The 58,671-nt window shown below is 52.5% G+C and overlaps 1 protein-coding gene and 3 long non-coding RNA genes across 5 annotated transcripts; 2 read left to right on the top strand and 2 right to left on the bottom strand.

Moving 5' to 3' along the window:
• Positions 1 to 1,311: 1,311 nt before the first annotated feature.
• LOC138426890 (interferon-induced transmembrane protein 3-like) lies at positions 1,312 to 3,484 on the bottom strand. The gene is made up of 2 exons (XM_069565904.1): positions 2,040 to 3,484; positions 1,312 to 1,596 (listed from the first exon to the last, which is right to left on the bottom strand). Exons 1-2 carry the CDS (start codon positions 2,223 to 2,225, stop codon positions 1,405 to 1,407), a joined length of 378 nt encoding a protein of 125 aa, XP_069422005.1. The 5' UTR covers positions 2,226 to 3,484; the 3' UTR covers positions 1,312 to 1,404.
• Positions 3,485 to 13,261: 9,777 nt separating this feature from the next.
• Positions 13,262 to 36,921, top strand: LOC138426891 (uncharacterized). Of its 2 annotated transcripts, none has more exons than XR_011251825.1 (6): positions 13,262 to 14,673; positions 21,615 to 21,830; positions 22,737 to 22,813; positions 31,962 to 32,192; positions 35,626 to 36,106; positions 36,326 to 36,921. It is a non-coding gene; the product is annotated as an uncharacterized lncRNA (long non-coding RNA). The 2 variants fall into 2 exon arrangements; XR_011251826.1 differs by having other exon boundaries at positions 14,266 to 14,673; positions 22,737 to 22,787.
• A 436-nt stretch (positions 36,922 to 37,357) lies between these two features.
• Positions 37,358 to 48,377, bottom strand: LOC138426892 (uncharacterized). The gene is made up of 2 exons (XR_011251827.1): positions 45,494 to 48,377; positions 37,358 to 38,670 (listed from the first exon to the last, which is right to left on the bottom strand). It is a non-coding gene; the product is annotated as an uncharacterized lncRNA (long non-coding RNA).
• Positions 48,378 to 49,464: 1,087 nt separating this feature from the next.
• Positions 49,465 to 55,556, top strand: LOC138426893 (uncharacterized). The gene is made up of 2 exons (XR_011251828.1): positions 49,465 to 49,852; positions 53,867 to 55,556. It is a non-coding gene; the product is annotated as an uncharacterized lncRNA (long non-coding RNA).
• Positions 55,557 to 58,671: the final 3,115 nt, after the last annotated feature.

Genomic DNA, 58,671 nt, shown 5'->3' with positions numbered 1-58,671 from the left:
TCTGCTTTGCCTGGACTGGGCCTCGGAGGAACTGAGAAGACAGGGCTCCTTAAGATGCCAGGTTTGGTCCCAGCCTGGGGAGGGCAGAGCAGGGCAGATGAGTCCCAGGCTGGGGGTGGGCAGGCGTGCCCCTGGCCCCTTCCTGTTGCTGCTGGCACGGGAAGATTCTGCCCCCCCAGCCCACCCAGCGGGGTCTGCGCCGCTGGGCAGCGCCCCTGCCAGCCCCAGGGCTTTGCCGGCTGCTGGCTCTCCCCCGCCTTGGAGGAAGTCCTTCCCGACCCTGAGGGGTGTGCCTGCCAGCCTCCGCCAGGACTTCCTTGGTGCTGCCCCTCGTGCTCACGGGTGTCAGACCCACAGGGAGAGGGGCTCCCTCCTGGCCCACCCTGGGATCCCAGCCTCCCCGCAGCCTCCCCCAGTCAGGGGGCTGGGGTAGGCACAGACTGGGGAGGGGACCCACATGAGGAGTCAGGGGACGAGGGGGTGGCTCCGCTGCGCCTCCACACGCCCCGGCCCAGATGGGGGTGGGCGGGTCTGCCCTGCCCCTCGAGTGCCCCCGTGTCTGGAGGCCATGGCAGAAGAAGGATGGGGCTGCCGTCGAGGGCAGAGGGCAGGGCAGGGGCCTCTCCTCCAGCTGAGCAGCACGGGGCTCTCTCTGCAGCGGTGGGCGCGGTGCTCCTGTGGCCTTCCCGGCAGAGGGGGCCTGCGGGGCCGTGCGAAGGACAGTGACGAGAGGGACGTGCCGCAGGGTGTGAGAGGGAGCTGGGCGCCAGGAGAGCCGGAACTGACCAGCGTCCTGGCCGGGCCTCCCTCAGACCCCCGGAACTCCTGCTCTTCGCTCCCTGGAAAGCTGTTAGCCACCAGTCAGCTGCAGGCCGTGACCCTGGCCTGCTGGCGCCGCCCCCTTTCTGGAACCTCCGTGCTCTGGACCGTCCTCGCTGTGTTGTGACCCCCGCCCTCTGGACTTGCCTGGAGCACAGTTGACTTGCCACCCGAATCTGCATTTCTCCAGCTGCAAATCCTAAGGCGCCAAACTATCTTCTTATTTGCAGGCTTCTGAGCGGTTTCTTCTGTTTTGTCAACAGAGCCGAGGGTGTTCTGCGCCCAACCCTTGAGGAACCCACACCCCAACCCCCTGACCAGTAACTGCAGCCCCAGCCCAACGCCCCATGCACGCCGGGCCAGAGGACTGGCCGGGCCCCGCCTAGAGCCTCAGAGCATGTGGGACAGTGCGGGGTGGGAGGAGGCGGGCTCGGGCTCACGGCCAGGCTGGGACTCTCAAGGGCCCCCTCCCCAGGTCAAAACACAGCGCCCTCACATACAAATGCCTCCTTTTATTTCTTGGTGGACAGATGCCTGCATAGGCTGTAGGAAAAAGGGGTGACTGCCTCGGGCTGTGGGCAGGGACTAGTGGCCTCCGTAGTTCTGTATGAGCCCCAAGATTGCTTGGACGATCATCAGGGAGCCGGTGGACACAAGGATGATGAGGACGATAGTCAGAAGGATGCCCAGGACCAGGGCGCAGATGTTCAGGCACTTGGCGGTGGAGGCGTAGCTCTGGGCCCCAGTGATGTCGCCGACCATCTTCCGGTCCCTAGACTGGGGGAGGAGAGGTGGTGAGGGGCCTGTGCCTCAGGCCCCCCTGCTGGCCCCCCACTGCCCGTTCCTCGCGAGGACCTACACCCGCCCGCCCCCTGGAGTTGAGCACGACTGTGGCCGGTGAGCGCTCCTCCCCTCCTGGGGTCTCCATGACCTTTCCCACAGACAGTCAGCCTCTCCAGGAGGCCCAGGGCTCTCCCACCCTTCCTCTCAGCCCCCTCACTGGCCACTCACCTGCCAGGAGTCAAAAGGCTGACCCTGGTCATCCCCACACGCCCCCTGCAGGCTCATCATGACCTGCATGTACACACACACACACACACACACACACACACACCATGTACACAAAACAACACACAGGGGCTCCCCAACCCCAAGTGTCACCGGGCTGGGCCCTCTCCAGGCTCCCAGCACTTTCTGGAGACGCCCAGGTGCCCACCCACCTTCACAGAGTAGGCGAATGCCACGAAGCCCAGGCAGCACCAGTTCATGAAGATGGTGTTGAACAGGGACCACACGATGTGGTCGGGCAGGGCGGTGTCGCTGCGGATGTTGATCACCGTGGTCGTCACGGGCGCCGGGCTCTGGGGCGCCCCCAGCCCGGCCACCTCGTGCTCCTCCTTGATCATCTTTGGCGCAGAGGGAACCAGTCGCTGAAGCAAAGGAGCAGGATCGAGACGTGTGTTCCCGGAGGCAGAGCCGGTGCAGATGAGGTCCGGATATAGGGGGGCCTGGGGGGCGGGCCTGCCCAGTAGTTTCGTTTCCTGACTGTTTTGTTTGGGCTGGTCCTCGGAGGTGGGAGGGACCGCTGCGCATCATGTTACACCAAGGTTGGAGGAAGTAAGCAGGTGGAGAGGGCATCTCGCTTCCCATAGAGCGCTGTGTTCGGACTCTGGGACTCTTCCCCAGCCTGGGGGGTCTCAGGCCCAAGCCTGCTGCAGCACCCACTGTCCCCACTCGGGGGCTCCTGCCAGGCCCCACTCAGCCTCACCCCCGGGCCCAGAGGAACCCCGCCCCCGCCGCCAGCCCCCCAGCTGCACAGGCCTCCCCTCTGAGGGGCACTGGCCCCCCAGTCCTGAGTCCCCACTCCAGGCGGGGTTTGGGTCCTTCCCGGTTGCAGGTCAGCACCCAGCAGCCCGTGTGGCCTGCCCCGAGGAGCCTCCCACGGTCCCCCAGGGGCTGGGGGAGCGGGACCAGGGCCAGCTGTGCAGAGGCAGGACGCCTGCCAGGCGTCTGGCAGCCGCTGGGAGCCCTGGGCCTGTGTGTCCATGCAGCCTGGCCTTCCTGCCTCCCCCGCCCCCCCTCATGTCTCATGGGACCTGCGGTGGCTCCAGGGGGAGCAGGCGTGCTGGCAGGACGGCTCTGGGCTTGAGGCTGTGCCCCTCCTCAGGGACAGGGTGGGTCGGCTCTGTGGCCAGGCCTCCGCTCTCTTCAGATCGCAGGGCCACGTGTTCTCCTGTCTCTGCCCTCACCTGTGTGTGAGGCTGTGGGCGGTGATGGCCAGGCCTGGGCCGTCCTGTTAGGAGCAAGGCCATCCCACCGGTTGTGTCCCTTTGCGGCAAGGCTCCCAGGCCAGCCTCGGGTGCCCCGGGCCAGGCCGACAGTCTGCCCGGGCAGCTGCCCCTGGGCTCCCAGGGCTTAGTCCGCTGCGTCCAGAGCCTCCTCCAGGTCCATCTGGGTCTTGGGCAGATTGGAGAGCGGAATGGAAGTGCTGTGGGTGTGGCGCCTGCACCCCTGGGGCCCTGAGGTGGTCCATGTCCGCTCCTCTCCCGGGAAGGGGTGTTGGTTTAGGTTTCCTGCCTGCTGGGGTGGGCCCTGGGAGCCGCTCCAGCACCCCCGCAGCCACCCTGTGTGCGGGGCTCTCCCCCGAAGCCGCAGAGAGGCCTGCGAGCCCCGCCTGCTTCCTCTTCTCCCGGGCCTGGGCGCCCGCGGGGGCCGGCCCCGCTCCGAGGGTGGCCAGGGCCCGCGTGCCCCTCGGGAAAGGGCACCTGGTGATGTTCAGCTTTAGACCTGGGCCCTGAGCCCACTCCCTGAGATGTTGGGAATCCGGAGTCCTGGACTCTGTTACCCAGGACCCACCTATTCCGCACCCTCCCCCCACCCCAGGGCAGTCTGGGGGATGTGCCCGAAAGCTCCCCCGCCCAGGGCCCTGCTCTCAGTCAGCCACAGGATCTGGTCTGAAGCCCAGTTCACAACAGGGGCCGTGGGGTCACCGGGTGGCGAGATTTTCCCCCAGTCCTCGCAGCTGCCCTGCCTCCTGGGCTTGTGGGCTCCGGCTGCCTGTCCGCCACTGCGCCCCGAGGGACGCGCCTGCGAATGTCTCCGGAGCCCTCTGCTGTGGGGGAGGTCACAGCCCTGCCCCCCAGCTCTGGTCTGCTCGTTTACCCGCATCCCCAGCACAGTCCTGGGCAGGGCAGGGGCTGCTCCAGCCTCCGCCTGGCTCAGGCATTTGGTGGGCTTTCCGGTTTATGCACTCTGTCCTGAGAGGCACAGTAGAGGGCAGGACACAGTGCAGAGGCCCAGTCCCCCGAGGGGCTCCAGGAAATGTGGGCCCGTGCGGCCCCCCGGGAGGGGCCATGGCAGAGCGGGACCAAGAGTTCCATGTGACTGGGAGCCCGTCCTTCCCGCCCTCTGCAGCGCACAGCCCAGGGTCCGGTCATGCACGAGTCCCCCTCCGTGATGGGGGTCTGGGCTGGCCTCCAGCCGCTTCCTGCCTGCGGAGTCCTTCCCAGACCCAGAGAAGCAGGTGGTCCAGCCCCGCCTCCAGGACACACCCTCCCTGGAGCTGCCCCCCTCTCCTTACCACCCCCCCAGGGCCCCCACGACCTGCCCAGAGACCTCTACCCCCAGCCACTTCTGAGGGGTGGGGGAGGTAGGGTGAAGTGAGAGGGAGGGTCGGGGATCACAGAGGGGAGCGGGGATGGACATCAGTGTGGGGGGGCTTCCGCCACCGCAGCCTGGCTCGTGAACGTGGTCTGCCCTGGGCTGCCTAAGCGCCCGCACCTCCAGGGCCCTGAGAGGACAGGAAGGGGCTGCCTCCCTCGTCGGGGGCTGACCTTTCCAGGGTTTAGCCAGGGCCAGAGCGCCTGGTGCCAAGGTGGCTGCTCCTCACTCTAGCTGCCCTGTGCTGCCTCAGGCCACTCATCCCCTGGCACCCTCTGGAGGAGCCGGGATAGGCTGGAGAAGGCAGCAGCGGGGTGCAGCAGGCTGGACCTTCCCGGCAGCTGGGAGGGAGACGGGCCCCCAGATACTAAGAGCAGTGCCTCCCTAGAGAGCTTGGGCTGCCGCAGTCACCCTAGCCCAGCTGCTCCCTGCCAACTGACTGTCTGATCCCGAGGGTCAAGGGTGTTCCGGACACAGAGTGTCCTGGGATCAGGGTCAGGCCTTGGGAAAGGAGGGACGCCTATCCTGGGACCCTACTCCAGCTGTTGCTCCCAGCTGGAAGCCAGAAACCAGCAAAACCAGAGCAGCACAGCGGGGCGGGGGAGGGCGCTGAGCCGCCGAGGCAGGCTGGGGACCGGCTGGGGACCGTCCGTGCACTTTATTGAATTCACCAGCCTTCAGCTGGGTCTCTGTAAACTGCGGCAGGAAAGGGCAGGGGTCGGGGCGGAGGGGCCACCGCCGCTGGTGCGGAGCCTGCTGTGGACCGTCCAGGACTTGGTGTTGGCCATGAGCAGCTACTGCTAGCCTCCTTGCTGTGTTAAATCCTAAACCGAACACTGAAACTAGGCCCTGATCCAGTGGCAAAAACAGTGATAAATATGATGGTCAGAAGGAGGCTCAGGACCAGCGCCCAGACATTCAGGCGCTGGCGGCGGAGGCGCAGCTCTAGGCCCCACTGATGTCTCGGGGCTGGACCACCTGCTTCTCTGGGTCTGGGAAGGACTCTGGAGGCAGGAAGCGGCTGGAGGCCAGCCCAGACCCCCGTCATGGAGGGGGACTCATGCGCGACCCGACCCCGAGCTGTGCGCTGCAGACGTCGCCAGCCACCTTCGGTCCCTAGACTGGACGAGGAGAGGAGGTGAGGGTCCAGGGGCCGCCAGGCCTGTGGCTCAGGCCCCCCTTCTGGCCCCCCCCCCCCAGTGCCCGTTCACCCCAGCAGGGACTCTCCCTTGCCCGTTCCCCGGAGTCTGAACAGGCCAGTGCCCACGGACCCCCCTCCCCTCCCGGGGCCTCCGTCTGCGTCCCGCAGACTGTCAGCCTCTCCAGGAGCCCCAGGGCTCACCCTGCCTTCCTCTCAGGCCCCTTCACTGGCCCCTCTCCCCACCAGGGGATAAAAGGTTGATCCTGGTCATTCCCACGAACCTCCTGCAGCCTCATCATGCCCTGCACGTCAGTATACGCACACACGCAACACACACACACACACAGAACACACACAGGACAACACATTCAGGAGCTCCCCAGCCCATGTGCCCTCTGGGCAGGGCCCTCTCCAGGCTCACACGCACTTCCCTGGAGACGCCCCCAGGTGCCCACCCGCCTTCACCGAGTGGGCGAGCAGCGCGAAGCCCGGCAGCAGGTGTTCGTGCGCAGCGTGTCGAGCAGGGGCCAGACGGTGTGCTCACGCCCGCAGTGCAGTCTGGATGTTGGCCACTGTGCTCTTCGTGGGAGCTGAGCCCGCAGGGTCCCGCATCACAGCCACCTCCTGCTCCCCTGAAAACATGTCTTAGGGTGGTGGCTGCAGTGTGGACACCAGCGAGGAGGACTAAGAGCTGGGGTCACGAGGCCGAGCTTTGGCCAGTTTGGGAGTGAGCCGGATGCTGGAGGGCGTCCTTCGTGGGGCCCGAACCCTGCCTCATGTCAGTTTTGCTTCCTCAGAAGCTTAAATTTCTTGTTGTTTTGTAAATGTATGAATTGGCCTGGCACTGGGAAGGTGAGCAAATCACAGAGACGATACACACAGGCAGGGTGGGATGGTCGCGATCCAAGAGCTGGCTTTCTGCCCCAGGCACTCAAGTCAGGACCTATTTAGGGTGTGGTCCCAGGACGTTCCCCAGCCAGGGGGTCTCGGGCCCAAGCCTGCTGCAGCGCCCACTGTCCCCACTCAGGGCCCCTGCCAGGCCCCACTCGGCCTCACCCCCCAGGCCCAGAGGAGCCCCACCCCAACTGCCAGGCCCCCGGCAGCACAGGCCTCCCCTCTGAGGGGCACTGGCCCCCCGGTTCTGAGTCCTCGCTCCAGGCAGGGTTTGGGTCCTTCCTGGTTGCAAGTCAGCACCCAGCAGCCCGTGTGGCCTGCCCTGAAGGAGCCTCCCACAGTCCCCCAAGGGTTGGATTCAGTTCAGTTCAGTTCAGTCAGTCAGTTGTGTCCGACTCTTTGTGACCCCATGGACTGCAGCATGCCAGGCTTCCCTGTCCATCACCAACTCCTATAGCTTGCTCAAACTCAGGCCCATCGAGTGGGTGATGCTATCCAACCATCTCATCCTCTGTCGTCCCTTTCTCCTCCTGCCCTCAGTCTTTCCCAATGTCAGAGTCTTTTCAAATGAGTCAGTTCTTCGCATCAGGTGGCCAAAGTATTGGAGTTTCAGCTTCAACATCAGTCCCCTCAATGAACATTCAGGACTGATTTCCTTTAGGATGGACTGGTTGGATCTCCTTGCAGTCCAAGGGACTCTCAAGAGTCTCCTCCAACTCCAGAGTTCAAAAGCATCAAATTCTTCTGCACTTGGCTTTCCTTATGGTCCGACTCTCACATCTATACATGACCACTGGAAAAACCATAGCTCTGAGCAAACGGACTTTTGTCGGCAAAGTAATGTCTCTGCTTTTTAATATGCCGTCTAGATTGAACACAGCTTTTCTTCCAAGGAGCAAGCGTCTTTTAGTTTCATGGCTGCAGTCACCATCTGCCATCTGCAGTGATTTTGGAGCCAAGAAAAATAAAGCCTGTCACTGTTTCCCCTGTTTCCCCATCTATTTGCCATGAAGTGATGGGCCCAGATGCCGTGATCTTAGTTTTCTGAATGTTGAGCTTTAAGCCAACTTTTTTCATTCTCCTCTTTCACTTTAGTCAAGAGGCTCTTAAGTTATTCTTCACTTTCCCCCATAAGGGTGATAACATCTGCATATCTGAGGTTATTGCTGTTTCTCCCGGCAATCTTGATTCCAGTTTGTGCTTCATCCAGCCCTCCATTTTGCATGATGTACTCTGCATATAGGTTAAATAAGCAGGGTGACAATATGCAGCTTTGACGTACTCCTGTCCCAATCTGGAACCAATCTATTGTTCCATGTCCAGTTTTAACCGTTGCTTCCTGACCTGCACACAGATTTCTCAGGAGGCAGGTCAGGTGGTCTGGTACTTCCATCTGCTAAAGAATTTTCCACAGTTTGTTGTGATCCATACACTCAAAGGCTTTGGCGTAGTCAATAAAGCAGTAGATATTTTTCTGGAACTCTCTTGCTTTTTCTATGATCCAGCGGATGTTGGCAATTTGATCTCTGGTTCCTCTGCCTTTTCTAAATCCAGCTTGAACATCTGAAGTTCTTGGTTTATGTACTGTTGAAGCCTGGCTTGGAGAATTTTTTGAGCATTACTATGCTAGCGTGTGCTGCTGCTGCTAAGTTGCTTCAGTCGTGTCTGACTCTCTGCGACCCCATAGATGGCAGTCCACCAGGCTCCCCCGCCCCTGGGATTCTCCAGGCAAGAACACTGGAGTGGGTTGCCATTTCCTTCTCCAATGCATGAAAGTGAAAAGTGAAAGTGAAGTCGCTTAGTCATGTCCGACTCTTAGCGACTCCATGGACTGCAGCCCACCAGGCTCCTCTGTCCATGGGATTCTCCAGGCAAGAGCACTGGAGTGGGTGCCATTGCCTTCTCTGTGCTGGCGTGTGAGACAAGTACAATTGTGCAATAGTTGGAACATTCTTTGCCATTGCCTTTCTTTGGGATTGGAATGAAAACTGACCATTTCCAGTCCTGTGGCCACTGCTGAGTCTTCCAAATTTGCTGGCATATTGAGTGAGGCTCTTTCACAGCATCATATTTTAGGATTTGAAACAGCTCAACAGGAATTCCATCACCTCCACTAGCTTTGTTTGTAGAGATGCTTCCTAAGGCCCACTTGACTTCACATTCCAGGATGTCTGGCTCTAGGTGAGTGATCACACCATCCTGGTTATCAGATTAACACAGTATAAAACAGATTTCTGAACATGGCTAAGGTGTATAAAGACAGCTCCTCTTCTTGTGAATCCCAGCCTCTGAAATTTCACAAATTGGCATTCTAAGGAAAAGCAAGTCTCTCCAGGGTCTCTTCCTGGCCAAAATGGAGTAGCCGCTAAACAGCGCTTTGCCTCACCAGGAAATCAGAGGTGCACCGGCCACAGGCACTCTGACACACTGTCCTGCAGGAGCCACCCTCTCCTGGGGGTGTGAGGTCCAGCCCCTCCGGCTGCTACAGGCAAGGAGTACTTTTTCTTTCTTTCTTTTTAATAGTTATTTATTCATTTCCCTGCATGGGGTCTTACTTGGGGTAGGCCCACTCAGTAGTTGCCTGGAGTGGGTTTAGCTGCCCCTGAGGCATGTGGGGTCCTAATTCCCCCGATCAAGGATTGAACCTGCCTCCCCTGCATATGAAGGCAGATTGTTAACCACTGGACCACCAGGGATGTCCCCAAGAAGTACCTTTTCACGTCGCAGTTGCCACGCGGCCAGGGCGGCCCTGAAGCCAGGGCTCACAGCCCAGCTGCCCGGGGGCCGCCAGAGCGAGTTCCGGTTTTGGGGAGGCTCTACTTGCCTCCCACGCTCGCAGCAGCACGCAGGCCCGGAGCTGCTGGAGGCGCCTCCTCCCTCTGCGAACCCGCTGCCTGCGTGCCCACCCCCCGCCCCCCACCCTTCCAAGTCCCGCTGCAGCTGGGACATGGGTGTAGGTGCGGGTCACTCGTGGGCACCATGCGGACTCCCCACATCCCTGTGGCCTTCAGGAAGCCCACGGTGGGCCCTCACCCCGGCCCAGGGGTTCCTGGGCCCCTGGGTGAGAGGAGCCCACTGCCCATGGCCGCCCACCCGCTTCTAGCGGCAGCAGGGACAGAGCTTTCTTGGCCGGCCCTGGGATCAGGCGACTGTGCCGCCTCAGCACAGTCCAGCTCACCCTGACCAGCGAGGGGAAGCCCTGTAACTGTGGCCTCAGGCCAGGAGAGAGCAACAAAACCGTGTTCCCAGAGGCTGGAAAGACCGACCCAGTGAAGCTGTGTGCTCTGAAGGCTGTGTGTCAGCCTGACAGAGGCTCAGGACCCAGAGGTTTGGTCAGAGGTTATCCTGGGGGTCTGGGGGTGTTTCTGGATGAGCTTCGTTTTGGAAGGTGGGCTGAGTGAAGCAGACCCCTCCCCGGTGTAGGGGGCCTGTGCAGCCTCTCAGAGGGCCTAGTAGAAGGTACAGCAGAGAGACCCGCCTTCCCTGGGCCTGGCTGCCCCTCCAGCCCTCCAGAGCAGATCTTTTATCCGGAGAACCTGCCTGATGAGGGGAACCCGGCTCCCTGCAATGTTAGGAAGGTGGGCCCGGAACCTAAAGCCTTGTATCCCTGGGACCAGGGGTTGGTCAGAAATACCTACCACGTGCTGTTTGCTGCTCTGCATGTTCTGGCCTCTGAGCTCAGAGAAAAGGGCTGGTGGTGAGACCAGGTGAAAAGAAACAGAGCAAGTCCAGGGAGGCTGGGGTGGGAAGAGCAACAGCGCCTCAGCCCAGCAGCAAAACGTAAAACCACAGCCTCTCCAGCCGCTCTTCAGCTGAGGCCACCTGCCCACCTCAGCCTGGCACGGCAGATACCTGCACTGCGGGGCGGCGGGGGAGGCGGGCGTGAAGAGCAGAGGCTGAAAGAGTGAAGAAAAGCAGGAGCGAGCCCTGTGGGGAGAGGGGCGCCGGGCGGGACCGGCACGTGGGCCCGAGCGAGCCGAAAGCTTCAGAAGCTGACGCGCATGTGGAGGAGTGCTTCTGTCCCCTGAGAGCCTCCGCCTGGATCCCAAGGCTCTGTGCCGGCTTGAGACCTACAGCAGCCCTGGGGCCCCGGCTTTCTGTGGGGAGAAGGGGCTGGGAGAGCCTTGGGGTCTCCGAGGGCCGTGAGAGCAGCAAGTGGGGCGCGCCCAGGGCCGGCTCCGCAGCACAGCAGCCGGGCCCTGCAGGACCACGCCCGCCTCTGCTCCCCGGTCTGTGCCACAGGTGTGGGCCTCAGGGACCCCTCGCTTTAGCCCAGAGTCTGCCCACTTGACACAAGGCCTCTCGAGGCCTCCTTTGCCTCACTTTCAGTCTTCATGGGGCTGGAGGAGGCTTCGAGATAGTCCCCCAGGGGACACAGGAAGGAGCACCCCAAGGTCTTCTTGGCCAGGTGTGAATGTGGGGCTCCATTCCGCCCGGTCGCAGTGCAGCCAGGCTGAGTCCCCAGTGCCCCTCCTCTGCCTCCAGCCTCAGGCCCCTTCCCTGGTCCCTGCCTGACTGAGGGAGGCGAAACCCCAGGCCCCTTCCTGGGGTGAAGTCAGATGGGGACACAGGGGCTTGGGGCTGACCCATGTGTCCTGAGCAATGCCCCCTTCCTAGCGGTCAGCTGGGGCCCCAGCCCATCCGCTGCCCGCAGGAGACCCTGGCCTTGCTTTCGCGTTTTCCCAGGCATTCTCCGGGTAGAGTTTTGACGACCTCAGGAAAGCAGGTCGTATCAAACCACCCGCTCCTGGCGTTTCCGCTTGCTGGGCCTTACGCGCTGTCTGTGTTGTTAGTTGCGTATACTTTTAACCTTTCCTTGCTGTGAAATTTCACAGATACACCAAAATGCAAGAAACATGAAAGTCCTCCCTCACAAATTGCTAAAATGCAAACGCCTGCAAAACCACCCATTCACAGGTCACCCACTGCCACCGCCCCACGAGGAGTCCCACGCCAGCCCTGTGAAGCTCACAGCCCTCTGGGCCGTTATGCTGTGCATACGCTTGCCCTTGGTGTGACGTTTAAGCCCTAGGTGGAGGTTAAACTGAGCCTAATTCAGCGCAGGTTGAACCTGAACACTGATTTGCCTATTTTGAATTGATAGGTCAGAGGAGCCTGGAAGGTTGCCATTCCAGGATTCACCAGAGTCGGACACGACTTGGCGACTAGAAACAGCAAATAGCGAAAAAAGTGAAAGGATGCTGTCCTCTCTGGCGCCTTTCGTCCTTCTCAGCATCACGCTCTGAGCCTTGCCCTGGCTGTGGCTGCAGCTCATTTGTCCTGGCCGATCTTGTGTCCTCAGTGTGACTGTTCCACAGCTCGTCTGTCCAAGAGTAGAGCCACTTGCTGTTGGTGGCGGCAAGGGGCGACGCTGCTGTTGAGAGCCCGCCTGACACCAAGGGTGGCTGCTCTGGGGGCTGTGTAACGCTGTCTCTTTCTGGTTCCAATTATTTGTTGCCACAGTAAAGTTGCATAATGACCAGCCACAAAACCTCAGTGGTATATACCAAGAAGTGTTTGCTGTTGCCCAAGAGTCCAGGGGTTCCCGCTGACCCGGACCAGCCTCAGTTGGCCTTGGCTGGGCCCATCGTCATCTGCTGCCAGCTGCGTGTTGAGGGGACAATGCCAGCCCTTCTGTGGGCATGCTCATCCTCCAGTATGTCAGCCGGGGCTTGTTCTCAGGGCCACAGCAGAGTCCCCTCAGAGACAGAAGTGTGTGAGGGGCTCTGCAGTGTGGTCTGGGGACTGGCCATGTCGCTCCCTTCATACTCATTAAGCAGACACGTGTAGAAAGGTCTGCAAATGTGGCCACAGAAGCTCCTCATCCAAGACCCGTGGGGGCGTGGGCTGGGCTGGAGACTAGGCACCACTTCTGCAACCCACCCACCAGAGAAGGCCGGCAGCTTGCTTCATGCCTGATGGCCATCGGCTGGAGGCAGAAACCCAGCCAGTGTTTGCCTGTGAGCTCTGCATCCGGCACCCTCACCAGACTCTTACTAATTCCAGAATATCTCCGGTTAGGCTAACGTTTGTTATTTTATGATTTCATCCAAAAGTGTGGATAGTCCACCCCACTTTCCTGTTATTCGAGCGGGGGTTGGTTACAGTGAAGACATCACTCTGAGACGCTGAGGTGCCTCCCTGCCTGATGCCGGGACGGAGGGCCTGCCCCCCTCCTGAGTATGCCATGGCTGCGTTCTCGTCAACTTCTCGTTTTCTAGCACGTGACGATGTGGTCGCTGTTGGTGCCACTGCGACCGGCGGGCAGACCACACACAGGCCTCGTGGCTTCTCACCCCTTCACACCCAGTCCATCCAAATCCTTTCCCTTCGGTGTGGAGAGCTCCCTTTGGTGGGGGCTTGCTGGCGGCCAAAGCCCCTCCATTTTTGTTTTCCAAAAAAAAGCAATCTTCCCTCATTCTTGAAAAGTGCTTTCGCACGGTAAAGAATGTCAGGTCTGAGCTGAACACACAGGCCACTAGCTTCTGCTTCTGCAGTCTCTGTGGCGTCAGCTATGGTGGAGCTGTTACTTCTTGCCAGATCTGGGTCACTTCCAGAGTGTCTATGACTGTGTTTACGCCTTTCATTCGCTACAGATTCACTTGGTGTGTAGAGGTGTGGACTTGTTTGTATTTGTTCTGGAAGAGACTTCTCCGGGTGCTTACATCTGTGGGCTGGGCTTCCAACAGTTTTAGGACATTCTCACCCAGCGTGTTTTCAAATACTGATTTCCTCCACTCTCCACTTCCTCTCCCCGGAGAAGGCAATGGCACCCCACTCTAGTGCTCTTGCCTGGAATATCCCGTGGACCGGGGAGCCTGGTGGGCTGCCGTCTATGGGGTCGCACAGAGTCGGACACGACTGACACGACTTAGCAGCAGCAGCAAGATAACAAAGAACAAACCTGACTCCGTATCGGATCTATTGCCTTATCTCTAATCTTTGCGGCACTGGCTCAGCACCCCAGCTCCTCAAAGCCGAAAGAACGTGGCCTCGGGAGCTCCCTGCTGGTCCAGTGTTTAGGGCCCCGTGCCCTCGTTGTTCAGTCCCTGGCTGGGGACCTGAGACCCCACAAGCTGTGTGACCCGGCAGCCAATATTGAAAAATTAAAAAATGAATGAATGTTGCCTATAGCCTGAGATATGCATAACAGTGTTTCATTCAAATAGGAGGGAAAAGGGTGCAGAACAGAGAATAATACTCCTCTCCTGGAGGTTTACAGAAACATCGTGACCAGACCTACACGGGCAGCTCCAGGAACACACAGTCGTCACATCCCCTCCAAGGCCTGGAAGGAGGCTGCGGCAACCCCCTCCCTTTCAGTACAGAAGAAACCTGCACTCTAACTCAGGGAAGATGGTTCTTTGGAACTTGAGTCTGACGTCTTCTTCATCTGCGCAAATAAAGTTACTATAGGGTGTCCCAACATCTGGTTTCCTGATGCATTGGCCTGTCAGGTGGTGAGCATACAAGCTTGGACTCAGTAACAGTAAGAGCCTGAATTCAGTAAGAGATTGCCAAGGGGTCTTTTGTAGTTTGCAGTGACGTTTGGAATAGAAAAGAAATTGGCCTCAGGGAGGACCAGGGGTCTCCAGCATCGTGGACAAATCAGAATCTTGGGGGATACATTCAGTAGTATGAGAGGCCAAAGCCCAGGAGATACTGATGAGGACGGCATCTGTAACTGTTACCTCATCCAAGCTCACAGGACAGGCCAGCGAGTTGAGAGAAAGGTGTTAGGGAAGAACAGTGACTTTGTTCAGCAGCAGGCAAGCCGAGAAGACAGCAGACTAATACCCTAAGGACCGTCTTAATGCAGACTGCGCTCAGAACAGGGAAGCGGGACACCTGCAGAGACGAGGCCAGGAAGAGGAAGAGGCCGCCGCCCACGGGCTCTTTTCTCTGTCAGTTGGCTCCAGCTGGCATTGACCTGGTCATGATGCTCCTTCAGATCAAGTGAACAGGTGTTTATTTCTCTCGTTCACATTTCCTTTATCGCCATGTGGATTTCTTTGAAAGGGGGCTGCCACATACACCCCAAGGTGCGGGCAGAATGCCGGCAGTGGCGAACGTGTGTACATAAGGCTGAGCAGAGGCTCATGACTCAGGGGCTAAAGCAGCAGCAGAGACGGATGCCAAGATCCTCAAACAAGAGGCAGGTGGGTCTCCATTCCCTCAGAACAAAGAGTTCTGGCAAATTGTTGGGTACACCTGTCGTGATACATTTAACAGGAGGCTTCCTGTGTGCTGTTTCGGATCTGTCAGGAGTTCTCTGCTCCTTGTTAATTCCTGAATACTGAGGGATTAAGAGGGGAGGCAAGCCTCTCCGGGGCTGAAGAATCCAGGCACTTCCTTCGTTAGTTTTCCTATACAGTGATGAGTACCCTCTTCCTCCTTGTGAACTTACGGTAAGTGATTATCTACAAATCTCTCTCTTCAATATGGATCGCCTATGTTTTGTAAGTCTGGAGTTTTAATCTTTATCTTTGCTAAGAATAACGACTTTGTAAGACAGTATATATACACACACCATGTTAAGTAAAACACCTTTGCTCCTTCAGAGCTCTGGTCCCCGTGTGTTTCTCTCTCTCTCTCCCTCTCTTTTGCAGGCTGATCCCTTGGAGCGCAGAGGCCCTCTGAGTTCACTTTCCTGCCCGGGCTTCTAAGACCCTCTCGAGAAGGCGCTCTGCGTCTTCACTCCATCAAGAGGGTTCCTGAGGCCTCTGTGAACAGAGCAAGTCCCATGTCAGGGGCTTTATTGGCTTTCTGCGTAAACCAAAGAATATCAGCCTCTTTCTCTCTCCTTTACTTTCATATCAGTCGACTCCAGACCACCAGGTTCCGGTCCATTAAAGGAACGCAACAAGAACAGGGACCTGGTACTCATAGGCAGATTCTCGGACAGAGAGACCCCAGGGCCTACTGTTGGCCAGTAAGTACTAAGACGTGGGTAAAGAGGCTGGAAAGCCCCATCACCTTTCTGCCTTACTCATCACTTATTTAAAGCCCAGGGATCTAACGAAACGTATGCGGATTTTTCACCTAGATTAGAAAATGCTATTTCTCGCACTGTATTTGGAGAAGAAGCCAAAAGGCAACTAGAGAAATCTCTTGCCTGTGATAATGCTAATCAGGAATGCCTAAAAGCTGTGGCTCCAGCCCGTGAGAAAGGGACTATCGACTACTTGAAGGCTTGTCGCAATCTAGGACTAGAAACTCAAAAGACGCATATGGCAGCCGAAACAATAGCTGCTGCCTTAAGAAAGGGAAATAAAGGATGCTTTGCTGGCGGAAATAAGAGCCATTTAAAAAGGGACAGCCCTAAGAAAGCTAATTAAAAAAAAAGAAAAAGAAAAAATATATAAAAATAAAAAACCTCCAAAAATCTGCCCTCGATACCGTAGAGGAATGCACTGGGCCAAAGACTGCACGTCTAAACTGAAAGAACTATGGACACTGGAAGCAAGCCTATTCCAGGGAACTCCAAGCGGGGACCCCCAGGCCCCCTTCAGCAGAATCCGGGGGCAAATTCCATCTTTTACCTGAAACCCTCAACATCTGGCAGCGCTGCCATCGATATACCAGCTTTGTTTTTAGATAATATGAAGTTAATAAGCTCTATTTAAATTCAAATTCACGTGAACTGAAAAATATTAAATATATATAATGTTTATTTAAATATAAATATAATTTAAATATAATTGCTAACCTAATTAAGACATGTCTTAAGTCATCAACATTATATAATACTTTTATTATGCCTAGGTTTAAGATAAACTAAATTTGTCAACAAAAAGGTAACTCTTTATATATATATAAAAATATATAAATGAGATAAAAACTTTTAGATAAACTATATTAAAATAATTATATTTTAATAGAATAATCTATTATTATAATGTTATTATAATCTAAAATAATCTGTTAGGATTGGGGATAATTTAAATTTCTAGAGTTGTACTAAACTAAATTTATATTTATTAAATAGCTAGGTCGTTTCCAAATAAAATAAGATTTAAAAACATTAATTACTAAACATTAACTTCCTCTTACAAAAAGATTTTCTTACAGAAAAACTAAAGATATTTAACACTGTTAATAAATATAGTATATAATGTATAATATATTCCACAGGACTGGAAAAGGTAAGTTTTCATTCCAATCCCAAAGAAAGGCAATGCCAAAGAATGCTCAAACTACCGCACAATTGCACTCATCTCACATGCTAGTAAAGTGATGCTCAAAATTCTCCAAGCCAGGCTTCAGCAATACGTGAACCGTGAACTCCCTGATGTTCAAGTTGGTTTTAGAAAAGGCAGAGGAACCAGAGATCAAATTGCCAACGTCCGCTGGATCATGGAAAAAGCAAGAGAGTTCCAGAAAAACATCTATTTCTGCTTTATTGACTATGCCAAAACCTTTGACTGTGTGGATCACAATAAACTGTGGAAAATTCTGAGAGAGATGGGAATACCAGACCACCTGACCTGCCTCTTGAGAAATCTGTATGCAGGTCAGGAAGCAACAGTTAGAACTGGACATGGAACAACAGACTGGTTCCAAATAGGAAAAGGAGTACGTCAAGGCTGTATATTGTCACCCTGCTTATTTGACTTATATGCAGAGTACATCATGAGAAACACTGGGCTGGAAGAAACACAAGCTGGAATCAAGATTGCAGGGAGAAATATCAATAACCTCAGATATGCAGATGACACCACCCTCATGGCAGAAAGTGAAGAGGAACTCAAAAGCCTCTTGATGAAAGTGAAAGAGGAGAGTGAAAAAGTTGGCTTAAAGCTCAACATTCAGAAAACGAAGATCATGGCATCCAGTCCCATCACTTCATGGGAAATAGATGGGGAAACAGTGTCAGACTTTATTTTTTTGGGCTCCAGAATCACTGCAGATGGTGACTGCAGCCATGAAATTAAAAGACACTTACTCCTTGGATGAAAAGTTATGACCAACCTAGATAGTATATTCAAAAGCAGAGACATTACTTTGCCGACTAAGATCCGTCTAGTCAAGGCTATGGTTTTTCCAGTGGTCACGTATGGATGTGAGAGTTGGACTGTGAAGAAGGCTGAGTGCCGAAGAATTGATGCTTTTGAACTGTGGTGTTGGAGAAGACTCTTGAGAGTCCCTTGGACTGCAAGGAGACCCAACCAGTCCATTCTGAAGGGGATCAGTCCTGGGATTTCTTTGGAAGGAATGATGCTAAAGCTGAAACTCCAATACTTTGGCCACCTCATGCGAAGAGTTGACTCATTGGAAAAGACCCTGATGCTGGGAGGGATTGGGGGCAGGAGGAGAAGGGGATGACAGAGGATGAGACGGCTGGATGGCATCACGGACTCAATGGAAGCGAGTCTGAGTGAACTCCGGGAGATGGTGATGGACAGGGAGGCCTGGCGTGCTGCGATTCATGGGGTCGCAAAGAGTCGGACACGACTGAGCGACTGAACTGAACTAGGCATCGCTAATTATCAGCTGAATAGCCTATTTAATACTTTAAAAGGAGACCCTGATTTAAATAGCCCTCGTCCACTTTCTCAAGAGGCAGGAGAACTACTGGTGCAAAATAAATTACAAAAACAATTTCTTACTCACATCAAACTGGATTTACGTCTAGAATTGTTTATACTCCCCTCTCCTCGTTCTCCCACAGGACCTCTACCCATCACACAAGGTGTTATTCCTCACAGTTTACAACTCATGAAAAACGACAGGTGGCTGTAATCACTGACCTGAACTTTCTCCATTTTCTTTCCTGCTCCTGCTGCTGCTGCTGCTGAATTGCTTGTCGTGTCCAATTCTGTGTGACCCCACAGACGGCAGCCCACCAGGGTCCCCCGTCCCTGGGATTCTCCAGGCAAGAACACTGGAGTGGGTTGCTGTTTCCTTCTCCAGCGCATGAACGTGAAAAGTGAAAGTGAAGTCGCTCAGTCGTGTCCGACCCTTAGCATGGACTGCAGCCCACCAGGCTCCTCCGTCCGTGGGATTTTCCAGGCAAGAGCACTGGAGTGGGGCGCCAATTCCTCTTTCATCTGGGCCTCACCTCTTCGTGGTGAAGCTACACAACATGTTATGCCCTGCCTGCATTTCTAGACCCTTCAAGCGATGCTCCCAGCCTCTCCTGTGCAGCGTGTCACAGGCCGGGCCCGGGGCGGGCGGACGGGCTCGCCACACACTGAAGCTGCGGATAAAGAATGGAAAGGGGGAGACACAGGAGCACTGCTGACCCGATACCTACTGTCAATACAGCCTCATTTGCTTTAATTTTTTTTAAATGTGCCACAGGGAGATATCTTAACGAGAGCAGAGAGGCATTTCGAGGAACTGAAGGGCACTTCTCTTCCTCTGCCCTTTGGGTACCGAGACGGGTTAACGAAACAACGGCAATCTGGGAGACTAATCTTACAGGGAAAGGGGTATGCTTGTATTTCCCCAGATGGATCCAGCGAATTCACATGGCTTCCTCTTAGGCAGATTTGACCCAAGGGGGCCCCCGGCCTTCAGAATGGAGACGGGACAACGAGGACCCCAGGAGGAAGACGTTCCCGCACCAGCCACGGCGGCGTCAAGACCTCCAGGCAGCACCGCCCTCGGCGGCAGCACCGCTAGGGTCTTCGCACTTGGGGACAAATAAAAACCCTTACTAATCGAGCTGACAGTGTGGTCTCTCAACAGGGATTGTCTCGGAGTCCTGAACACATCCTCCGGGCAACGCCCACTCTTTCGGCCTGTACCTCCCCCGCTCGAGCTCGGACTGATACCCAACCCCCCTCTATTACAGGGGTCGAATGGACAGAGAGGACCAATCACTTCAACTGTCGACTCCATACATATGCTTTCTCCCTAGTACGGGAAAGAGCCCTCACACCCTGGGCAGCAAAGAAGACTAGTCAACATTTCCTTAGGCTGTGAAGTCCTTCCCTTGTGCCTGGGCCCAGCAAAATCGGCAGAAACATCGGCCGACAAACGGGCTTTCATCCCGCCTCCGAAAGAAGACTTTCAGACATCGCTTGGACTGTTTACTGCCCTTTCTTTGTCTGTAAACCATGTTTATACCGCGGAGACTTTAGGGAACGAGTTAGGGAAAGAACAGAGAGCATTACGCAAAGGGTTTACTTACAAAACCTTTACTTATACTCCCATTCCTTGGGACAGATGTCAAACCAAATCAAGAAAATCAATGTTTGTGGCTAATCATACAGTTGTTGATTGGGGACCCCATGATACGCGGTGATCTGACTGCTCAGAGGATATTGACAGCACTGTGTGTGACACGGGAGGTCACTGACACTACGATGGAACATTACTCTGACAAAGGGCCTCTTGAGTGTCTTGAGGGTGGATCAGCCCCACCTCGTCCTAGGGTCGTCCTTGACAGAGAGAGCGGGCCTGAACAACGGGCCATTTGGAAACGTGCTGCGAGCACCAGAGCACAGAAGAACTTGGGGCTTGGACCCGACATTTCATAGGGGCCAGTCGTGGTCCTCGTTACTATTTCTTTTGCTATAATCAGCCATATCTTATACAGGCCTGTGTCCCACTTCCTTTTGTTATGGCCATAGGGAATTTTCAATTTGGTAAGACTTTTACATTCTGTAACTCATATTAATTGCAAACTACATACTTGTCTTAACGCCTCTGTTTCTTTAAGCTACTCAGTTTTGTGTTACTCCTGTTCGAATCGATCATAGTGCCTACAACTGGGAACAAATCAAATTCCATTCACAAAATATACGTGATAATGCCTCTCTGAGTGTACAATTACTGCAAAAGATAATCTTTAAACCTTTTTTCTAAAAAACCTGCCCTCTTCCCCTAATTTGGAAACTTTAGCTGAACAAATTACCTGGGCTAGACGCACGAAGATGGTTTCAAAGTATTACCCACAGTATCGGGTCTGGAGCTGTAGCTTTGGTGACTGTCTTGATAATTATATTTGCTGTTTACTGTTGCCTTTCTATAATGTTGGTTAATACTAACCAAGCTCATTTGGTCAAGACCTTTTTTTTACAAATATAATAAAATAGGGGGAATTGTCAGGAAGCGTTTAACAGGAGGCTTCCTGTGTGATGTTTCGGATCTGTCAGGAGTTCTCTGCTCCTTATTAATTGCTGAATACTGAGGGATTAAGAGGGGAGGCAAGCCTCTCCGGGGGCTGAAGAATCCAGGCACTTCCTTCGTTAGTTTTTCTGTACAGTGATAAGTACCCTCTTCCTCCTTGTGGACTTACAGTAAGTGATTATCTACAAATCTCTCTCTTCAATATGGATCGCCTATGTTTTGAAAGTCTGGAATTTCATCTTTATCTTTGCTAAGAATAACGCCTTTGTAAGACGGTATCTATGCACACACCGTGTCAATTAAAGCGCCATTGCTCCTTCAGAGCGCTGGTCCCCGCGTCCTTCCAGACTGCCAGGTTCTGGTCCGTGAAAGGCCCGCAACATATGCCCTGGGGAGAAGCCAGGACGCTGTTCCTCCTGCTCTGTTGGCCTTACTCCCTCCTGTGACTGACTCCCTCGGTTTCTGCGTCCCCTCGCTTCCCAAATCAGTAACTACCGTCCCTGCTCTTTGGAGCACAGGGAGGGCCTGGGAGACCAAAACCTTCTTCAACAAACAAGAGACAAGAGGGCGCAGAGGGCCGCTTGTCCTCAGAAGGGCCCACAGGCCCCTGCTGGTTTCAGTCCCCCCTTTTCTTTGATACCCCTTGACCCTGAGGGGAATGGGGTGGTGGGAGACAGGAAAAGGAGCAATTTTTGGACAGAGAGGCTCATCATAAACTCTGCAGAGAAATTCAGTTTAAGGGGGACTCCGATTCAATGCGAGAGTAAAGGGAAGAATGGGAAGGGGTTTGGCATTTTAGTTGGAGCCTGAAGCCTTGGTCCAGCGTCTTGCATAGCAGACACCACTGCTGCTCATCTGTTTGATCTGGAGGTCCCCAGTGTCTGCACAGGACCAGGTATCAAGTGGGACCTTTTTCAGCTGTGAGATGTGTACCCAAGGCTCCGTAACTAATTTTGCAGCTGTGTTGGTGGTCAGTGAGGTCCCTTCCTGTGACACTGAACGCTGTCTTCCTTTGGTGAAGTTTCCAGAAGACGCAGTCATGAGGCTATAGACTGACCAGCAGGATCCTTTGGATTAGAGCTGGAAAGGCTTCTTCAGCCTGCTGACGACAAGCCTGAGCATAAGAACTGGAGACTCACAGTAGCTGCTCGCACTGGCATGGGGCAAGGGGTCAGCAGAAGGCCGGACCCCTGTAGACATCAGTCTGCTGTCTCTCTGCTGACGACTCTGCTGTGGAGTGAGTTTACGATTCCCAAATTGGGTCCTTTGAATCGTCAGCAAGGCCTTAGGCCTGGGGAGTCCAGTAGTTTGGGCAAATTCAGACATTTTCATCTTGGCAGTCCCTTTAGTTCTCTTGACTTTGCCTGACGATTGAGGGTAAGAGAGGCGGTCACAGTCACGCCGCAAACTGGGCCTCTGTGCACTGGCGCTGGGTGGAATCTCGCAGACTGAGCTTCGGATGAAGTAGAAAAAAAGTTTTTTGCTTTACCAGGCAAAGGGGGACACAGCAGGGCTGTGCCCTCACAACTGCGTGTCCTGACCCCGCGGCGTTTGGGGAGGAGGTTTGTAGCAGAGGATCAAGGGTGCGGCTGTGCGCAGGGCCCGGGTGTGTGCAGGGCCTGCCTCCTTTAACCTGGCCTCAGGTGGTCCCCTGATGAGCGTCTTTTGTTCTCAGGGTTACCAAACTGCGATCCTCTCTGGAGAGAAGGATGCTTGTCAGGCTAACATCTGCATTTGTTGGGGATTTGAATCCTGTAAGGAGCTCAGACTGTTATATCTATCCCTTGAGGCCAAACCAGAGCCCTGAGGCCAAAGCCCAGGCTGCATTCTCTCGGCTGCTCCCCTCTGTCTCTGCACCCTGCCTCCCTTCCCTGCTTAGCACCTGTTTGAACCTGTCCTTTAGACTTCGGGGAAAGGCAAGAAACAGGGGACACAGAAAGCCTTTCGAGCCCCGGAGCCTCGAAGGGTCCCACTTGGTTTCCCTCCCCGCTGGTCCCTGACGCGCTTCAGTCTTGAGGAGGGCAGACGCTGGGAAAGAAAGGAAGAGATTGTTTCAGACAGAGGCATTCGGCGTAGACTTGGCAGAGGAGCTCAGTTTGGGGTACCGGTTTTTAATGCCCACTTCTGTCTTATCTTTCTCCAGATTGTTCGCGCAACAGAGCTGTGACGGCCCTGGCTACTTTCCGCTGAAATGGTGTGTAGTCCTGCCTCAGTCTTCAGGTGAAGTAACACCAAATTAGAAACATTTGAGTCACAAGCCCTGGATCTGAGTGTCGTGAAATTAAATCTGTCTCTTTGCCATTTTGATGCAACAGACCCAGTTAGAAGTAGGAGGAGAGACAGCTGCAACTTTAATAGACAAATAGACCCAACTTCCTGAGGAACTCAGAAGAATAAGCCTGCAAACCAGTGCAGAACTTGGGAGACTCGTTGTAGCAGTTGTCAAATTTTACCTAAGCAGTTTTTAACTTATGGTGTAGCATTAACGTATACATATCAGAGGTTATTAGCTGCTGCACATTGATTCAGTTCAGTTGCTCAGTCATGTTTGACTCTTTGTGACCCCATGGACTGCAGTTCGCGAGGCTTCCCTGTCCATCATAAATTCCCAGGGCTTGCTCAAACTCATGTCCATCGAGTTGGTGATGCCATCCAACCATCTCATCCTCCGTCATCACCTTCATCTCCCGCCTTCAATCTTTTTCAGCATCAGGACCTTTTCCATGAGTCAGTTCTTCACATCAGGGGGCCAAAGTTTTGGAGTTTTAGCTTCAGCATCAGTCCTTCCATTAATATTCAGGACTTCCTGTAGGATTGTCTGGTTTGATCTCCTTGCTGTCCAAGGGAATCTCGGGAGTCTTCTCCCAACACCACAATTCAAAACATCAGTTCTTCAGCACTCAGCTTTCTATATAGTCCAACTCTCATGTCCATACATGACTACTGGAAAAACCACAGCCTTGACTAGATGGACCTTTGTCAGCAAAGTAATGCCTCTGCTTTATAATATGCTGTCTAGGTTGAACATAACATTTCTCCCAAGGAGCAAGCGTCTTTTAATTTCATGGCTGCAGTCACCATCTGCAGTGATTTTGGAGCCCAAGAAAATCAAATCTCTCACTGTTTCCACTGTTTCCCCATCTATTTGCCATGAAGTGAGGGGCCCAGATGCCATGATCTTCGTTTTCTGAATGTTGAGCTTTAGGCCGAATTTTTCGCTCTCCTCTTTCACTTCCATCAGGAGGCTCTGTAGTTCTTCGCTTTCTGCTGTGAGGCTGGTGTCCTCTGCATATCTCAGGTTATTGACATTTCTCCCGGCAATCTTGATTCCGGCTTGTGCTTCATTCAGCCCAGCATTTCACGATGTACTCTGCATATAAGTTAAATAAGCAGGGTGACAATATGCAGCCTTGACATACTCTTTCCCAATTTGGAACCAGTTCGTTGTTCCATGTCCTGTTCTAACTGTTGCTTCTTGACCTGCATACAGGTTTCTCAGGAGGCAGGTCAGGTGGTCTGGTAGTCCCATCTCTTGTAGAATTTTCCACAGTTTGGTGTGAACCACACACTAAAAGGCTTTGGCGTAGTCAATAAAGCAGAAGTAAATGTTTTTCTGGAGCTCACTTGCTTTTTCTATGATCCAATGGATGTTGGCAATTTGATCTCTGGTTCCTCTGCCTTTTCTAAATCCAGCTTGAACATCTGAAGTTCTCGGTTCATGTACTGTTGAAGCCTGGCTTGGAGAGTTTTGAGCATTACTTTGCTAGTGTATGAGATGAGTGCAACTGTGAGGTAGTTTGAGCATTCTTTGGCATTGCCTTTCTTTGGGATTGGAATGAAAACTGACCTTTTCCAGTCCTGTGGCCACTGCTGAGTTTTCCAAATTTGCTGGCATATTGAGTGCAGCACTTTCACAGCATCATCTCTGAGGATTTGAAACAGCTCAGCTGGAATTCCGTCACCTCCACTAGCTTTGTTTGTAGTGATGCTTCCTAAGGCCCCCTTGACTTCACATTCCAGGGTGTCTGGCTCTAGATTAGCGATCACACCATCGTGATTATCGGGGTCGTGAAGATCTTTTTTGTACAGTTCTGTGTGTTCTTGCCACCTCTTCTTAGTATCTTCTGCTTCTGTTGGGTCCATATCATTTCTGTCCTTTATTGTGCCCATCTTTGCATGAAATGTCCCTTGGTGTCTCTAATTTTCTTGAAGAGATCTCTAGTCTTTCCCATTCTGTTGGTTTCCTCTATTTCTTTGCATTGATCACTGAGGAAGGCTTTCTTATCTCTCCTTGCTATTCTTTGGAACTCTGCATTCAGATGGCTATATTTTTCCTTTTCTCCTTTGCCTTTCACTTCTCTTCTTTTCTCAGCTATTTGTAAGGCCTCCTCAGACAACCGTTTTGCCTTTTTGCATTTCTTTTTCTTGGGGATGGTCTTGATTCCTATCTCCCATACAGTGTCATGAACCTCCATCCATAGTTCTTCAGGCACTCTATCAGATCTAATCCCTTGAATCTATTTCTCACTTCCACTCTATAATCATAAGGGATTTGATTTAGGTCATACCTGAATGGTCTAGTGGTTTTCCCTACTTTCTTCATTTAAGTCTTAATTTTCCAATAAGGAGTTCATGATCTGAGCCACAGTCACCTCCTGATCTTGTTTTTACTGACGGTATAGAGCTTCTCCATCTTTAGCTGCAAAGAATATAATCAATCTGATTTCAGTCTTGACCATCTGGTGATGCCCATGTGTAGAGGCTTCTCTTGTGTTGTTGGAAGAGGGTGTTTGCTATGACCAGTGCATTCGCTTGGCAAAACTTTGTTAGGCTTTGCCCTGCTCCATTTTGTACATCAAGGCCAAACGTTCCTGTTACTCCAGGTGTCTCTTGACTTCCTACTTTTGTGTTCCAGTCTCCTGTGATGAAATGGACGTCTTTTTTGGGTGTTAGTTCTAGAAGGTCTTGTAGGTGATCTTAGAACTGTTCACCTTCAGCTTCTTGGGCATTACTGGTTGGGGCATAGACTTGGATTACCGTGATACTGAATGGTTTGCCTTGGAGTCAAACAGGGATCGTTGTGTCATTTTTGAGATGGTACCCAAGTACTGCATGTCAGGCTCTCTCGTTGGCCATGAGGGCGACTCCGTTTCTTCTAAGAGATTCTCACCCACAGTAATAGTGTTACAGAATCAGGCACAAAACACACCTCAGCGGGCACTCAGGAGAGCAGAGCACAGCCTATCATCACGCAGCAGGTCCAACAAGGTTTCCAACAAGGACCTCGATGATTCCGGAGGACTCGGCTGCACACCCTCGGCTGCATGGCTGCTGCCCGTTAGCAATTGGTCTCACAGCACGTGCAGCCGCCGCCATCAATCCACCTGAGACAGCCTGGCCTTCACTTCCAGGCTTTGTCTGCCGTCTGTGAGGAGGGCGTTTTCTGCTTTTTCCTCGGCCATGGCTGACAGGGTTCAGGCCCAGTTCACACCCTGCCTCAAGGTGGGCGACGGCCCTCAAGGTGGAATCCCTCTTGTGCTCATCCCAACAGTAGCCATAAGGGCCACCAGAATTAAAGTCACCAGTCAGGTGTCTACTTTACGAGTTCTCCGCTAGTCACGAGGATCTGATGTCGTCAGGAAGGGATTTAGTGCTTTTCTAGATTAAGGAGATGCAAAGATTGGGATCATGAACCCTGTTCCTGAAAATATCCAACCATCTAAAGACCTGTCCCATCGGGTCCCATGGAGCACAGATCGCCTCACTCGACCCTGACTCCTTCAGGTGGCGTTGAAGGTTCAGCAGCCGCAGCAGCACAGGTTTCGATCTCCGCGGGGCAGATGGCAAGGCCCCCGGTGTTCAGTCACTGGCAACACTCTTGAAAGTGTTAGCCACTCAGCCATGTCCAACTCTTTGCAGTCCCATGGACTATAGCCCGCCAGGCTCCTCTGTCCATGGGGTTCTTCAGGCAAGAATACTGGATGGGTAGCCATTTCCTTCTCCAGGGGATCTTCCCAACCCCGGGATCAAACCTGGTCTCCTGGATTGCAGGCAGATTCTTTACCACTGAACCACCAGGGAAGCCCAGCAATGCTCCTGGCAAGCGCCAGTTTGTAGTTGACATGCAAGTACCAATCTGTGGGAACATAACTAAAGATCTCCCTGTTTTGTGAAAATACCCTGGCAGGGGAGGGCTCCAAGATGGAAGAGAGCTCTCATCGCCCATAACAAGGCTGCCCCAAAAGAAAAAGTCCCAGCAAATGCTCCCGCACAGGCAAAGTAGGCAACCAGGAGGGATACTCTGGTATCGTCACACGTGAGCCCTGTTAGTCACCAGACATCTCAACCAGTCAATACAAGGGCTGACACACACACCACAAACACGGCCCACAGCCCAGACAAGGTGCGGCCCAGAGGTCCGTCTCCGCTCCAGACAGAGCGCTCACAGTGGCTCGCAAGGAGCAAGCAGACTTTCCTCATCCTGCGCAAGCCAGAGACTCAGCCCACAACAACACACACACACACACACACACACACACACACGCAAATAACTGATGAGCTACAGTTGCCCAGACAGAAACTCAGAGAGGCACGGTCTGGAAATTCCACTCTCACTCCCAGATGGTGGCTTCCAGACAGACTCACTCAGTCCTTGAAAAAGGACTAACTTGGAGGTGGCTCCCAGGGAGCCCGGGGCAGCTCAGCTTCCGCGGGAAGTGAGCCCAGCGTGGCTAGCTCACATGGAGTGGAGACAGCGCCTAGCTTTCCTGTTCCTGTGACAAAATAACTACAGCTGAAAGTGATATAATAACTTAAGCAACCACACAAAGGCCACCTCTCCACACTTTTAAGAATGTACATTGGCCAAACCAAGTTACAATAGGCTGCCGCCCTTTTCTGCCACATGCTCACAGCTATAGATCCACAAGTCTGCCAGGATTTTGCCCAGGTGGCTATCAGATGGAACTGAACAAGCGTTTTTCATGTTTGTTCGAAAGAACACTCATGTGCAGACCAAGAATAAACCAAAATCCTTCTGGCAATGAAAGCCTCAAACCAAAGGAACCAAAATACAAACAGGCTCAAACTGGCTTCCAAGTTCCACTCAGCCTGTGACCTCTGTCCAAGAAGCACGCCTTCCAAATGGGATTTCCTGGAGTGAGAAATTCCCTAAGAGGGATACAGGCCACCCCCAAGAGGACAAGGCTGACAGGGTCTCAGAGTACACGCCAGGGGACTTAGCCAAATGCTGGCCAAGATGTCACAGAGTCCCAAATGTTACTTTTCTCCTTCTCCAAAATAACTCCTTGGAGCAGGATGTTCAGGCCAGCATGGGCAGGAGGAAGAGAGGAATGTCCTCAAGGCAACGATGGCCTTGGAAGATGCTAAGATGGGCCCTCTTCCTTTGCCCACCCCCACCTCAGAGTTCCAACTGCCAGGATGGCAGATGGAGTATGGCTAGGGCTTAGCCTTTCCAGTCAAGGGTCCCAGGAGATTTGGCTTCTGAAGGAATTATCCAACCCTCCACTCTCTTACAAGAGACTGGCATGGAGAAAGCCTCAGGGCCCAAGCAAGCTGGGGACCTCCCAGGACTGTCTCCAAGTCAGCTCTGCCTTGGACGCCAAAGTTAATACCAAAAATTCAGCCTCGGTGCAGCAGTGCCAAACTGAGTCTCAGAGACGGAGCTTGGGGTGAAGCAGAAAAGAATGCGAACAGGCAGAATGGCTGTCTGAAGAGGCCTTACAGATCGCTGAGAAGAGAAGCGAAAGGCAGAGGAGAAGGGAAAGACAGAGCCCTCTGAATGCAGAGTGCCAAAGAGCAGCAAGGAGAGATAAGAGAGCCTTTCCCAGTGATCAATGAAATGAAACAAAGGAAGCAATAGGGTGGGAAAGACTGGAGATGCTTTTTTTCTCTTTTGGACTAGCTTAAAAATTTATGACATTTTTAATTCTGCTGATTTGTCTAAGTACGAATAAAATGCTGGATTTCTAATTTATGTTCACTCAAAACTTTAGTATAGTTCCATTTATTCTGGCATCTAGTATTACTGCTAAATGTCTAGAAAGCTTGCTGTTTTAGTGATTTTAAAAAAAAATAGTGAATGAGGCTTGAAACTTGTAGTCCAGTTCTGAGAATATAAACAACGCTGTGGCTTAAAAGCAAGAGAAGGGCACGAGCGCACGCCGCTGCGCTGTTAGCTGGAGCACAGGTCTTGCTCGGATCTCACAGACGCGCACGCTGGTGCCCGGTGCCTGTCTTCATGCTTCATTCAAGACTCCACGTGTGTTTGGTGACACTGGCGCAGCGAATGCTGAAAGGCTCTCGTCCATTTTCATCCTGTTACGAATGTCTCCCAATTTTCCTTGCTACGGCTTCACCCATCATTTAAAAGTGGACATGTAATCTTCAAATACGAGGGTTTTTTCAAGCATCTTCGATGTTAATTTCTTATATTGATATTAATTTCTCGTTTAAATGCTTTCTTCTCTGCGATCACCCTCTGTGGTTCCAGCCTTCTAATTTCATCGAGGCTTCAACGGCTAAGTCATGGGTCTCTCTTGGTAGGTGCCGCACTGCACTTGGGAACGTGCGTGTGTTTCGCAGAGAGTTCGATGTCGACTTCTAACATGACTCCGCAGTGGCGAGAGAACAGACTCTGTGTGATTCCAATACCGTCACACAGTGAAATTTTTGCGCCTTGTCTTATGTCCCTAGATATGGTCCAGTGTCTTCTGATGCACAGTTTATGGGAGCTCCAAGCCAGGCTTCAGCAGTATGTGAAATATGAACTTCCACATGTCAGGCTGGATTTAGAAAAGGCAGAGGAACCAGAGATCAAATTGCCAACATCCACTGGATCATAGAAAGAGCAAGAGAGTTCCAGAAAAACATCTACTCCTGCTTTATTAATTACGCCAAAGCCTTTGACTGTGTATATCACAACAAACTGTGGAAAATTCTTAAAGAGATGCGAATACCAGACCACTCTACCTGCCTCCAGAGTAACCTGTGTGCAGGTCAAGAAGCAACAGTTAGAACTGGACATGGAACAGTGAACTGGTTCCAAATCAGGAAATGAGTACGTCAAGGCCATATACTGTCACCCTGCTTATTTAAATTATATGCAGAGTACATCATGAGAAATGCTGGGCTGAATGAAGCACAAGCTGGGATCATGATTGCCGGGAGAAATATCAATAACCTCAGTTATGCAGATGACACCACCCTTATGGCAGAAAGTGAAGAGGAACTAAAGAGCCTCTTGATGAAAGTAAAAGAGGAGGGCGAAAAAGTTGGCTTAAAACTCATTATTCAGAAAATTGGCATCTGATCCTATCACTTCATGGCAAATGGATGGGGAAACAATGGAGACAGTGAGAGATTTGATTTTCTTGGGCTCCAAAATCACTGCAGATGGTGACTGCAGCCGTAAAATTAAAAGACACTTGCTAGACAGCATATTAAAAAGCAGAGATATTACTTTGTCAACAAAGGTCTGTCTATGGTTTTTCCAGTTGTCACGTATGGATGTGAGAGTTGGACTACGAAAAAAGCTGAGCATCAAAAAATGGATGCTTCTGAGCTGTGGTGTTGGAGGAGACTCTTGAGAGTCCTCTGGACTGCAAGGAGATCCAACCAGCCCATCCTGAAGGAAGTCAGTCCTGAATATTCACTGGAAGGACTGATGCTGAAGCTGAAGGTCCAATCCTTTGGCCACCTGATGCGAAGAACTGACTCACTGGGAAAGACCCTGATCTCAGCAAAGACTGAAGGCGGGAGGGGAAGGGGACGACAGAGGATGAGATGGTTGGATGGCATCACCGACTCGATGGACATGAGTTTGAGCAAGCTCTATGAGTTGTTGATAACAAGGAGGCCTGGCGTGCTGCAGTCCATGGGGTCGAAAAGAGCTGGACACAACTGAGAGACAGCTGGCTAACCGAAAGCAGATAAAGGCTGTGGGCAGACCTCAGGACCCTGTAGTAATAAAAGCTGGGACGACATCAGCAACAGGCCGAGAATTACTAGATTGCCGGCCCAAAACAAAACAATATCCCCACATCCTTGCTGCTGTGAACAAGCAATTGGTTAAATAAATAAATTGAGGGGGCTTTCCTGGTAGTCCAGTGGTTAAGAATCCATCTTGCAATGCGGGGGACGATCCCCACCCACCTCCGCAGCATTCGATCCCTGGTCCGGGAAGATCCCACAGGCCGCAGAGCAGCGAAGCCCGTGCCCCACAGCCGTGAAGCCTGCGCTCTAGAGCCCGGGGACCGGAGCTAGAGCGCACACACCTGGAGCCTGTGCTCGACGAGAGGAGCCGCCTCAGTGAGGAGGCCTCGCACCACAGCTGGAGAGGAGCCCCCACTCGCTGCAGCTAGAGGAAGCCCGTGTGCAATAGCAAAGACCCAGCACGGCCGGAAATCAGTCAATTTTTTTTTAATGGAGGATGAGGGGAAGCTCTTTTCACATTAGAATTCCAATTAATAAGCGGAGAAGGAAACAGGTAAATAGCAAATCACACAACATCCAACAATAATAGTCGTAGACATGGTCCGCCGCTGCTGCTGCTGCTGCTGCTAAGTCACGTCAGTCATGTCTGACTCTGTGCAACCCCATAGACGGCAGCCCACCAGGCTCCCCCGTCCCTGGGATTCTCCAGGCAAGAGTACTGGAATGGGTTGCCATTTCCTTCTCCAATGCATGAAAGTGAAACGTGAAAGGGAAGTCGCTCAGTCATGTCCAACTCTTAGCGACCCCACGGACTGCAGCCCACCAGGCTCCTCCATCCATGGGATTTTCCAGGCAAGAGCACTGGAGTGGGGCGCCATCGCCTTCTGCACATGGTCCACTAACGGGTGCTAAATCTGTGCGTGAAACTGGGGAAGAAACATTTTCATGAAAGTGAAAGTTAAGTTACTCAGTTGTGTCCAACTCTTTGTGACCCCAAGAACTGTAGCCCACCAGGCTCCTCCATCTATGGGATTCTCCAGGCAAGAATACTGGAGTGGGCTGCCATTTCCTTCTCCAGCAGATCTTCCCGACCCAGGGATCGAACCCAGTCTCCCGAATTGCAGGCAGACTCTTTACCAGTTGAGCCACCAGGGAATTCTGTATGGTCTTGAAGTATCTCCCCAATATACTAATTTTAAAAAAAATTTTTTCGCATCTTTTTTTTTTTGCATCATTTTATTATATTGAATTCATCAGCTCATTGAGATTGTTGATCTTGTTCTTTGTTGTACAATTCTGTTTCTTTCTTGGACTAAGGCATGTTGGACTGCAGGCTCATTTTGAGTGGGAGGTTTCCTGAGTTGGTTTGTAAAGATTTGTTTCTCTCTCTGTCTGCTCCTCCATCCCCACGTAGGAAACTTGAGGTTGCCTCTGAATCGGATGTTGTTGGTGCCCTACCCAGAAGCATTTGCACCTGCTGCCCCTCCTTCAGCTGCTGTGAGCATCTGTTGCTCATTTCCCCAGAGAACTACTATTTTAAACAGTTATTTTGCCACACAGCGTGTGTGAACTTAGTTTCCTGACCAGAGATCAAACTTGCACAGCCTGTACTGGAAACTCCAAGTCTTAACCACTGGACAACCAGGTAAGATCCCAATATACTAATTATCTACAAAGAAAACAGCGGCTTTACTTATTTCCTTTCTTTTTTAAATTATGAAAGTATAATGACACCTTTATTTTCCAAGGAGACTTGGAAAATACAAAACAAAGATACATAGAGTTCCACTGTATATTAAATTACTTTTTAAGTAGATAAGTTGAGATTTTCAGTTGGAGTTTCAATATCAGACTCTCAAAAATCAATAGAATGAATAGACAGAAAGGTGAAAAGTGAAAGTGAAGTCGTTTAGTGGTGTCTGACTCTTTGTGACTCGGTGGACTGTAGCCCACCAGGCTCCTCTGTCCATGGGATTTTCCAGGAAAGAGTACTGGAGTGGGTTGCCATTTCCTTCTCCAGAGGATCTTCCCAACCCAGGGACTGAGCCCAGGTCTCCGCACTGTAAGCAAGGCGCTTTACCATCTGAGCCACCAGGGAAGTCGGAAAGGTAGGATATAATAGGCCTGAAAAAGCACGATAAACCAATTCAACATAATTAAGATTCGTATAATTTCAAACAACAGCAGGATACAAATTCTATCCAAGTTCCCATAGACTATGAATCAGAAGATACCGGAACATATCCAGGGACATAAAGCAGGGTGCAAAAATTTCATGGCATCAGTTCAGTTCAGTCGCTCAGTCGTGTCCAACTCTTTGCAACCCCATGGACTGCAGAGCATCAGGCTCATACCATTTCTGCCCTTTATCGAGCCCATCTTTGCATGAAATGTTCTCTTGGTATCTCTCATTTTCTTGAGGAGATCTCTAGTCTTTCCCATTCTATTGTTTTCCTCTATTTCTTTGCATTGATCACTGAGGAAGGCTTTCTTATCTCTCCTTGCTATTCTTTGGAACTCTGCATTCAGATAGCTATATCTTTCCTTTTCTCCTTTGCCTTTCACTTCTCTTCTTTTCTCAACTATTTGTAAGGCCTCCTCAGACAACCGTTTTGCCTGTTTGCATTTCTTTTTCTTGGGAATGGTCTTGATCACCGCCTCCTGTACAGTGTTACACAGCTCCATCCACAGTTCTTCAGGCACTCTGCCTATCAGATCCAATCCCTTGAATCTATTTGTCACTTCCACTGTAGAATCATAAGGAGTCTGATTTCGGTCATACCTGAATGGTCTAGTGGTTTCCTTACTTTCCTCAATTTCAGTCTGAATTTTGCCATAAGGATTCATGATCTGAGCCACAGTCAGCTATCCGGTTTAGTGTGTGTGTTTGAGTACTTCCTTATGTTCTGACGCCACCAGAGCCCCCAGGCCCATCGTGGGGGCTCCCTGCCTAGGCCTGGAATGGGCCATTTCTCCAGGGAGCCTGGCTCCTTTACTGGAGAACCAATGGTCTTGGAAACCAAGACCTGCCTGGGCACCACGGGCTCCTTGCCTCCTGGACTCTCAGCAGAGACGGGAAATACCCATGCGTGTCGTGACGGATCCTACGTCCTCTGTTCTGTATCTTTCTGGGTGTAGAATACAGACCGCAAGCGTGCAGACCCGCAGGACCCCTACCCAACACTGCCTCCCCTTCCCTTCTCTTAATCTCTTTCTCTGACAGCAAGGTCGCTGACTTCTCCAGTCGGTGCAGTCGCTCAGTCCTGTCTGACTCTCTGTGACCCCAGGGACAGCAGCACGTGGGGCCTCCCCGTCCTTCACCATCTCCCGGAACTTGCTCAAACTCAGTTCCATCGAGTCAGAGATGCCATCCAACCATCTCATCCTCTATCATCCCCTTCTCCTCCTGCCTTCAGTCTTTCCTGGCATCAGGGTCTTTTCCAGTGCGTCAGTTCTTCCCATCAGGTGTCCAAAGTACTGGACCTTCAGCTTCAGCATCAGTCCTTCCAGTTAATATTCAAGACTGATTTCCTTTAGGATTGACTGGTTTGATCTCTCTGCTGTCCAAGAGACTTTGAAGAGTCTTATCCAACACCACAGTTCAGAAGCATCAATTCTTTGGTGCTCAAGTTTCTTTATGGTCCAATATCTATACATGACTACTGGAAAAACCGTGACTTTGACTAGATGGACCTTTGTTGACAAAGTAATGTCTCTTTTTAGTATGCTGTCTAGGTTGGTCATAGCTTTTCTTCCAAGGAGCAAGTGTCTTTTAACTTCATGGCTGTAGTCACCATCTGCAGTGATTTTGGAGCCCAAAATATAAAGTCTCTCACTGTTTCCATTGTTTCCCCATCTATTTCCCATGAAGTGATGGGACTGGATCCATGCTCTTGGTTTTCTGAATGTTGAGCTTTAAGCCAGCCTTTTCTCTTTCCTCTTTCACTTTCATCAAGAGGCTCTTTATCTCCTCTTCACTTTCTGCCATTAGGGTGGCGTCATCTGCGTATCTGAGGTTACTGATATTTCTCCCAGCAATCTTGATTCAGGCTTTTGCTTCATCCAGCCTGGCACTTCACATGATGCACTCTGCATATCAGTTGGATAAGCAGGGTGACAGTATGCAGCCTTGATGTACTCCTTTCCTGATTTGGAACCAGTTCGTTGTTCCATGACCGTTTCTAACTGTTGCTTCTTGACCTGCATACAGATTTCTCAGGAGGCGGGAAAAGTGGTCTTTAAGAATTTTCCACAGCTTGTTGTGATCCACCCATCAGAGGCTTCAGCGTGGTCCGTGAAGCAGAACTAGATGTCCTTCCGGAACTGTCTTGCTTTTTCTATGATCCAGTGGATGTTGGCAATTTGATCTCTGGTTCCTCTGCCTTTTCTTTTTTTTCCTTGAGTTATTTTATTTTATTTTAAATATAAATGTATTTATTTTAATTGGAGGTTAATTACTTTACAGTATTATATTGCTTTTGCCATACATCAACATGAATCCGCCACAGGTATACACGTGTTCCCCATCCTGAACCCCCCTCCCACCTCCCTCCCTGTACCATCCCTCTGGGTCATCTCAGAACATTTAAACGCTGAGTAAATTCCACAAAACAACTTCTGAATGCTGGCAGAGGACATCAGGCGCCCAGAAAAGCAGCCCATTGTCTTTGAAAGGAGGTAGGAAAAAATATAAAAGACAAAATGAGACAAAAGAGAGAGGGACGCGCTCCATCTCGGGAAGGGAGTCTTAAAAAGAGAGAGTTTCCAAACATCAGGAAACACTCACTGCCGAGTCTGTGGCAGTCTTGGAAGCACAGAGGGCAACATAAGAGGGAGGGAAAATAAATAAATAATTAAAGCCCACAGATTACGAGCTCCACCTCTGCCTTTTCTAAATCCAGCTTGAACATCTGGAATTCTCAGTTCCCGTACTGTTGAAGCCTGGCTTGGAGAATTTTGAGCATTATTTTACTACCGTGTGTGATGAGTGAAACTGTGCGGTAGTTTGGGCATTTTTTGGCATTGCCATTCTTTGGGATTGGAATGAAAACTGACCTTTCCTCGTTTTACCCACACAGATTTACATATCTGTCACACAGCTAGAGGGAAGTCCAGTCTCCGCGCTTTCACACACAGCCCTTTCTGTCGGGAGCCTGTGGCTTCCTGTCAAGTTCCTCTTTCCACGAGATGTGGCGAGTTTTCCCTATTCTACCCTGTGTCTCTTTTCCACAAATGAGCAGACGCATGTCATCTTCCTTCTGAAAGAGAGGAACTGGGGGTGAAGAAGGGGCCAGGCTTTGAGCGGCAGCAACGCAAGATGGGATCCACCAGGGGCCCGGGAGTAAGAGTCCCTCGCAACTTCTGACTGTTGGCAGAACTCGAAGAAGGCCAGAAAGGAGTAGGAAATGGCACAGTTAGCTGGGGTCTAGAAGATGACGAAGACAGGACCCCTACAAGATGGACAGGGTGATAACTGAGCCTCCAAGAACAACTGATGAAAACTGAATAAAGAGTCTTGAAACAGAATGTGGGCCTAAATACCCAGAAGCACCCTCCTTGGTAAGATTTGTAACAAAAAGAAAGCTCCCATTCAAAGGCAGTTCATCTTAAGATACTGTGACTGATACTAGTTTTTTTGTCCATTTGAAATATATGAGTTGTGCTATAAAAAAAGGAAAGAAGGGAGCTTCTACAGGTGACTCTCTGTGCTGCTTCTCTTAACATCGTGCCTGGAAGTCACACCATCCACTAAGAGTGACCGTCCTCCTTTTTCTTCAGGGCCTGCCCGCCACTCTTGTAAGTGTGGACATTTAGGTTGTTCCTAACGTGCTGTGGTTACAAGCAAGTCTTCAGTGAGTCCTCTCTGTATACCAGCTGAGCCACAAGGGAAGCCCAAGAATACTGGAGTGGGTAGCCTATCCCTTCTCCAGCAGATCTTCCCGATCCAGGAACTGAACCAGGGTCTCCGAAATTGCAGGCGGATTCTCTACCAACTGAGCTATCATAGTTTTTAATTTTTTGCCACTTTGAGAGGTAAGAGGTGAGACCTTGGTCTTATATTAGTTGCATTTCTCTATTAGTGAGTGATTTTGATGTTTTTTCATATGTTTAGGGTGTTTTGGTATAAACTGTCTGTTTGTGTATTCTCTCCGTCAACCTGCTCACCTTTCAGACTTCTGGGCATATCAGGGTTACAAGCACTTTTTCTGAGTGTATGTTCTGAATATTTGCTCCTAACTTGTCAAGTACTTGTACTTTGTATACTGAGTGTCATGCAACTTTGAAAACTGTTTATGTAGTCAAATTTATTCACCTTTTGTTTTGTCTGGATTCTAAATCTTAGTTATGTAAAAAATAAAATTCAACTGAGTAAATCTGAAGCTCTAACCACTTTAGAAAGTCATGTATGGATGTGAGAGTTGGATTATAAAGAAAGCTGAGCGCCTAAGAATTGATGCTTTTGAACTGTGGTGTTGGAGAAGACTCTTAAGAGTCCCTAGGACTGCAAGGAGATCCAACTAGTCCATCCTAAAAGAAATCAGTCCTGAATATTCATTGGAAGGACTGATACTGAAGCTGAAGCTCCAATCCTTTGGCCACCTGATGCAAAGAGCTGACTCATTGGAAAAGACCCTGATGCTGGGAAAGATTGAAGGCAGGAGGAGAAGGAGACAGAGGATAAGATGGTTGGATGGCATTACTGACTCGATGGACATGAATTTGAGTAAACTCCTGGAGTCGGCAATGGACAGGGAGGCCTGGTGTGCTGCAGTCCATGGGGTTGCAAAGAGTCGGATACAACTGAGCGACTGAACTGAACTGAACCACTTTATTTGGTAATTAATGAACTGGCAGCATCTCATCCAGCAAGCACCAGGGTGCTCAGAGGGGCAGCACAAAGTGGGAGGTTTTATAGGAAGGAAGATGGGGCAAGGAGATCACTAGCTGAAGAAAGCAAGGCTACTGGGACCCGACGGCTCCTCCTGACGGCGGGGGGAGGGGAGAGGAACAGCCAGATGCCCCTCATCTTCCAGGGATGGAGGGCACCCACAGGGCGCATCACCTTCTCGGCTGACCAGGAAATCCTAGGAAATTCCGGGGAAGGCTGAAGTGCAACCGAGTAGGAGGCGAGGTTTGGTAGCGTGGACTTTAGCACAGGTGACGCCACTTTGGGCCTCTGCTTTTTTCTGCACCAGCTGTCCCGAAGGTCATGAGGGATTCACTGTGCTCCTCTGGTGTTTTGGGTGTTTCAGATGCCAGTTCTTTGGCACCCCATGCAGGAGCACCCTCTGTGCTGGGCTTGGTCCTGTTCCATTCCCAAGGCCTGTCTGCCGCCCCAGCACCAGGATATTTGATGCTGGGGAGTTGACTATGTCGACCACATTTTTCACTGTTCTGGGTCCATCTGGTGTGGTGACAGCCAAATGCTACGTCAGCCAGAGGGTTGTTTTTCTTTTTAAAGCCTCCAATTCCTACTCTGGGGGAGCTGTTCCCATTTCCTGGGAATCCTGGGGTGGGGGCAGGGGAGGGCATGAGAATGACTGTCCTCCAGCACCCCCTGCCAGGCAGGGCCTCCTCCTGAGGGCAAGGCAGGGGCGAGCCTCCTGGTGTCCAGCTGGGAGCCGAGGAGGAGGAGGAAGGAAGGAAGAGTCTGTGCTGCCGCCACCAAACTGATCACTGACCAGAGGGTCCCCGTCTTCCTCTCCTTTCTCCCTCGAACACCACCCAGTCTCTGTTCCTGGAGAGTCCTGGGTTTTTCCTGGAAAATCTCTGCGAAGAGAGAGCTTTGTTCCAGATCGTGCCGTTGTGGAGCTGGTGATGTGAAAATCATACTCATCCTAGTAACCCTTGGGCCTTTTTAAAAGAGAGAGACTCCGGGGATTGACAAGTTAGCCCCAGGCAGGGAGATAAAGGCAGGATGGAAAGTGCTCAGGGGACACCCCGGCCTTTCCCCCTGCGAACTCCAGGCCTCAGAGGGGCAGAGCCATGGAAAATACCCAACAAGTGTTTTCTTCTTCAAACTGAAGGGGAGCAGGTTTTGCCACCACAAAATACTGATGCTGAAAACTGGGCCTCTGTACACTGGTGCTGAATTGCATCTCGGAAGCAGAGTTTTTGGTGACCTAGAAAAGAATAGCTTTATTGCTTAACAGGCAAAGGGGGACGCAGCTGGGCTGTGCCCTCAGAACCGTGTGTTCTGACCCCGAGGCAGTTTTGTAGCAGTGGATCAAGGGTGCGGCTGTGCGGAGGGCTAGGGTGTGTGCAGGGCCTGCCTCCTTTAACCTAGCCACACGTGGTCCCCTGATGAGCGTCTCTGGTTCTCAGAGTCACCAAACTGCGATCCTTTCTGAAAGAAGGATGCTTGTCAGGCTGACATCTTCATTCGCTGGTTTGAGTTCTGTAAGGAGCTCAAAGACATAGCTGTGCCCCCCTGAACCAGGGCCCTGACCCCAGGCTGCTCTGCTGCTCTCCGCGTCCCCTCCCTTCCCTGATTAGCAACTGTCCAACCCTGCCCTTTGAAATTCAGGGAAGGTCAAGTAACTGGGGACACAGAAAGGATTTCATGCCCAGGAGCCCCACAGAGTCCTGACGGGTTTCATTATCTCTCATCAGCATAAATGTTAGGGAAAGCACACTGACTAAAACCCTTCACCTTGGCCAGGCACCACAGTAACTATTTGCATGAGTTATTTTATGACAGGAGATCCTAGTAAAGAACACGGAACTAACAAGCCACCACCAACCGGAAGAGTTCAGGAAAGGTGAAAAGGGACCCCACATGTCCCACCACCGCCCAGAATCCTTGCTGGCATACGTCTTGGCTGACCGACGTGTGTGCCCCCAGGAAGGACCCTGAGTCAGAGCGACTGGCCCAGAAACGAGCCCCATCACCATACAACCCGAGGCTGCAGCCGCGCGGCAGGGCGGCCCTCCGCGGCCCCGACTGCCCCCGCCCGCCAGGCGCCCACCTTCCAGTCAGGCCTCTGCCTTTGTCAGCACGTCTGCCCGAACAGCTTCATTCCAAACCTTAGACAAGAGCCACTCTGAAGCCCAGCAAGGGGTCGCCTTTGCTGCAGCAACTGGCAACCACGAAGGGACCCCTTTTTACTGCGACTGATGCCCCAGCTCCTCAGGGCACTCAAAGGCCAGCTTGCCTGCTGAGGGACCAGACCCAGCAGCCGCAACCCGGACTCTGGTCTCTTCCCAACACAAACGACTGTCTGGATGCCCCGACCGAGTACACACAAGTGACTTTGGTGACGGCTTTTCTCTCTCATCCTCCTGTCCAGCCCCTGCTATCCTACTTTTTCCCTTGTCCCCTGGCACTGGACACAGGAGCCTGGTAGAAGGGGCTCAGCCTGAGCTGAGGGCTGGTGCCTGCTCACCTCTGCTTAGCAGAGAACTCCCATTTTGGTTCTGGTTCTGGTTCCAGCCTGGTTTCGGGTTACTGGCAGGGCCGAGCTCCAGTCCTCCCTTCGCGGGAAGCCCAGGGTAAAGTCCCATAATGCCGGGCGTCCGCAGGCGGCAGATGTCTGTAAAGACAGCCCCTGTGCCCTCTCTCTCTCCTTCCTTCTGACTTAACCGGGCCTCTCTCCCTCCCTTTGAAGACCCAAAGCATTTCCATTTCCTCTATCAACACTTGGGTCGGAGTTCTGAGTCTGCGTGAGAGACTTTCCGAGAGACTGCGTCTCCTCTCCCGCCAACTGTGCTTTCTGTTCTTGGGGAGAAAATCAGGCGCTAGAGCCCCTCCGTCAGGCGCCCTGTTTCTATCAATTCAGTCTCTTGATTTTTCATTTGGCTGAGTGCTTCCAAGCGGAAGTGACTGACAAGGCTCAGTACAGTCTCACCTGGTCTTGGGTGAAAGTTAATACCCTAGACATATGTCTAGGGGTTCATTAGCTTTTGGGGACAAGCCCTATATCCCCACTGATTGTGCTTACCACTGAGCATTTCCTTTGGCACCTGTATAATCAAGCAATCTGGGACCAGGAGAGAGCTCACAACCTCAAGCCAGATACAGGCACACCCACCCCGTGCTGGTCCCCTGGTGACAGGGCATAGGCTCTACCACCATCGAAATGGGAAGCAAGCCCAGCTCCCCTTTACGCGCCCCACTGGGTTATCTTTGGGCCCACTGAGAAGGATACCAATGGAATGGCCTAAAAATAAGAAAATGTATCAAATATTATACTTGATACTGGCCTACTTACTTCCTGGGAGGAGGGGGGAAATGGCCCCCATCAGGGTGACTTGGATTCAACACCATTCTGCAGCTCAGTCTACACTGCAAACTTGAGGGTAGATAAAAGGAGGTTCCCAATGTCCAGGATTCCCAGAAAAGGAGACACTGCAAGCTCAGAGACCCCGACAAAGGCTTTTTCAAAGTTCTTTTGGCGAGGTCCGAAGCCGAGGACCCCCTTGCCCTTTTCCTGACCCCTCAGCTCGGGCAGAGAGGACAGGAAAAGGGAAGTTCAGGCAGCCCTGGATGTCTCGAGACTGAGGGGAAGCACACAGGGCCACCCCAGCCCCGCTTCCACGGGCTTCTTTCCCCTCTGGGACCACAATTGGGTAGTAAGCTTTGCCCTCCACAGATGGAAAGTTTACCCTCCGACAAAATCTGCCTCCTAAGAGAGGTACCAGATGGGGAAGGGGAGCCACGCGAGTTCACGTTCCCTTTCTATGCAACAGGCTATGCAATGTAGGGAGCGACTGGGCCCATATTCTGAGAGCCCCCAGAGCTTTAGGGACAGATTCAAGCGTCTTAGTCTAACTTCTCCCTCGCCCGGAGGGGTGCAGGGGCCGTTCTCGCCCAGTGTTGTGACGATGAGGAAAATGCTAGAATCCTAGATCAAGCTAGAAAAGCAGCTGGCCCGCGGACAGTAGGCAGACGCCAGTCTGGCCCTGGCAGAAGAGGCAATCCCCTCTACAGAGCTGGACTGGCATCCCAGCACAAGGGCAGGGAGAGGGTCCCTGAGACACCTCACTGCTGGCCTACTACAGGGGATGACCTGGGGCGTCCAGGAGGTCGTTAGTTATAATAAGATAAAAGAAGTCACACAGGGAGGGAGTGAGAATCCAGCCCTTTTTTTGGAAAGGCTCACAGAGGTCTTTGAAAATTTTACCCAGGCAGACCTTAGTTCAGTTCAGTTCAGTCGTGTCCAACTATTTGTGACCCCATGGACTGCAGCACACCAGGCTTCCTGGAGCTTGCTCAGACTCAAGTCCATCGAGTCAGTGATGCCATCCAACCATCTCATCTTCTGTTGTCCCCTTCTCCCCTGCCTTCAATCTTTCCCAGCATCAGGGTCTTTTCCAATTAATCAGTTCTTCACATCAGGTGGCCAAAGGATTGGAGCTTCGGCTTCAGCCTCAGTCCTTCCAATGAATATTCAGGACTGATTTCCTTTAGGATGGACTGGTTGGATCTCCTTGCTGTCCAAGGGACGCTCAAGAGTCTTCTCTAACACCACAGTTCAAAAGCATCAATTCTATGGCAGGAAGACCTAAAAAGTATTAGCTAGAGTCCTGCTAGCCCATTCCTTCATCACCCAGGCAGCCTGGGATATGAGGAGAAAACCGCAAAAACCAGGAAAAGGAACCAGGGACCCCAATCTCTGAGTTGGCGGAGGAGGCAAATAGGATGGTTTTGAGTACGGACCTGGAGGAGAAAGCCAACAGGGAGGGAGGAGAAGCTGGCAAGAACAGGAGGACCTAAGAGAAGAGAGCAGACCTAAGCCTTAGCCAGCACACTGGCATCTTAGCCTCGGTTCACCCCACTACTGTGCGAGTCACAGGGAAAGTGAGAAAGAAAAAGAGTCTTAAAAACCACCCCAGTGCACCTACTGCAGAGAGGCCGGGCATGGGAAAGGGGAGTGTCCGTGCTGCCCTAAGGGGAGGCGTGTGGAGACCCCTGCACCTGCTATGCTAGTCCTGGGTGACTGGGACTGACGAGGCCCAGGGGCTCGAGAAGCCTCCGCGAATGGTGAGCTCCGATCACTCCTCTCGACCCTTGGGTGACCGTGCAAATAGAAGGCAAGGGGACCGGGGCTGCCTTCTCTGCTCCTCCTTTCTGATCAGGACCTCAGACTCCCTGACTGAAATGGTGATGGGACAGATGGGATACTCCAAAGCCCCTCCATTATAAGGTGGGCGATTGGCAAGGGACCCCCCTTCTTATACATCCCCAGCTGCCCTGCTCCCCTACTGGGAGAGACCTGCTTTGTCACTTCCAGACCACAGTGACTTGGGGAAAGTTAGAAACGAGTAATTTCCTGTGTCTGGTATCTGAATACTTGCAGTCAGACATAGAAGAGGAAGAGTCCCTGCTTTTCTCAGATGAGGTCAAACCCAGGTGTGGGATGTCTCCTGCCCCAGGCTAGCCATAAATATTTCACCAGTAAAGATTCTCCTGAGGCCAAGTGCTTCCTACCCCTGGAAAAGACCTTAAAAGCAGAAGCTCTTGACGGCTTTGGACCACTAATTAACACGGACCAGGATACTGGAATCGTATCCGCCTGTGAGTCTCCCTGTTTCACACCAGTCCTGCCTGTTAAGAAACTGGATGGATCTTATCAATGCATCCAGGATCTAAGAGCAGTCAATGAGGCAGTGGTTCCCACCCACCCGTAGTCCTGAACCCACATACCCTCCTATCCCAGGTCCCAGGAAGTGCTAAGTACTTTAATCTTGGACCTGACAGATGCTTTCTTGTGCATTCCGCTCCATCGCGCAGCCCCAAATCTCTTTGCCTTTGAGTGGAGGGACCCGGGGACCAGGGAGGCCATACAACTTTGCTGGATTCAACTAACACAGGGGTTTTGAGATAGCCCTCATATTTTCAGAAACTCCTTGGGGAAAAAACTAAGAGAATTAACCTCCAGTTCAGTTCAGTTCAATTCAGTTCAGTCGCTCAACCGTGTCTGACTCTGCGACCCCATGAATCGCAGCACACCAGGCCTCCCTGTCCATCACCAACTCCCGGAGTTCACTCAGACTCACGTCCATCGAGTCAGTGATGCCATTCAGCCATCTCATCCTCGGTCGTCCCCTTCTCCTCCTGCCCCCAATCCCTCCCAGCATCAGAGTCTTCTCCAATGAGTCAGCTCTTCGCATGAGGTGGCCAAAGTACTGGAGCTTCAGCTTTAGCATCAGTCCTTCCAAAGAAATCCCAGGGCTGATCTCGTTTAGAACAGACTGGTTGGATCTCCTTGCAGTCCAAGGGACTCTCAAGAGTTTTCCCCAACACCACAGTTCAAAAGCATCAATTCTTCGGCGCTCAGCCTTCTTCACAGTCCAACTCTCACATCCAAACGTGATCACTGGGAAAACCATAGCCTTGACTAGACGGACCTTAGTCGGCAAAGTAATGTCTCTGCTTTTCAGTATGCTATCTAGGTTAGTCATAACTTTCCTTCCAAGGAGTAAGCATCTTTTAATTTCATGGCTGCAGTCACCATCTACAGTGATTTTGGAGCTCCCCAAAATAAAGTCTGACACTGTTTCCACTGTTTCCCCATCTATTTCCCATGAAGTGATGGGACCAGAAGCCATGATCTTCGTTTTCTGAATGTTGAGCTTTAAGCCAACTTTTTCACTCTCCTCTTTCACTTTATTTATTTTTTTATTTTTTTCCTCTTTCACTTTAATCAAGAGGCTTTTTAGTTCCTCTTCACTTCCTGCCATAAAGGTGGTGTCATCTGCATATCTGAGGATTTATATTTCTCCCGGCAATCTTGATTTCAGCTTGTGCTTCCTCCAGCCCAGCGTTCTCATGATGTACACTGCATATAAGTTAAATAAGCAGGGTGACAATATACAGCCTTGACGTACACCTTTTCCTATTTAGAACCAGTCTGTTGTTCCATGTCCAGTTCTAACTGTTGCTTCCTGACCTGCATATAGGTTTCTCAAGAGGCAGGTCAGGTGGTCTGGTATTCCCTCTCTTGAAGAATTTTCCACAGTTTATTGTGATCCATGTACTCTGCATATAAGTTAAATAAGCAGGGTGACAATATACAGCCTTGACGTACACCTTTTCCTATTTAGAACCAGTCTGTTGTTCCATGTCCAGTTCTAACTGTTGCTTCCTGACCTGCATATAGGTTTCTCAAGAGGCAGGTCAGGTGGTCTGGTATTCCCTCTCTTGAAGAATTTTCCACAGTTTATTGTGATCCACACAGTCAAAGGCTTATCATAGTCAATAAAGCAGAAATAGATGTTTTTCTGGAACTCTCTTGCTTTTCCGATGATCCAGCAGATGTTGGCGATTTGATCTCTGGTTCTGTTAGGGGAAGCACACTGATTGAAACCGCCCACCCTGGCCGGGAACCATCGTAACCATTTGCATGAGCTGTTTGATGACAGGAGATCCTGATAAGGAACACGGAACTCATAAGCCACCACCAAACGGAAGAGTTCAGGAAAGGGGGAAAGGAGACACCGCATGTCTGTCCACTTCCCAGAATGCCTCTCACTAGCATCCATCTTGGCTGAGCGATGTGTGCGCCACCAGGAAAGACTCTGAATTAGAGTGATTGGCCAAAGACCACCCAGAAACTAATCCCATCACCATAAAACCCAAGACTGCGAGCCACGCGGCAGAGCAGCTCTCCTGGGTCCCCTTACCCTACTGCTCTCCACCCGGGTGCCCTTTCCCAATAAAAGCCCTTGCTTTGTCAGCACACGTGTCTCCTCGGACAATTCATTTCTGAGTGTTAGACAAGAGCCCAGTTTGAGGTCCTGGAAGGGGTCCGCCTTCCTGCAACAGTTCCTCTGCCTTTTCTAAAACCAGCTTGAACATCTGGACGTTCACGGTTCACGTATTGCTGAGGCCTGGCTTGGAGAATTTTGAGCATTACTTTACTAGCGTGTGAGATGAGTGCAACTGTGTGGTAGTTTGAGCATTCTTTGGCATTGCCTTTCTTTGGGATTGGAATGAAAACTGACCTTTTCCAGTCCTGTGGCCACTGCTGAGTTTCCCAAATTTGCTGGCATATTGAGTGCAGCACTTTCACAGCATCATCTTTCAGGATTTGAAACAGTCAACTGGAATTCCATCCCCTCCACTAGCTTTGTTCGTAGTGATGCTTTCTAAGACCCACTTGACTTCTCATTCCAGGATGTCTAGCCAGGCACATAGCAACCATTTGCTTGAATTGTTCTACAATAGGAGAGCCTGGAAGGAACACAGAATTAGCAAGCCACCACCAACCAGAAGAGCTCAGGAAAGGTCAAAGGAGACACCACGTGCTCTACCAGCTCCCAGAATCCTCGCTGTCATCCTTCTTGGCTGAGCAACGTGGGCGCCACCAGGAAGGACCCTGCGTCAGTGATTGGCTGAGACAGCCAGGAAGGTCTGAGACTGGGAGCCACACGGCAGAGCCGTCCTTCTGGGCCCTCAGCCTGCTGCTCTCCCCCGGGGGCCCCTCCCAATAAACTCTCTTGCTTCGTCCCCACGTGTGTCTCCTCGGACAATTCATTCCCGAGTGTTAGACAAGAGCCCACTCTCAGGCCCTAGAGGGGGGTCGCTCTCCCTGCAGGATTATTTTGAGAGAAAGGCAAAGTCCAGCAGATTTAGGAAAAGAGCTTTACCTCCCCAACCACCTGATTTACAGTGGAGAGTGGGCCGGGCCAGGAAGTGGGCTGTGAGATTAGCTGCAGAGCAGCCTTCCTGCGCTAACGTCCCCTGCCCGCCTTCCTCTGCACCCCAGGACCCACCCTGCTCCTTGTCTGGGGAAGTCACAAAAGCCACAACTATCTGGCGGTCCTTTGGCTGCCAGGCTTTTATGGGATTCCTGTAAACAGAAAATTTACTTTTCTGCTGTTTACTTGGTTTATGTCAATTTAATTATTACCAAGCCGAAGACCCTAGAGGGGAAGAAGGCGAAAGTTTCCTTCTCGTAAGAAAACAGCCTTTTTTGCTGTCAAAGCAAAGCCTGGGAGGTGAGCTCCTGCTACCAGAAGCCGCAGACTCAGGCTGGCTCCAGTGTCTGGAGTCCATGCAGCCGCCCTGACAGCCACACCCAGAGGCCAGAGCTGCTGGGAAGTCACGTGATCTGTTTATCAGAACTCACAATAGAGAGCTGTGATTTGTTTAGGATTGTTTTCCTTCCAAGTACTTGAAACTTGTTTGGACTTGAACTTAAGAATTTGTTTCATTTTTTTAAGACTTACACTGCTTCAGGAAAGGATGAATTCTTGTACCCTAATTTCTCCTGGGATACTGGACATCAGGAAAGGTTTATACTCATATTGGGGCTATCACAGTGTCTGTGCTGCTAGTGACCTGAAGGTGTAATTTCGGGTTAAGGGTAACCTGGAGGGGAAAGCAGGTCGCGATGGGAACTGGCCCAGAACACAACGTGGATTTAATCTGAACAGACTGTTCCTGTTCATGACAGGGTGCTAAGGAGGCGCAAGTCCCCAGCCCCCAAAAGCCCCTGCAGGACATCCACAAGGCTGCTGTTGGTAGAGAGGCCTGATCTCACCCTGATGGTGAGCAGGCAGCCAGGCAGTTGGCTCCACAGCAAGTCTAACTGGTTAAGAGAACAAAGACCGGAAACTTGGGGGGGGGGGGCGGTGCGCAGAAGCTTGAGGGAAGGAGGGGATTGCATGTTGGGAGGAAAGGCCCATGCTGATCTCTTCCGAGGATGTGTGAAGAACCAAAGGATCTGAGGTCTCACCCACGTTACAAGCAGACAGGTGAACCCACAGCAGCTTTAGAGGATGCCGACCCCTGGATCCGAAAGGACCCGCTTCCTAACATCTCAGAGAAGAACCGATTCTGACTCCACGTTGGAACTCTGTCTTTGCCTCGCTTTCCGTGTCGCTGTTCTTACTGTTGTTGTCAGTCGACCGGTCCTGTCCAATTCTTTGCGACCCCATGGACTGCAGCACGCCAGGCTCCCCTCTCCTTCACCATCTCCCGCAGCTTGCTCAAACTAATGTCCATTGAGTTGGTGATGCCGTCCAACCATCTCCTCCTCTGCCGTCCCCTTCTCCTCATACCTGCCTGCCTCCAAGGACCCCACCCCTCTGCCTGACTGTTAAAGCTCACGTGTGAGTCTGCCCACCTGTGAACAGAAGGGATCAGCACACCCCTTCCACAGGCTGGCCCTGCCAGGAGATGTTCTGCAAGACCGAAGGCCCATTTTACTTTAGTTCCGCATCGCTTCTCTCTCTGACGTTATATAAAGGACCTGGCATACAGACCCCGACAAGGCGGTTACTTTAAGACATCAGTCCGCCATCTTCTCAGTCACCCAGCTTTCCAAACAGTCTCGCGGCCTCAACAACCCATCTCTGTGACTCAGGGGCCTATCTCCAGCCAGCAGGGCGAGCTTGGACTCAGAAACAATAACAAATTCCCAGGCGTCCTCCACAGGGGGCTCTGAAGACCCTGGGTCCTCAGAGAGGAGGTCTCGACCGTCAGAGCACCCTTCACCCCACGGACGGCATCACGCCCGCAGCCCCCGGCGCGGAAGTCCGCGCCCCACGACCCTCGCTCTGCAGGCAGGTCTGCGGCCGGCCGCTGCCCCCAGCAGCCTCAGGCGGGCTGAGGCTCGAGCAGGAGGCCTTCCCCCCACGAGCGGGGGGAACCCTGGGAGGGCCGGCCAGGCCGCCCCCCGGAGCTCCCCGGCCCGCCTTCCCACCAGCAAAGCGGGCAGGGCGCCACCGAGGCCGCTTTTCTACGCTGGGCTGCGAGCCAGCAGCGCCACCAGCCCGACCCCCTGCCCTCGCCGGCCCTCTTCCTGCGAGCGGGGTCTAGGCGCGCCCACAGCCGCAGGCGCGCGAGACGAGGACGCGGCCTCTCACCGTCTCTCTCACGCACAGCGGTGCCGACCGCAGGGCGCACGGGCGCCGTGGCCCGCGCCCCTCCCCGTTCCGGCCCGGCCCGGGCCTCCGGGGCCCCCCGGCTCCCCCTCCCTGCGCGCCCGTCACTTCGGAGAAGCAGGAGGTTCCGGTGAGGCAACCGCGCCCCCGCCCCGCGGCCGCCCCGGCCTCCCCTCCCCTCCCCCGGCGCGCACCCTCCCCTCCCCGCCCCTCCCTCTCCCCCTCCCCCGCCCCCTCCCTCCCCCTCCCGCCCCCTCCCTCCCCCTCCCTCCCCCTCCCTCCCCCTCCCCCTCCCCGCCCCCGCCCCGCTCTCTCCCCCTCCCCCTCCCCTCTCCCCCTCCCCTCTCCTCCCCTCCCCCTCCCCCTCCCCCTCCCCCTCCCCCTCCCCTCCCCTCCCCTCCCCTCCCCCCTCCCCGCCCCCGCCCCCTCCCTCCTCCTCCCCCGCCCCCTCCCTCCCCCGCCCCCGCCCGCTCTCTCCCCCTCCCTCCGCCCCTGCCCCGCCGCGCATCCCTCCCCTCCCCCGCCCCCTCCCTCCCCTCCCCCTCCCTCCCTCCCCCGCCCCCGCCCGCTCTCTCCCCCTCCCTCCGCCCCTGCCCCGCCGCGCATCCCTCCCCTCCCCCGCCCCCTCCCTCCCCCGCCCCCTCCCCCGCCCCGCTCTCTCCCCCTCCCTCCCTCCCTCCCCGCCCCCGCCTCCCCTCTCAGACCCTCCGCCACCTCCCCAGGCGGAGCGGCCGAGGGGGAGGAAGCGGGAGGGTTCGCGGGGCGCCGCAGAGACACTCCGCCCCAGCAGCATCTCGGGCGCGCCGGGAATCGCGTCTCCCCGCAGGACGCCACCCCGGCGGCCGCAGGACTCGGGCCCCGCCGCGCGGGGAAGAGGGCCCGGCGGAGCCCCGCGCGGGCCTGCGGCGCCACCTGGCGGCCGCGGGAGTCCCGGGAGCCGGGCCGGGGCCCTGTTTTAACCCGCGGCTGTCGGCCCGGCGACGAGAGGCACTGACTTCAGAGGTGGCCCGGGCGCCGGCCGCGGCGGGGTGAGGGCCGGGGTCCGCGGGAGGGGCCGCCCGCCGAGCAGAAGGCCTCCCCCCCACGAGCGGGGGGGACCCTGGGAGGGAGGGCCAGGCCGCCCCCCGGAGCTTAAAGCAGGGTGCGTGTCACCTGCGCCTGCGTTCCGCAAGCCTACCCCAGAAGCGCAGGGCGGAGGTGCTGCCGGGCCAGCACCCCGCCCAGCGTGTCCCGCACTTGCAGGGTAAGGCGATCAAGGGACTGATCCCTGCCATACTCCCTGGATGCGGACTCGGACCCTCATGAGTCCCGAGTGGGGTGCAGGGTGCATCTCAGAAGGCCTGACGCTGGCATCAACTCAAACATGGCAGGAGGTGCTTCTCCCCTCAGCCAAGAACGGCTCAAACTGGCCGTCTGTTGTGCATCGTGACCCACACAGGTGCTGACCTCGGGCTGCGCTGTCTCACCAGCCTGGTAGGTGGAGGTCTGACCGCTGTCTCTGGGCATAACGACAAGAGTCTGTCTCCCACCCAGGATAACCTGGGGTCCAGTGAGAGGACGTCGTTGGAGATGGGGTTACCTAGCGATAGTTAGAGGTGATGATGCCTAGAGGGCAGTGCCACCCCTACACATACACACACGTGCAGAGGTGTCTGAGGCCCAGCCTTCCCACGTGTGGCCCAGGTTGAATTGGGTTTGAATCTCTGCCTTCTGGGTTTGGTTAAGCATGAGAGCAATGTCATGGAGCATTGATACATGTAGCTTAATTCAAGACCACTTGGGCAGGAATCAAAGAATAAGTTTCAAAGAAATTATAAGAAAAGAATTTGAACTAAATTAAAGTGAAAATACAGCTTACCAAAACTTGTGGGATGCAGTGAAAGTACTGCTTAGAGGGAACTCTATACTATAAATGTGTATTTTAGGAAAAAAAGAAAGATCTAAAATCAGTAACCTAAACTTCTTATTTAGAAAACGAGAGAAAAAAAGGTAATATAAACCAAAAGAAACCCGAATAAAATAAATGATAATAAACTAGAACAGAAATCAATAAAATTGAAAATAGGAAATCAATTTTTAAAAAAACAAACCAAAAGCTGGTTATTTGAGGGAAAAAAATGAGTAAGATAGATAAACTTCTAGGAATGTAAGCCAGAAATAAAAAGACAAAAAGGGGATTACTGTAATGAGAAATTAAAGAGGGGCTATCACTGCAGTTTCCACAGACACTAGGAGATAATAAAAGAATACTATAAACAACTCTATGCCCACAAATTTGATAACTTGGATGAAATGAACCAATTTCCTGAAAGACACAGACTGCCAAAACTCCTACAAAGAGAAATAGATAAATAGGCCATATCTGTTAAAGAAATTGAATCAATAATTAATAATCTTCCAAACAATAACCCCCTGAAATGCGGGAGGCCCAGGTTCAATCCCTGAATCGGGAAGATACCCTGGAGAAGGGCATGGCAGTCAGCTCCAGTGTTCCTGACTAGAGAATTCCACGGACATGGGGGGCTACAGTTCATGAGGTCGAAGAGCAGGACACGACTGAACAACTACACTCGCTGTCAAACAAGAAGCCCCAGGCCCAGGATGGTTCCCCTGGTGAATTGTACCCAACATTTAAGGAAGAAATGACATCAATTCTCTATAATCTTTTCCAGAAAATAGAAACAGAGAGAATGCTTCCTAACACATTCTGAGGCCAGCATTAACCTAATAAAACAAAAAGCAGATAAAGACATGAAAAGAAAATCACAGATCAATATCTCTCATGAAAATAAATGCAAAAATTCTCAACAAAATATTACCAAATTCAATGATAAATTATACACCACAAAACAATTACATACTACAACCAAGTGGGATTCATTCCAGATGTGCAAAGCTGCTTCAGTATTTTTTAAATAAATTAATGTAATTTATGAAATCTACAGGCTGAGAAAGAAATATAATACCTGATCAACTGATGCAGAAAAGCACTTGACAAAACCCAACACCAATTCATAATTAAAATTCTCAACAAACTGGGAACAGAGGGGAATTTTCTCAGCTTGATCAAGATTATTTACCAAAAAATGCACCACTAACATCATACTTAACTGTGAGAATCCAGAAGCTTTCCCCTTAAGATCAGAAACAAGGCAATGTTGTCTCTCATCACTCCTGTTCAACTTTGTACTAGGAATCCAGGATAATCAAATAAGTCAAGAAATGAAACTCAGATTGAGAAGGAAGAAATAAAACTATCCTTTTTTCACAGGTGAGAAGACTATCTGTGTACGAAAACCACATTAACAAATCAAAAAACAGAAAACACCCAGAATGCATATGGAATTATAACAAAGTTGCAGAAAGCAAGTTTAATATACAGAAGTCCATTGCTGTCCTATATACTAGCAATGAACAATGGAGATTTGACAAAGCACAATACCATTTACATCGGCATCCTAGAAAAATTAAGTATTCAGGTGTAAATCTAAAAAAACACAAAATGTTCAAGATCTGCAAAAGGAATACCACAAAACTTTCATGAGTGAAATCAAAGATCCAAATAAAGGGACAGATACTGCATGTTCACTGGTAGGATCTCAATATTTTTAAGATGTCATTTCTTCACAACATGACCTGTAGATTCAATGCAATTCCAATTAAAATCCCAGTAACTTATGTTGTAGATATTGAAAGTTTATATGAAAAGGCAAAAATCCAGAATAGCCAACATTATACTGAAACGAATGACAAAGTTGGAGGACTGATACTGTATGACTCATTATAAAGCTACAGTGATTAAGACAGTCTGGTATCGGCAAAAGATGAAACAAACCTCTCAGTGGAGCAGAATAGAGTCCAGAGACGGGTCCACACAAACATAGTCAACTGACTTGTTAAATGTGCAAAGGTTTAACAAAGCCCTAAGCAGCACAGTGCAGAAAACGTGCGGAAATTCTTCTCCACAAACTTTCTGGAACAAGTGGACATCTATGAGCAAGATATAACTAGACACAGACCTTATACTTTTTATAAGAATTAACTAAAATTTTATCATGTGTATGCTCAGTCGTGTCCAACTCTTTGTGACTCCTTGGACTGTAACCCGCCAGGCTTTTCTGTTCGTGGGATTTCCCAGGCAAGAATACTGGAGTGGTAGCCATTATCTTCTTCAAGGGATCTTCCCAACCCAGAGATTGAATCTGTGTCTCCTGAATTGGTGGGTGGATTCTTTACCATCTGAGCCATCTTATAGACCAAAATTATAAAGCGTCCAGAAGATAACGTAAGAGAAAATCAAATGAACTTTGACTTGGGGATGATGTTTTAGATATACCCCTGTGCAACCCCTGAAAGAAAAAGATTGATTAGCTGGATTTTATTAAAATTTTAAAACTCTGCTCTGCTAAATACACCATTAAGACAATGAAAGATAAGCCATCGAGTAGGAGAGAATATTTCCAAAACACATATTCAACATAGGATTGTGTCTAATGACACAAGGAACTCTTAAGACTCAACAGTAAGTAAAATGACCATTTTAACACGGGCAGCAGATCCAAACAGACGCCTTACCAAAGAGGATATACAGATGCCAAGTAAGCATCTGCAAAGATGCTCACCATCATAGTTGTTAGGGAATTGAAAACAAAATAACAAGACACCAATAGCAGGGCTAGGATTTAAAATTCTGACAGTACCGAATGCAGACAAGGACCTGAAGCAACAGGAGCTTTCCTTCATTGCTGGTGGGGATTCAAAGTGGCACAGTCACTTTGGAAGACATTAGACAGTTTCTGAATTATATAGTGAGTCACACATAATCTCACTATATAATTCAGTAGTTGCACGCCTAGGTATTTATCCAATTGTTGAAAACTTTTTTACTCAATTCGTTGAAAACTCATGTCCACACAAAACCCTGCACGCAGCGTTTACGGCAGTCTTATTCACAACTCACCCGCACTGGGAGCAGTGAGGACGCCTCTCAAGGGGGGAGATGAAGAAACTAGGGTATGTCCGCGCAGGGAGCATTATTCAGTGATAGACATGAAATGGCTGCCAATTAATACGGTCATGGAGAAACCACAAATGCACACCTCTGAGTGGGAGAGGCCAGTCTGAAGGCTACACTATGGGTCCGACTCTGGACGTTCCAGCAAGTGGGGACAAAAGAGACAGTAGCAGGACGCAGGACGCGTGGCGGCCAGAGACGAAGGGGGGGCGGGGGGAGGGAAGGGGGAGGGGGGGCGGGGGGAGGGAAGGGGGGCGGGGGGAGGGAAGGGGGCGGGGGGAGGGAAGGGGGCGGGGGGCGGGGGGAGGGGGGCGGGGGGAGGGAAGGGGGAGGGGGGCGGGGGGAGGGAAGGGGGAGGGGGGGCGGGGGGAGGGAAGGGGGGGGCGGGCGGGGTGTGGACTTCCGGAGCCTTGCCGCTGTCGTGTTGATGTAACGGTGAATGCGTGACCCTGCGCGTTTGTCAAAACCCACAGGACTGAACAACAGCAAGCTAAGTGTGCGACTGGTCGAGACTGTTTAGCAGGCGGAGGAGCCCAGGCGGGAATGCAGCCGTGAAAGAAGCCCCGCCTTAGTTAGAGTGAGTGCAGCGCTTCAGGAGGGGCCGGGGGCAGGCGCTGACCGCAGTCACCTGAAAATTAAACGCTCAGGTGTAAACTCAAAAAAAAAAAGTGTACAGGATCCAGGTGAGAAAACCTGCAAAATTCTGATGACTGAAATCAAAGATCTGAATCAGGGGACCGATAGTCCATGTTCGCCGATAGGGTCTCAGTACTGGTGAGGTGCCATTTCCTCTGGGCCTGTAGATTCAGTGAGGTCCCAGCCAAACCCCAGTAAGCTGCCTTGTAGACGGCAGTGGGGTCTGTAGGCGTGAAGGCCCGGGACGTGTACAGAGCGCTGTGCCCTGGGGCGAAGCTGGTTCCCACGGGCGGGGGTCAGCAGCAGGGTCCCTGCTGCGCCAGCCCTGGGACCACACAGGCGGCGGGTGGGGGCCGAGAGCCTCAGCGCTGGGGGCAGGTGACGGGCGCCCGAGGGGGGAGCGACCGTGGATAAGAGATGCCGCTGGGCGTCGGTGAGGACTCGGGTGCACTGGAACGCCCGGCAGTGCAGCCGGGCGGCACACTGGCGTGTCTAGTGTGCGTGTGTGCAAGGCTGGCACACGAACTTTCTTTGCTTTGTCTGCGAGAGGGTACAGAGACAAGACCACAGCAGCAACAAACACATCTGTCCCAGATCTGGGTTTCCAAGATGACTCTCTAGCAAAAGGAAGGAAACAGAGTTTCTTGAGGAAATGGCTGACCCTAGGACTGGAACCAGAAATACACAGGACGAGCCTGGAGCATTTGCAGCCGGAAAGTAAGGAGGCGCTCAAAAACACCAGGCCGGAGCACACAAAGGCCGGGTGTGTGCGAGGGCCGCGGGAGTTAGCTGACAGGGTTCCTAGCGGCCAGAACCGGGACAATTTGAGAAACAAAGTCAGCAGAGCAATGCTGTATATGAAATACATATCCACGTGATCATACTGATAAATCAGTAAATGGGGGAGAAGAGGCAAATTGGCCATGCTGAGAATTCCAGATAAATTGTGTGGACATTCTGCCCCCTGCGTGCAGGGCCTCCACCCCCAAAGCACAGGACGGAAGGGAGGGGAGTGATTTTACAGCGGAGAAGCCTGAAGGCCAGCGCCAACAGCCGTAAGTTAAGTTGACAGGAGGCACCCTGGACGTGGCAGGATGAAAGGGGGCCTTTACATCTGTTTTCTTCATCCCCCAAACCCATAATCCCCATCAAATCCTGAAAAAAGCAACAGATCAGTTTCTACATCCTACGAAATAGCTGTCCAGTCTTCCTCAAAACTGTGCAGGTCATCAGAACAGGTGCCGTCTGAGAGCCTGTCAGAGCCCGGAGGAGCCAGAGGGGACGGGACAGTCATGTGGGGCCTGGGGGGTGGGCCTGGAGCAGGAGAAGCACATTGGCTGAGAAGTAAGGAAGTCTAAGGAGAAGGCAATGGCAGCCCACTCCAGTGTCCTTGCCTGGAGAACCCCAGGGACGGGGGAGCCTGGTGGGCTGCCGTCTATGGGGTCGCACAGAGTCGGACACGACTGAAGCGACTCAGCAGCCGCAGCACGGGAGTCTAAATAAAGTACTGCCTTTAGTGAATAATAACACGCCAATTCTGCTTCACTGGCTGTAGCAAAGGTGCCGCGTGAATGCACGGTGTTAGTGACGGGAACTCTGGGATTGGGCACACAGACACTGCCCACACGACCAGTACTCGAATAGACCCAACACTGCGTTAGAACGCACAGCCTGCTCGCTTTTGCAGCTGGACGGGCCGAAGTTAGTGCTTGCTCTCCTCCTCCCTGACAGTGTCCCTGGGGAATCTGGGGGCCCCTCCTCACCAACCCAGGCTCTGATAGACGCTTGGGCGAGGGGACCCCGTCCTGGGGGAGCTCTTTGCAGACGAGGAATGACGCTGAGGTGGGGTCTCTGAGGGTCTCAAATGCAGAGATGGTGCTGCACGTGGGGCTGAGGGCACAGGCAGCCTGCCTGCTCGTAAACTGCGTGAGTCTCAGTCTGCCCGGTGGCCAAGCCAAATCCTCAGACTGAGGGGCGAACCACAGACATCTGTCCACTCAGAGCCCAGGGCCTGGAAGTCAGAGGTCGTGGGGCCAGAGTGCCCGGGCTCTGCTGCAGGCGTGCGGCCTCCGCAGCACGCACGGGCTCTCTCACGTGCTCTCGGAGAACCAGCTCTGGCGTCTCCTGTTGCAGACACTGACCCCATCAGACCAGTCCCACCCTCACGCCTCATCTAACCCCAGAGACTGCCCAAGGCCTCTCTCCAAATGCTGCTGCACGGGGGGTCAGGGTTTCCGCATGTGAGTCTGGGGAGGAGGACACTGATGCTCAGTCCATGACAAGAAGCCTGACTTGAATCACGATGACAGAAAGCTGCAGAGCCCCAGCCAGCTTCCTGGTCTGAGCTGGTCTGCAGATCCAGCGCCCCTGCGGATGAGGGCGAGGTGGATGAGGCCCCAGCGGCCCCACGTGAGGAAGGATCTTGTCACAAAAGAAGCGCCCTGTCACTCTTCCTCCTGGCCTTCCCTGGAGGCGCCGAAGGGACACTTACCAGCGTCTGAGGAAGAGGAAGCAGAAACCCCAGCCTTTCCAGGGTCCCCAAGCCACCACCGGGACCACCAGTCAGAGCAAGGGCTTGTGGCGGTCAGGTGACGTGGGCCCAGTGCACCCTGAACCCGGCCGTGGTTGCCCCCATCACAGACGCTGCAGCTGGCACCACGCTGGCCCCCAGCCCATGGAGTCGGGGCCGCTGCTGAGGGAAGGCCTCCTCCTCCTCCTCCTCCGGGGGCAGAGGACCACAGCAGGAACGCCTCCCAGAGGCACTGTGGGGACTCAGGGCCCAGGAGGGGGCTCCCATCACGTCCCCACTCAGTTCTCCCGGTGGGCCCGTGCGGAAGACAGGGGGCCTGGGGACCGCCAGCCAGCGGTCACAGACTCAACCGGTGGTGACTCCCGCCGCAGCCGTGTCCGTGGCTGCAGCGGATCCTGGCAGGGAGCCCAGCCGTCAGGGGTGGGTCTTTCCGCGGCTGCCAGCGAGGCCAGTGGGAGAAGCAGTGGCGTCTGCCCACCGCCCTCCTCAGAGCAGGGCAGCCCCCAGAGGCCTGGCTCACTGGGCCTCTCGCGGTCGTCACACTGGCCCAAGACAGTGGCGATGCCACGTTGTTTGAACCTGGTAAGCAGAAAGTAGCATCTACCGGCTACTCTGGTCTGCCCAGGACTTTCCTGGGTTTAGAACTGAAAGTGCCACATCCTGGGAGCCCCCTTGGTTCAGGGCAAGCCCTAGAAGGCTTCCACCAGGTGGCACATCAGACTGGAGGCCGCCGGCCACTCGGCCACTGGGGGCTCCTCACACCAGGGAATCGACACAGGGTCACAGCGCCGGTGGGGACGGTGCTCATAGAAGGGGACTGCGCTTTCATGACAGCACTGGGTGGGCAGGCGGCAGTCTGGAAGGCAGGGGACCATCTAGCGTCCCTCTGAGTGTCCCCGGCCCTGGAGCCAGAAACACCCAATGCAGGCATAGACCTTGGAATCACCCCCCGCCCCTGGACAGAGACCCACCAGAAGCTGAGGTGCGAGCTGAGGACACAGGGAGCGTGGAGTGGGCAGGGCAAGAAGGCAAGCGGCTGCCGTAGCAACGAGAACCTCATCCTTACTTCACGCGAGGCACGTGCACGCTACTTCCACCCACCCCCTCCCTTTTTCCACTCCCCCCACCAGGCCTTCCCTTGTGGCTCAGATGGTAAAGAATCTGCCTGCAATGACGGAGCCCCAGGTTCAGTCCCTGTGTCGGGAAGATCCCCTGGAGAAGGGGACGGCAATCCACTCCAGTATTCTTGCCTAGAGAATTCCATGGACAGAGGAGCCTCCCACGCTACAGTCCGTGGGGTCGCAAAGAGTCAGACACGACTGAGCGGCTAACACTCTTTCTTTTTCACTTCTAACGTATGTTAACAGTGGTTGACTTTACGTGTTGGTGTTTGTGTTATTAACACTCAACACGCTCTGAGAGTGGTCACGTGTTCAACATTCTTAAAGAGAATGTGTTTTCCAGCTGGGCTTCCCAGGTGTCGCTAATGATAAAGAACCCACCTGCCATGGCAGGAGGCCCAGGAGACATGGGTTCGATCCCTGGGTGGGGAAGACCCTCTGCAGGAGGGTATGGGTATTCAGTTGGAGTCAGTACCACCCAAAGATGGATCCGGTGACATGAAACATCCCTCCACCTCTTTTTGGCCAGACACGTGCATCATATTAAGCAGAAGTGTGATTTTGCCTGGTTTTATTTGGAAGTTAAGCGTGGTTTAAAGTAGAAGTGTGCATGCACGCAGAGCTGCTGAGGAGCCTCTGCTGGGCGTGCTACTGTTCAGCTAGGAATCTATGTCCCAGGACCCCCTTCCCCATATGGTTCAGGTCAGAGTTGAGCAAGAGAGGAACTTGTGTGCAGCCGGAAGGGCAGGAGCGGGCAGTGGCTGCCACTCTCTGGAGGGCTGTAGCCACGCGTGGGCTCCAACAGGGCAGCTGTGACCGGCAGATGCTGGCTGCCTTCTCGACCACCGCTACCCCCTGCCCTTCAGCCACCTGCTGCCCTCCAGGCCGAACCAGGAGCCCTCCTGGGCCTTCCCGGGCAGTAGCGTCCCCAGCTCTTCCCTCCTGGAACCCACTTTCTGGTGCTTGCTTTTTGAAGACTGCATTCATGCTT

Source organism: Ovis canadensis, chromosome 21, assembly GCF_042477335.2.
Source record: "Ovis canadensis isolate MfBH-ARS-UI-01 breed Bighorn chromosome 21, ARS-UI_OviCan_v2, whole genome shotgun sequence".
NCBI lineage: Eukaryota > Metazoa > Chordata > Mammalia > Artiodactyla > Bovidae > Ovis > Ovis canadensis.
This window is presented reverse-complemented; position numbering and strand designations above follow the sequence as displayed.

What these genes read in the sequence shown, in the direction of transcription:
- LOC138426890 (XM_069565904.1), bottom strand. Translation starts at nt 2,225, where the DNA reads ATGATCAAGGAGGAGCACGAGGTGGCCGGGCTGGGGGCGCCCCAGAGC. An exon ending in CATTCGCCTACTCTGTGAAG is followed by an intron (nt 1,597 to 2,039) that starts GTGGGTGGGCAC and finishes CTCCTCCCCCAG; the next exon opens with TCTAGGGACCGGAAGATGGT.